Consider the following 72089-nt stretch of genomic DNA (forward strand, 5'->3'; position numbering starts at 1 on the left):
ATTTGGTATCCATATTTTCATATTGTCTTTATAACTCAAGAGTCATGGAGCCCAACATGTAACACTGAGCAAGAGTAGAGTTATCTATGTACTTCATGTAGCGAGCGATCTCATCATCGCTTGCCCCTTCCTCTAGTATAGGCATCACTATATCAAGGACGTACATGATTTTCTCCACCGTGAGAACATTTCTCAAGTTGCTAAGCCAATCTGTATAATTTGGACTAGTGAGGGGGTTGACATCAAGTATGCCACGTAAGAGATTTGAAAGTGACATTTTATGAAAATAAAGATGCAATCGAAATAAATAACATGTATATTTTGTAGAAAAATAAATAAATAAATAAGATATGGACTTCTATCTTAATCCACTCCCACTATTTTTCTAGCGAGTCACGTGGCACCCTCAACACGTGAAACAGAAGTCTCCGATAGACTTCTAGTGGGGATCGGGATCCAATCAACGTCTTAGTGTAACCTCGAGGGACTCGACCAATCACACTAAGCCCAAAAAGTAGGCAACTCTGGCTGATCACAACTCCTTGTGATTCCTGTCCTATTTGACTTTTGAATTATCATGGCCTCGAGGGACTCAACCAACCATGATGTTTGGTTAAGTCAACACCTTTGTTACAAGATGAGTCTGATTCGATGATATACCCTTGAGGGACTCGCCCAAGCATATCATGTCCTCGGGTCATTGGTGGTATCTCTATGTCGTAGGCAAGATAGTGAATCGCGATATAGGTGAGCCTCGAAGGACTCAACCAACTCAACCTACGGTGAGAATTGGTCCCTACCTATAACAATGGAAGGCCACATTGGTTAATATAATTGCCTCACGTTTACCGACTTAATATTATCGAGAACGGGGATTTTGATTCGGTCTCCTAATATAACGCGTCACACACATACATATTTAATATATATATACATGACATGCAAATATATATACATATCTAGTAAGTGTATAATCAATCACACATCATATAAGCAATCACACCAGATGATCATGGACCACATCCTAATGTGATCAAGCCCGAGCCAGTGAGCTTGATCACTCACATCAAGATCTATGTGTGTAACGATGCATCTCCATGCCCTGTGATCGTCCATCTAATCATCGTCGGTTTCGTCGGTATCTCGACACATCTTCATACGTTGTGATTGTTCGTCTTGGCCTCGTGGGTTCTACTATCGCTTCCACGCTCTCGCTACGCCTTCTTATGTAATTACCACTTAATCATAGGCATGCAGACCCAACAATAAACGAGAAATAAATTGGAGGCTCATAAGCCCCAATAATAATAATAATAATAATAATAATAATAATAATAATAATAATAATAATAATAATAATCACATCACACCTATACATACATCACACGGTCCATGATTATCCGTCCACATCAAACATCACATGTACACATTACTATGTAGAACTGCTAGAAAATAATAATTAATTAAATTATTTTAATTAATTATATGTAGTATTTTGGGAACCCTACCATAGAGTGCCCCACATGGCAGGTAGTTCCTTCTTAATCAAGGAAATCTTACTATATAGAGACTCCCCAAAAATCAAGAATCGTAGGCCACTGGACTACCTTGTATGGCTAGGAAACCATAGCCACCAATGAGTCCCTTGTAGCCAAGAAACTATGGCTGCAAGGCTGCCATGGGCTGTAGGTGCCCCATGTGGCCAGAACTCCTGGCCGCTTGGGCAAACCCTTTTACCAGGAAACCCTAGCTGCAAGGGCTGCCATGCAGCAGGTTGAGGGCAGCCATGCTACTCTCGTTCCTGTTGCTTTTGGCCAAGCCGAGAGCAGTAAATTGGAGCTCTCGGCCAAGACTGCAAGCAGCCTTCGGCCAATCCAAGGGGCAGCAACAGTTGCTGCCCTTTCTTCCCCTTTTGTGTCAACAAATTTGACATCAAAAGCCCTATCTAAAACACCTCTTAATAGCAAGAAAAGGTGCAATATAGATTTGAAAACTACAATAAAAAAATTGCAACAATCATGCAAAACAATTTCACCGTGATTAAACACAACACACGTAGTTTAAAAGCCAATCTTTTGCACAAGCAACCAAGCTCTGATACCACTGTTGGAAAATCTGGTATGACATCACATGCGCAATAGAAGAACAAAAAAAATAAAATCCTAGAATTCCCGCATAAAGGAAGGTTTCATCATCGTGCAAAAACTAGTGCGCAAAAACCCGCAAAATAAAAAAACTACGCATAAGAGAATTACTTAGGGAGACCGTATATCCCTGAAAACCTGTAAATCTGTGGGAGAGGATGAAGGAGGTCAACTGTCCTCCTCTCTAGCGGTGATTCACACGGTAGAGGCTACGAAGATGCTCCTCAAATCGCTATCCAAAACTCTTCCTTGCGCGCACCATGCAATCAAGAAGGGGCTTCCCCTTCTTACTGTCCACACACCCCAAATAGGGGCTGAAGTATGAGGAGGAGAGGGAGAGACGAGAATAAGAAGAGGCAGCTAAAAAGAACCTTTAGCCTATAGGTCTTTGGTTCCCTCCTATTTATAGAGGCTCATTGTCAACTTAACCCTAATGGATTATACCATATTGGGTATTGGATCTTCATCCAACTATCCAAGCCTCTTAGATTAGTGAGTCTCTACCCAATAATATCTTATTAGCTCTTATTGGATCTCATCCATAGGATCCAATAATTTAGGAGCTTATTGGATATCCAATACGATAGGGGCTCCAATGGATATCTCATATCCGAACCTCTACTTGTTGCAATACCTACCATATGTGTGTGACCCTCTAGGCTCAATATCGAGCTGGTCGTGAGTCATACCTATCAGAACTACTTCTGGCTCAGTGAATTATTATCTCTATAATAATTCACTCGACTCAACGACTATTGACGTACTAAGCCACTACGCTGCAGTCCCCAGACGATATAGGGGAATCCAACCTTTTGGACCTATATATCCTCAATTATCGTATACATATAGTCCCTCATCCATCTAATATCCCAAAGACCGTATACCGAGCATGGTACTATCAGGCCCATATAGTTTATTCACAAGTCTCACTCTAATCGGATTCTCTTGGAGAACTTTTTATCTCTCAATCCGAATGACCCTAGCTAGGGATTTGTCGGAGCAATAACACATGAGATATTCCCCTAATGACACCAAGAGCGGATGATCCTCTATCGATACTCAATAGCCCTCGTAAAGTTGGCTACCACTCCCGATGACCAATTGTGCTATATCTAGAACTTCCAAACCTATAAGTTTGGTATCAAAGAGTGGAGTACTAATATAAGACATCATTGATGTCTTAAGTCTAAGGACCAGATACACCACTAGGACGACGAAATCGTTGTCTGACAATAAGGCATCATCAATCATCCAACATTCCGTGAGCGGATCAATTAGTGAACTTATTCTAAAATGAGCGCCTGCACTGTATCCCTAGCGTCCCCACATGAGCAGCTATGAGACCAACTACATCCATCATATGGACGAGTATACAACACACCAGTCTATCTGGTTATCTTGATGTCCCTCTTGAGTAACCTATGACCGAGATTTTTAGGATTTGTGTTTAAAGGCGAATCAATCTCATTATCATGATCTCATCACGATCCGATTCCCATTACACAGATCCATGGACATCATAATATATTCATACAACATGCGATATAAAGTGATAAAATACCAAATAATAATAATAATAATAAATAAATAAGATCGTGTGTTAAGTCATACGTGTCATCACTCACGTAATTGGCTTGTAGGGCACCTATGACTAACATAAAAAATTAGAATGATGCTGATTAGAGCTTCATTGACACAAAGTCATCGACTTAAACTCATATGGTCACCTTCCCAGCTTTGTCTACTTCATTATCTTTTTTGTCGCCTTCTCTAAGTAAGCTCGAGTAATATCTGCATTTCGGTGTCATTCCTTTGCAAGGTAATATGCTAACGAGCTACTTCCGGTATAAATAATCATCAAGGTGTAAGGAGTCTACGACTACTATCCCGTAATGATCTTAAAGGTGCTCTTGTTAGATGTAAAGCTCCACAACAAGTTGTAGAAGAATTGAGCTATATCTAATAGCATCACTCAATCATGTTGGGTGGCACTCACGTAGTGCTAAAGATATTACTCAATGAGCAAATTTATTCTTTTAGTTTGACCATCTATATAGGGTTGGAGGCTTATGGAGAAATATATCTTAGACCATAGTAATTTGAATAGCTCGATCCAAAATCGTCCCAAGAACTACGCATGTCAATTGTTGATGATATTATGTGGGTCTCTCCAATACTTCACCTATGGGCAATGACTCCAAAAGTCCCATCGGCTTTCGTTGTTTGTCTTTATCTTATTGGCAAGTAAGACATGTCAGAACATGTTCCTCCATATCAATCCCCATCTTTAGCCAATAGAAGGCCCTCTCCATGAGAGCTAACATTCGATGAATATCCAAAAGTCCTGTCCAAAGGAAATCGTGACACTCTCTCAAGAGTTCACACCTTAAATAATCTGTTCGAGGAATATAAACTCTATTCCTTTTGGTGTAAAATAGTCCCTATTTAACCCAAAATCATCGTGTCTTGCTTTTTTTTATCAGTTACATCAGGATTACTATTTGGAGATCTCTATATAGTCCATCCTTGATCTTGAAAAGGAAGTTGGAGTGTAGTTGACTTACTTGGCCTCCACCTTCTAGTTATATGGCATTCATTAGCTCCACTTTTCTACTCAATGCATCGGTCATGACATTTGTTCTTTTGGGCTTGTACTCCTTTGTCATATCAAATTCAGCTATGAAGTTCTACTACCATACTTGCTTTAGGGAGAAATTCTGAGTTTAGAAGTAATTTAACACTATATTGATTGTCCTTAGTGTTAGGATAAAACCATATGTTGGTCGACACTAAGAGGGGGGGTGAATCAGTGCGTATATAAAATTACGTCGATAATTCAAAACTTCGTACGATAAAACTATTTCAAAAAGTGTTTTAACTTTAAAAACGTTTATAAGAGTGTGCAGCTAAAGTAATGAGGAAGTAAAGCAGTTGCAAAGTAAGTAAATGACAGCGAAGAAAGAAAGCACATCAATTTATAGTGGTTCAGTCATCATGACCTACATCCACTACCGATTCCTCCTTCGTCGAGGCCATCGGCATCCACTAATGGTCTTCCTTCAATGGGCGAGGACCAACTACCCTTACAACTCTATTATCCTTTTGACAAGCTTAGGAGATTACCTTTACACCCTCATTTACTCCTCTATTAAATAGAAATCAACACTTAGACTAGAGGAGGAGAATTCTCATAAGATTACAACAGAGTTTTCTCTTGTTCTTGTTCTTAGTTCTTATCTCTACTGAGCAGGGATAAGAGAGGTATTTATAGGCCCCAAATGAATTCAAACTTGGAGTCAAAACCAGTTTCATCCCGGGTCTTCGGGGTACTAGTAGTACCACCACCTGTATTGGGTGGTACTATTGTAGGGAAATCTAGGGGCGACATCACATGCGTAGCAGAAGAACAGAAAACAAAAATCCTAAATTTCCTAAAAGGTGTTCATCGTCGTATGAAGATTGGTGCGCAAAACCCGCGATATAGAAAACCATGTGTGAGATAATTGTGTTACCTAGGGAGATCGTATATCCCTGAATCCCTATAGATATGATAGAGAGGATGAAGGAGATCAAGCGTCCTCCTCTCTAATGGTGATCCACACAACAGGGCTGCGACGATGCTCCTCAAATCTCCAAGCCTACAATCTGAGGAGAATGAGAGGTGGCCACCAAGAAGCCCCGACCTATGGGTATTTTGTTACATCCTATTTATAGAGGTCCCTAGTTAACCCTAATGGATCATGCCCTATTGGGTACTGGATCTCCATCCAATTACCCAAGCCTCTTAGATTAGTGGGTCTTTACTCAATAATCTCTTATTAGCTCTTACTGGATCTCATCTATGGGATCCAATAATTCATGGGTCTATTGGATATTCAATAAAATAGGAGCTCCAACGAATATCTCATATTCGAACCTCTACTCGTCGCAACACCTACCATATGTGGATGACCCTCTAGGCCCAATATCGAGCTGGCTATGAGTTATACCTGTCAGAACTCCTTTTGGCTCAGTGAATTATTATCTCCATAATAATTCACTCGACTCATCGACTGCGGACGTACTAGGCCACTACGTCGTAGTCCCCAAATGATACAAGGGAATCCACTCCTTTGGACCTATCTATCCTCAGTTACCGTGTAACTATAGTCCCTCAACCATCTAATATCACAGAGATCATATACCGAGCATGGTGTTGTCAGGCCCATATGGTTTCTCCTCAAGTCTCGCTCTAATCAGATTCTCTCGAAGAACTCTTTCTCTCAATCCGAATGACCTTGGCTAAGGATTTGTCTTAGCAAGAACATACATGATATTTCTCTCATGATATTGAGAGTAGATGATCCTCTATCGACACTCAATAGCCCTCGTAAGATTGGCTGCCACTCCCAATAATTGGCTATACCGAATTTGAAACTTTCAAACCTATAAGTCTGGTATCAAAGAGTGGAGTACTCATATAGGACATCCTTGATGTCTCAAGTCTAAGGACCAAATACACTATTAGGACTACGAAATCGTTGTCGGACAATAAAACATAATCAACCATCCAGTATTCCGTGAGCAGATTAATCAGTGAACTCATTCTCTAATAAGCACCTGCATTGTATCCTTAGTGTCCCCACATGAGTAGCCATGAGACTAACTGTCTCCATCATATGGATGGGTATACATCATATTTGTTTGTCCGATTATCTTGATGTCCCTTTCGAGTAACCTATAATCAGGATTATTTAGGGTTTATGTTTAAAGATGAATCGATCTTATTATCATGATCTCATCACGATCCGATTCCCATTGCACAGATCCATGCACATTATAATATATATGCATATATGTAACATGTAATATAAAGTTATAAAATACCAAAATATAATAAGCAAAAAGAATGTGTATCATGTCACACGTGTCATCACTCACGTGATTGGCTTGTAAGGTACATATGACTGGTAATCTCCCACTTGACCTAAAGTCAATCACCTATTTGTCTGATCTCCATCAGACCCCTATGACACTCAAAGATAATCTGAGACAACAGTTGTCAATGGATCTGCAATGTTATCTTCGGATGGAACTCTTTTCACTACTACATCTCCTCGGGTCACGATCTTTGTAATAAGCTAGAACCTCCTCAGAACACTTCTGATGAGACCCAAGTTCCCTCATTTGAGCAATCGCCTTGTAGTTATCACAATATAAGGGAATCAGCTCCTCGTTGTCCGGTACGACTCTTAAAATCTGTGATAAACTTGTTCATCCAAACTCCCTCCTTCGTTGCCTCTATTGCAGCACTATACTCCACCTCTATGTTCTAGTCAGGAGTAGTATCTTGCTTCGAACTTTTCCAACATACTACTATATTCAGGGTGAACACATGCCTCGAATTAGACTTGACATCATCAACATCGGACTGGAAACTCGAGTCCATGTAGCCTTCAACCATGAGGCTTACTACCTCCATATACTAGTAAAAGATCCTTAATCCTTCTCAAGTACTTAAGGATACACTTTACTGCTTTCCAGTGCTCCTAGCCTGGATCCGCCTGATACCTGCTCGTCACACTTAGAGCATGCGCTATGTCAAGCCTGGTACATAGCATAACATGCATTATAGACCCTATCGTTGAGGCATAAGGTATCATATCCATGTCTGCCCTTTCTTCAGGAGTCTTTGGGGACATACTCCTAAAAAATGATATCCCATGTCTCATTGGTACGAGACATCTCTTGAAATTTTTCATGATAAACCTTTTGACAATAGTGTCTATGTACCTAGACTGGGACAAGCCAAGCATCCTCTTAGATATATCTCTATATATCCGAATCCCCAATATGTAGAATGCTTCCCCTAAATCTTTCATAGAGAAGTGTCTAGATAGCCAAGTCTTTACTATAGAGGGCATTCCTACATCATTCCCAATGATCATGATGTCATCCACATATAGCACCAAAAAAGTGATAGTGCTCCCACTTACCTTCCTATACACAAGGCTCATCTTCGTTTTTAATGAAGTCATAAGATTTGATTGCCTCATCAAATCTTATGTTCTAACTTCGAGAAGTTTGCTTTAGTCCATAGATGAACCTAAGCAACCTACACACTTTATCTGGACTATCCTTGGACACGAATCCCTTAGGTTGTATCATATACACCTCCTCATCGAGGTTGCCTTTGAGGAACGTGGTTTTCACATCCATCTGCCAGATCTCATAATCGGTGTGCTGCAATAGCCAATATAATTCGGATGGATTTTAGTATGGTTACAAGTGAGAAGGTTTCATCATAATCAACACATTGCCTTTAACGATACTCCTTAGTCACTAGCCTTGCTTTATAGGTATTTACCTTTCCATCTACTCCGATCTTCTTCTTGAAGATCCACTTGCAACCAATAGGTACAATACTCTCGGGTGCATCAACTAGGTTCCAAACCTTGTTAGAGTACATGAAATCCATCTCAAAATTCATGGCCTCTTGCCACTTACTGGAGTCTATACTCATAATAGTCTCCTCGTAGGTTTGAGGATCAATATCCTCAACATCCTCTTCCCTAATATTTCCCACATATCTCTTCGGAGGATGAGATACTCTGTCGGACCTACGTAAAGTTGGAACTTGTGTGCTAGATATTTGAACAGATTCAGGTTGTGGAATGATACTTGAGCTAGGTTCTCCAACCTCGCTCAACTCTACCACGCTCCCACTATCTCCACCAAGAATGTGTTCCTTCTCAAGGTACACTGCTCTCTTGGCTACAAAGACTTTTTGGTCCGCGCGGTGATAGAAATAATACTCATTACCTTCCTTGGGGTCTCCCACGAATATGCATCATTCCGTCATGGATTCCAATTTGTCGGGGTTGTGTCTTTTGATGTGGGCAAGACAGCCCAAATCTTAACAACCTTAAGATCGGGCTTCTTCTCTTTCCATATCTCATATAGAGTAGACACCACTGACTTAGTTGGAATTCTGTTCAAAAGGTAAGCTGTGGTCTCTAGAGCGTATCCCCAGAATGAGATAGGGAGATCGGCGAAACTCATCATGGACTGCACCATGTCTAACAGTGTGCGATTTCTCCTCTTGGAGACACCATTGAGTTAAGGTGTATAAGGAGGTGTCCATTGTGATAGAATCCCATGGTCCTTGAGGAACTGGGTGAACTCTGTACTCATGTACTCACCTCCTTGATTTGATTGAAGAGTCTTGATACTCTTTCCAGTCTGATTCTCTACGTTATTCTTATACTCCCTGAATTTATCGAAGGCCTTAGACTTGTACTTCATAAAGTACACATGTCCATATCTTGAGAAATCATCAATAAAAGTAATGAAGTAGGAGTAACCACTTATGACATGAGTTGACATGAGACTACATATATCACTATGTATGAGTTCCAGTAATTCAACGGCTCTCTCTCCAATTCCACTAAATGAGGAGTTGATCATCTTTCCACGAAGGCAAGGCTTGCAAGTTGCATATGACTTATAGTTGAATGGATCTAGGTATCTATTCTTTAGCAACTTTTAAATCATTTCCTTATGGATATGACCTAGCCTACAATGCTACAAGTATACACTGTTCACCTCATATCGTTTCCTCTTAGACACACTTACATTCATAATATGTGGAGCAGTGTCTAGCATAAACAAACAATTATACAATATTCCTCTTGTGATGATCTCATCATCTAATAATATTGAACAATCATTATTCTCGAAAACTAATTTATATCCACTAATTGTCAAACATGAAATGGAAATAATGTTTTTGATAATAGAAAGAATAAAATAGTAAGCATCTAATGCAATAATAGCTCCACCAGGAAAATGTGGGGTGACCTCGCCAACAACCACTACAACAACTTTTGTTCCATTGCCCATCTTGAGATCCATCTTGCCTCTCGCCAATCTCCTAAGTCCTGCCAGAACCTGCAACGAATTACAGATGTGATAAGCACTACCGGTATCCAATACCCATGTGTTATCATAAGATTATGACAAATGGAGATTGATTATGAATGTACCTGAAGGTTCTTCAAACTTCTGTTTTACCCTCTCTACAAGGTACTTTTTGTAGTTCTTCCAATGCTCATCTTTGTCATAGTGGAAGCACTAGCCTTTGTCCTTTGTTGGGTCTTTCTTAGCAACCTTTGCTTTACCCGATCTGCCCTTGCCCTTACCCATCTTAAGGGACATTTCTGCCTTCCTTTTTTTTCTGGTCTCACTAGCATAGAAAACTAGTTTCTCTTTCTTGATAGTGCTCTTTGCCTCCTTCAATATATTAAGGAGCTCAAGGAGAGTCACCTCAAGCTTGTTCATATTAAAATTCATTATGAATTGAGAAAACGAATATGGTAGGGACTAAAGTACAAGGTCTACACACAGGTCATCCTCTAGGACCATTCCTAGATCTGTGAGTTTCTCTATCCACTTAATCATCTTAAGGACATGGTTCTGAATTGATGGCCTCTTAGTCATCCTAGCACGAAAAAGATACTTTGATATCTCATATTGTTGAGTCCTTCCCTATTCCTCAAACAATTTACGGAGATGCAGGAGAATAGATCCGGTATCCATCTTTCGTACTGTATTTATAACTCAAGAGTCATAGAGCCCAACATGTAACATTGAGCAAGAGTGGAATCGTCTATACACTTCACGTAGCGAGCGATCTCATCCTCGCTTGCCTTTTCCTCGGGTTTAGGCATCATTGTATCAAGGATATATATGATTTTCTCCGTCTTGAAAATAATTCTCTGGTTGCGGAGCCAATCGATGTAATTTGGACCAATAAGGCGGTTGACATCAAGTATGCCATGTAACAGATTTGAATGCGACATATTTCTAAAAATAAAGATGTAGCAAAAAATAAATAACATGTAGATTTTATAGAAAAATAAACAAATAAAGATAAGGACTTTTATTTTAATCTACTCTCATTATTTCCTCACGAATCACACAACTCCCTCCCCTCCCGATAGATCTCTAGTGGGGATCGAGATTCAATTTGCATCTTAACGTAATCTTGAGTGACTCGACCAATTACACTAAGCCCGTAAAGGTAGGCAACTCTTACCAATCATAACTCCTTGTGATTCCCGTCCTATTTGACCTCCGAACCACCGTGGCCTCGAGTGACTCGATCAATCATGGTGTTCGGTTAAGTCCTCATCATTACTACAAGATAAGCCTGATTTGACAATATGTCCTCGAGTGACTCGACCAAGCATATCATATCCTTAGGTCACTGGTGACATCTTTATGTCGTAGGCAAGATAGCGAACCGCGAAATATGTGAGCCTCGAGTGACTCGACCAACTCAACCTACGTTAGGAATAGGTCCTACCTATAACAATGAAAGGCCATGTGGGTCAATCTAATTGCCTCATGTTTACCGACTTAATATTAAAAAGAGGGGATTTTTTATTTGGTCTCATAATATGACGTATCACACATATACATATTTAATATATATCTACATCGCATGCAAATATATATATATATATATATATATATATATATATGTATATATGTATGTATATATGTATGTATATGTATGTATGTATGTATATGTATGTATATGTATGTATGTATGTATATATATATATATATATATATATATATATATATATATATATATATATGTGTGTGTGTGTATAAGTATTCATACATCATATGAGTAATCACACTAGATGATCATGGACCACACCCTAATGTGATCAAGCCCGAGCCAGTAGGCCTAATCACTCATATCAAGATCTATGTATGCAGTAGTGCATCTCCATGCCTTGTGATCGTCCATCTCGTCCTGATCGGTACCATCAACATCTCGACCCATCTCCATGCATCGTGATCGTTTGTCTCGGCCTCGTGGGTCCCACTATCGCTTCCACGCTCTCACTGCGTCTCCTCATGTAATTACAACTTAATCATAGGCATATAGGCCCAACAATAAATAAGAAATAAAATGGAGGCTTTTGGGCCCCAATAATAATAATTATAAGTACACACATCACACAATCCATGATCATCTATCCACATCATACATCACAAGTAAATATCATTATGTAGGACTACTAGATAATAAGATTAATAATTAATTAAACTTTTTAATTAATTAATATTTTTTAAAATTAGGGATATATAGGGAATTTTCTAAATTTTGAGAGGTATTTTCATAATTTGGATAAAAGGATAGAATTTGGAATTTTTATAAATTCGAGAGACAAAACTAGACAAAACTAGAGAGGGGGGAGGCGATGGTGTGCCCACGAGCAACTCGCTTGTTAAAGCTTCAGAAGTTTGCGAGGCGATGCTCATTAAAGTTCCAACAAACATCCACCTAGTTCAAGCAGCATGAGGCATTTGAGAGATTGACGCATAGTAAGGATGGTCTTTTCCTTCATCTGGAGGATCTATAGGAGCCAACAGGGATCAACACAACTCAGCCAACCCCACACTAGAGTCAGAGTCATTGGCGAGTTGAAGCAGCATGGCGGATCAAAGGTTCGATTACTCAAAAACAGTAGTGGAGAGCAGTTGGGAGCCAAGAGACACATTGCAGCTGGAGTAGAAGATTAAAGACTCAGCAAAGGCGAGGAGTTGCAGTGTCAGCAAAGGCTTCGACGAGGACGTCGAAGGAATAAGTGGGGGAGAATGTCACGGACAAACTTCTAAATAGGATGTCTGATGTAATGCTTATGTATGTCCATGTCTTTTGGTATGTTCATGCTTTGCACAGCATGTAAAGGGACGATCGAAGGCTTAATAGTCCCATTTTAGTTAGATTTGGTGGTCGCTTTAGGCTTGTAAATAAAGGTTGTGTCATGTGGACACTTGTGAGTAGATTGTTTATCTGTATGGACCATTTTGACCCTTTGTTGTGCAATTGTTCAGAGTTTGTAAAGTCGGTTTGTAATTTGCATTGTCTATGAAGTGTTTTCGGAAATGTTTGCTTGTGGATCCCGAGTGAGGCATTTTCTCTAACCCGTTTTCTCTTTTGTAGGTCCTAAGGGATCATGGGAGGCTTCGGGGAGGCTGACCTTTACGGACGGACACGCAAGGGTGCCACACGACTTAGGAAAAACCAGTTAAGTCTGTGACACCCTAGCAGCGCCTAGCCTCGACGACCCTTTGCTACTCCTCGCCCTCGGCGATCTTGCTCTCAACCGCACCGCCACTGTTGCCTCTCAACCCTGGCAACAACCTTCCCTTCTCGTAGTGACAAAAACAGAGTATTGTTCCCAACCGTGCCACAACCGCTTCCTCTTCTTCCGGCTAACGACCACCACTATCGCTGCTTCCCAGCCAGCACCCACCCCCCCCCCCCCCCTCTCTTCTCCACCAACAACCACAACAGTCGTTGATTGCCATCGCAGTAGGAAATAAAGAAAAAGTGAAGCAGGGCAATCCCAATCGCAACCCACCAATCACAGCCGCAGCCCACTAAGTCCACCATCCTTTGCATCTTCGGCCACTCAACCACCCCCTCTCGTTCCGCCACAACCGTCGCAGCCACCGATCATCGCAGTATTGATGCCCTTGACCAGACACCAAAAACAAGAATTGGGGATTACAGATTTGTAGTCTTACGCAATGACTAACGATAACTCAGTGAAAGCACAAATGGAAGCATTGGAAATCAGAATTGAAAACCGGTTGCAAAAAATACTTAATGATTTCAAAAAGAGCTTACTGGAAAGCCTCAACAAATTTCAATAAAATGGAGGCTCAAGTTCTACGTTGAACAGATCTGGAGATACAAGAAAAGGGCCCTAAGATTATGAGACAAACTACCCATGCATTAAGGTAGAATTTCCGAGATGGGAAGATGGGTTTTCGACCAGTTGGATCTCTAAGGCAGAAAAAAAAATTTCGCTTTCACAGGACCCCAGAAGAATCCAAGATAGAAATAGCCTCAATCCAACTAGACGGAGATGCAATCCAGTGGTATGATTGGTATGAAACTTGCCACGGAGTTCCTTCGTAGGAGCAGTTCAAGAGAGAGCTTCTTATTCGTTTTGGCCCATCTGAATATGAGAATGTTGATGGACAGCTCGTCAAAATTCGTTAAACTTCTACAGTATTGGAATATCAGAGCAGGTTTGAAAGATTATCAAATCAAGCCAAAGATTGGTCTAAACGATAATTGGTGGGCACATTTATCGAAGGACTTAATCCAGATATTCGATGTGAAGTCAAAGCTCGTCAACCCCGCATAATGATCACTGCGATATCATTTGCACGTTTATATAAGGAAAAAATAAGTATGAAAAATCATCAGAATAGAAGTGACAACAAACAGATGATCAGCAAGCCACCCGCCCCATCTATTCCTAGCCAGAACCCTAATACTCAAAGACTAACTCAAGAAGAACTCAAGGAAAGATTAGCGAAAGGTTTGTGCTGGCACTATGATGAAAAGTAGAGTAGGGAGCACTGATGTAAACAAGAGCAATTTCTTATAATTGAACCAATTGAGGCGGAACCGGAAGCTAACAATGTAGACTCTGAACATGAAGGTATGGATTCTGATGACGATGTTGGACCTATCATATATACAGTGCATGCATTAGCCAACTACTCTAACTTGCAAACTATGAAAGTTGGAGGAACTTTGAAACATCAATATGTTATAGTTTTGATTGATACTAGTAGCACTAACAATTTTACGAACAGTAATGTTGTCGATCGATTAGCCTATCACATTGAAGATTGTAACAAATTTGAAGTAAAGGTCGCCGATGGACAGATTTTAACAACAAGTGCTCAAAGATTAAGCTAACTTTGCAAGGCCAAGAGTTGCTTGTTGACTTCTTTTTGCTAACCTTAAAAGACTTCGAAGTGGTGTTTTGAATTGAATGACTATTAACCATATGTGATGTTTCGTAAAATTTTTCTAAACTAATTATGAAATTTTTTATTAATGGAAAACAGGTGATCCTAAAGGGAAGACGTGGAAGTAAGGTCATAACTGTCACTAGCCATCGAATGGAGAGGGTTTTCAGAAGACTACAACACCGAAAGACCGACCTATTGCTTATACTATCAAGAAATAGAGATCGTACTTGATCAACGGGTTATGATGCGCCACAGATACCCTGTGGCTGAAGTGCTGAAAGAGAAACTCCCTGAGCTTGATGTTGCTCTGAGAACAAGGCTGATTTGAAATGAGAGAAATTGTTATGATTATTTTATTTTCTAAACTTTTGAATAATGTTTATAAAGTCTATTTAGTTCAATTAGAGTCAGATAAAAGTTTATTTAATATTTATTTATTATTAAGAGTCCAAGTCCTGGTTAACTCTAGGTGGAACTCTATAAATAGTAATGTAATCGTTTCTTTTCGACGGATAATGAAATATTATTAAGTTTTTTGACAAACCCTATGAAGCTGATCCCCTTGAAGTAGTCAAGGAGACTGATCCCCTCGAAGTGATCATCCTCTTTTCTCCTCTTTCTTCCATGATAAAACCCTAGGATCTTAACACTCAACTCCCTGAAAATAATACGATAATTATCAGAAAAGAAACTAAAGAATTGTCCGAGCAAAAAGTAGTGGATGATAGGTACAGAAGATACCAGCTAATTTGTTTGAAGTGAATAAAATTGCAGAATCCACCTTGGTTACACGCATATTATCCTTGTGTTGCCTACATGTAGCTTCACGGAAATCCATTAACGGGGGAGAAATAAACAATAATAGGATGTCCGGCAAATAGAATCCCCATTTGTGAAAAAGGGAAAAAGATTATATGATATACAAGTAATAGACTAACAAACAAGAGACAAAATGCATTAAGCATGAGATCAAACACATAAATATTAAACCACCATCATAATATCTTCCTTTCAGGTTGACTAGTATATTTGCAGCATCATCCTCATCCCTGAATTTAACATATACATTACCAACCTGTAAATGAGGCTGAAGAGTGTCAGACAACACACAGAAAAAAGGTAAAATAATATAAACCAAAACAATCATCACATCTTGGATGTCGAATACCAAATTGATCAGCCAGATTGTCACAAACATTTAGGCTTTCAATTTTTCCGAACTTGCTTAGCTCCTCAAAAACACCCAGATAAATATTCTGCCAACAAAAAACTTCATCAAGATCACAGGTACCAACAAATGATAAAAAAGTGAAACCAGCAGAAACTATACAAAAAATAGCAAGATATGTCCTTGATCATTACCACTTGATGCCACAGAATGCTTTTCTCATGAGAAACATGCAGTAAGTATCCAAAAACATTAATAATTTCAATTAAGTGAGATTATCTACTTGAGGCAAATCTACGGTACCATCTCAAGAAAACTGCAAAATGCATCCAAGAGAAATGATCAGGCTTTTCTATTGATTTTGTTGGTTAAGCATCTTTAAGAGATTTAAATCTATGCAGAGACAAAGAACAAGGTTTCAACATCAAAACCATGCACTTGCTTCTAATATCTAGGCAGAGAAACCCCATTACACCTGCTCAAGAAAATCAACTAAATATCAAAGACAGATTTCCACATCCTCCCATCCAAACATTATTATATCTTCACCCATGGCACAACGCTAACTATCGTTCTTTTGGGATAACTTCTATATTCCACAATCCCTAGTTGTAGCTCCTAATGATCATCTACAACATTGTTTTTAAAAGGGCTAGGTCCCAAAACACCCGAGACGCAAGACGAGCTCAAACGAAGTGAGACACACTCGAATATTAAAATTTAAAATATATATTACGATTGATAAATATGATAAAAAAATGACACATAAAATTAGAATTATCAAATTAAACTCCTAATAGTGTTTTCAATATGGTGCTAAACAATTTTAACTCATAACAGAGTAATAATGCACCACCTCAATATGGGCAGGTCAATTGAAATGAGAAAGAGTGGACAAAGAAGAGAAGAGAACTAACGATCGTGGAGGAAGGTGCCAGAAGAAGGGGGTAGTGGACAAAGCTACAATGGTGAATAGACAGGTAGTGGACAAAGCATACGAAGGTGACGAATAAAGCGGATGAAGACGACATACAAGGTTGCCGACAACGACGAATGGAGCATACGAAGGCGACAAACATAGGGTTTCATTTTCACTTCTGGTTTCTTTCGCTGGGTTAGGCACGAGAGGGGGTGTTAGGGTAACTACATTAGATGGTTTGATTGAACCAACTTACGCATCCAATCAACCCAGGCTTGAAGTCGAACCGGTTTGGCTCAGGCATTCGCCTGAGGAACCTGACAAATGGGCTCAAGTGAGCACCCAAGCAGCACTTGATTGAAACGCCTCACCTAAACGCCTAAGCGAGTACCCCAATGCCTTTTGAAAACACTAATCTACAGAATACTTAACTAACATGTACTTCATAGATATTCACTGCATTCCTTCTGGGCACTACTAACTAATAATCAAAATGGAAATCTTAATCACCGCAAACACATACATAATAACTTATAGCCGTGATGTTCCCTTATTATTCCCGATGTTGCTTAATCAAATCAGTATAAATAGGAATGACCCTATTTAGTTTGTTTTTATGTCTAAAACTGCAAATATCTGCCGTTTCATCATAATTCTGGGGGTACTGCACATATTAGGTGATTAAGCATAGCATTGTATCTTAAGTGAACGAACCCTAGGATGAAGCATGTTGCAAATCTGAACATCCAGAACCTGAAAATTTCAGCAGAACATCTATTAACATTATTTGGTATATCTTGAAACACTTCATGACCTTTGCAACCAATCTACTCCCTAATGTTTCCATGAAGTCAGTATCTATGAAATCCATGATCAATTCTTCAAAGTGCCTGAGCTTTTTTCCCCAAAATACATCAGTACAAGCATTACGTACTACCCAACAATTAAAGAACATCCTTCCACATAGGAATTATAACATAAAGAAGCAAAAGAAAATCCTAACATTATCGCTTATGTAAATCTCAGGTGATCATCAATTAACATAATTTGGTACATCTTGAACCACTTTGTAACCTTTGCAACCGATCTACCCCCTATTGTTTCCATTAAAGTCAATAATTAAGAAATCCATGATCAATTTTTTGAAGTGTCGTGCTGTTTCTCCCCCATAAACATTACTACAAGCATTATACCTGCATTATTTCCATATAGGGAGATAACGAAAAGAAATATTGACGAATAAGATAAGAGAAGATGCGTATCTTTAGATCAACAGAAGAAGAATAAGAAGATGATAGATAGATGGTAAGAGGGACCTCGAAGTGCTCCTGGATCTAGATCACCCTTCTGAAGAGGAGGGTGGAAGAAGGAAACCCTAGGGGAAGTCCAGAACGCTAAAAATGGCTGAAGAGGAGAAGCGCTCGATCGCGGGAATTGCTTACATTTTTATAGTCTGAGATGGAGAGGGGATTCGTAATTATGACATGGGGTGGGATCATTGACCTTTTTAGTACTGCGGTATATGTACTTCAGAAATTTAGACGGGGATTTATGAAAGTAAAATAATTTATTTTAATTTGTTAACATCATTTATTATACTGATAGAAAAAGTTGCACATGATATTAACACTAAATCGATAGGCAAAATGATGATTTTTATTTTTTTTTTTTTTTTTTTACTCAAATTAAATTTTGCTAGTCGACTACAACGAATTCTCGTTAGACAAGGACACCATTATTTTCTAGAAAGTTTTATCGGATTTCTTGAACTATTACGAGGTTCTTAAGCACTATAGTGATGATGGCTTGACCGAAGGCATTCTTGTGCCATAGATTTCAATAAGGGCTATGATCCCGTCATGGAACCCGATGATTATTATGTTTTTCTTAATTAGCGTTAGGGTTTGAAGGGTCACTCAGGCCTTCTCCTCTACTGCACCTCCCTCAAACTCCAAGACACATAAGAGGTGGTTGAGGAAGGGCAAGCCCTCTACTAGCAGGAGGTGGTGGCAACTCTCCATAGTTGAGATCCTCGCGATTGTTGTTGCGGCCTTCTCCCTCATCTCATGACAAGAGGTGGTACTAGTGCTGGAGTCGAGGAGACTTACTAGCACTAATACCAACTCATTGGCAATGACAAATATGATGTTCTTGTCGTCCTCACAGACCTAAAGTGGAGCTCTCAATTTGGAAGCTAATCATGAGGCTTATGGCCTTCACCCTGATGGACTCATGGCAGGAGCTCCAACCTACCACCTTTGGCGATGGTTCAAAGGAGGGTGTTAGAGCCAAGCAAAAGTTTGGCATTAGTGGCTAACTAGTGAAGGGTTTAGAAGGCATCTACGATATTGCTTTGGGTGCGGACCTTGGCAACAAGAGGATTAAGAGAATAATAATGGATAGTGATGACGAGGACTAAGGTTGAAGGAACAAAGGAGGGGTACGAGTTGACTTTACTAGCCACCAAGGAGAACTCGTTATAGTGGATCTGTAGAGGCCAACAAGGCCCTCTAGTTGCTCTAGATTTTCGATCAAATTAGAGTTGATTAACGAAAGAAAATAAAAAAAATTAAAATAATTATTTTGTCCATCGATCAGCGACAATCCAACACGTGATGTTACTTGTTGTATCTTTCGTCTGTGCAGCTAATGATATTAGGAAAAATAAAATATATTATTTTATTTTCATAATTATGAGAGTCTAATATAAATTTTTAAGGTATAAGGACCACGATGCTAAGAGAGTCAAAGGACAAGAGCTAATATGTAATTAGCCGACTTTGAGAATATCAATAGAAGTTAATTGGTCATAATTATCTTTAGTTAGACTTACCATAACATTAAAAAAAAATTCTCCCAACATGGTGTTTTCCACCTAATATTGTTGCCAAAAAAAATTATTGCGATAAAAAAACAACAATATGACATGGAGGGGGATTGGTATGGGAATAAACTGGCCAGAATTATCTTTAATGACGCTTGTCACATTCAAATTGTCGCCAAAACATAGTGTTTTACACGCATCATAGTTTTAAAAGATCGTTGGAGAAAAAATGTTGCAAGACTTGATCTTTCGTACGCATGATTGTAAAGAAAGATATTGTTGCACAAAACAATCGTTGCCAGAAAAGTTGTTGCTTAAAAATATATAATTTGACATGGAGTATGTACGAATCACTGTAAACAAAACTGTTGCAGAAAACCTTGTTGCAAGGGATCGGGAAAACATTATTTGCAAGATTTGATCTTTTGTACCGTCATTGTTCTCTGTTGTCTGCATCATTGTAAAAAATTGTTGCACAAAACAATTGTTGCCAAAAAGAAATTATTGCAAAAAAAAATTAATTTGACAGGATTAGAAGTCTGATTGGGAATAAATTGCTCATAATTATATATTTTTTTAAAAGATAAATAGCCAAACTAACCGATACTTATTTAATTCCTCTGATACTAAATATGTATAGATTAAGTTCTATTGATTATTTATTTAGCTCTCAATTTAAATGTTACCCTTTGACTAAGTCAAAGGATAAGTCTAGCTCTAAGCTTGACATATTTGAGTATAGAATATATTCTAACCAAATTCTTATTCAATAAATCTGGCCTTAGATAACCCAATTAAATCAAGAAGTATCTCAAAACTTAATTCCTTTAACATATTTTCAATATTACATTAGAAATTCAAAACTCGGAAAACTGTTTTTTGTATATATAAAATAAATATATTACAGATATAGCATTTCAATTGATCAAGGATCCATCCAACATATCCAAGTAGCTCAACTTTCTGTATCATGTTTAAGGCTAATTAAAATCTCACCATTACATTAGGCTAATAATATCCCATGATTTATTTTAGTCATGGGCTAATTATATGTACAATTAGATCTAAATGCCTAATTGCCACGTATCTTAGTCATGCATCATTGAATTCATTCACATGATTAAACTTTATAGATGCAAAGGATTATAATACTCTGCAATAATTATCCCAACTTCAAAAAGAATATTTCGTATCAAAGTTGATCAAGACAATCACCTTTGTCAAACCATGAAACATACGGAATGCTATGCAAAGTTAGCACTTAAAGCTTGTCAAAATTAGACATGTTATCTATAAATATTCACAACAAGTACAAAACAAAAGTGAGGGAGTCAAAATTATCACACCTCAATTGTAAAGAGACTACCTACTTTTTTCCAAATGAATAAAAAGTATAAAATAAATTCATAAAATTATTTTAAGTCATAATTATGAGCAATCTTTGAAATCATAGGATAAACTTCTATAGCCTAGACTATATATATAAAAAGAAATTGTCTTCATCAATATTTAGTCTAACTTAAAACTTGTCAGAAAATGAAAAACAAGATTTGTTGATCTTCAATACGAATAGGTTAGACACTGATCAAGGCAGTTTCTACAGCAATCTCGTGCAATAGACATAATTCTCTGATTAGATGGTAATCTAAAGATTTTGTAGTCATCTAAGACCAACTTAAACATAGGCATCACGCACCCAAATCTTTCAAATCCTCAATCTCTTGCATAGAAAAATAACCAAACAATTATATCCAAATAAAATATGTACATCTTCCAAAAGTTTTGTATCACTAAGTAATCTCCATATTCAGTGATGATTTAAAGATTTTTTTTGGAATGCATCAAAAAAATAATCATAAATCCAAGCATAAAGTCATTGAGGTCGGTTGGGAGTTGCTGGAGGGTCAAATCAGGAGCGTTAGGGGATTAAGAGGACACCAAATAAGAATTATGAAAAGGGACTTCTCCATTAAACAAAAAAAAGAGAAATCTTAAAAAAAAAATTCATCTTATTTTCATGCAGAAGAATATGTCATTATAACAAAATGTCTTATATGTCCATTTGACGCCCATTATAAATCATTGAAGAATGATATTTTCGAAAAAAAATCTTTCTAAAGAAAAATAGATAAAACTCTTACAAGCAAGCTTTTAAATAAATTTGAAATTAGGAATATTTTTTTTCCTTCCAATTTTCATTCATAGGTATTGGTCTTTAAGGACAAGTGGCTGAGAGTAAAACCACCGAACCCTTTTTAATTTGTTCCATCATGGAAAGTAGCCACACAAAGCCACCATAGACCAGCTTTAGCAATCAGTAATAATATAAAAGTAGGGTTTAAGCTTGTGCAAATTGCCACTCATTGACACGGTGGATATGTTCAATTCTGAGCAGCTTTATTTGTAAATTGTGTATGAATGCATCTTTACAAAGTTATACTTCCAAGAACGTGTCTACAAACCACAAATATAATTGTAATGGTTAGAGAGGATTCTATCCGACAATAAAGAATGCTTGCTTGGTACCTTATCCCACTACTTAGATTGAATTATTTAATATTTTGTCTATTATGAAATCAGAATACTTAGAGTTTATTTGAGTTAGCATCCAAACTTCTTATATCATTTTTAATTCTCTTTGAAAAAAAATATACGAGGTACATCTTAAATATAAAAATATTAAGGAATATATATATATATATATATATATATATATATATATATATATATATATATATATATATATATTGATATGAATAAACATACAACAATCAAATTCGACAGAGATGTTCTTGACAGGAAGCAATCAGAAAAGTAAATTTTACCCAGGAAAAATAAATTCTACAATAAGGCCACTCTTTCAGTTTAGTATAAAAAAAATATTTACCTTAAATCATATTTATATATCCGAAAGATGGACAGAAAGTGAAATCTAAAGATGAATATAAACGGACGGACATGTTTACATAATATTATATGTCTTGTCGTGACATGAGAACTTAGGCATGTAATATGTGAAATAAAACAAGGATAAATCCCAACGTTATAATAATTTAAGATCAACTACATCAATCATTTCTAACTTTACAATACTTTTAAGATCCTCACGTGCCTTTCTATTTTGTCTATCTTACTCAACTCTTTATATAATATAATATTTAGAAGTAGTATTGAAGTCGTAGTAATTGCTGACAGTGAAAATACTTTCTTATTTTATCTTTTCACATTCGTATCTCTACACGAACGTTTTTTAAAGATTGATCTTTTCCACATAGTCGCATACATCCAAATTGCGAATAAGAACAAATTTGGTGACATCAAAATTGAGCCTTAAATCACTTTGATGATGCATGAATTATTCGTATTGAGGCAGGAACATAATCTTTGTCAGATATACTAAAGGAATTCATATACACGCCACATGCCCCGACTCAGAGTGACGCGCGGTTCAACGGACCAAAACGACTCGAAGAAATCGATTCGAATGCCGACACGTTGGTTGAATGAAACCAGACTGTTGGTTCCTCGGTGTGGGAATAAATCATCTTCGGCTGGACCGGTACCATATATCCTACTCGTGAAACAAGTGATGATGAAATCGAGATGAAGCCGCCCCTAAATCCTATCGATTGTTTACGTCCACGTATGGCGTCTCATGACGTGGGTCCCACACATTGCTGATCTTAAAATAGCGTTCGACTGGTTCGATGGCTCAAACTCTACCACGGTCTCCCTCTGGTGGGGGCAAATCAGCCGAGGAAATCATCCGGGCTGTTGTCAGACGTGGGGTCCACTGGTCCAACGTTTGTGAGGACGTGATCATCCACATCATCCCTGACGATGTCCAGGGGTGAATCCTTCGGCGAGAGTTTGATCCCTACTTTTTTTTTTAATCTTTTCCCCCTAAAAATAATAAAATAATAGGAAAAATAAAACCCTCCCTAAATCCCACCTATTCCCGACACCACCACGGCGTCACCACCACTACCGTCTCCTCCGCTCAGTTTTATTCCCTTCCTTACCGCATTAACTTAATTAAATGGTTAAGCCCCATCTCCGCCTCTTCCGTCCATAAAGCCAAGAAGGGCAAAGAGAGGCGCAAGCTTTGCCCTCTCTGCGAGGCCATCATGAGGAAGACGAAGAAGGCCCGCTGGGCCGCCGACCTCTCCCTTTCCCCTCCCTCCTCCTCCTTCTCCTCCTCCTCCTCCGGCAGCAGCGGCGATATCATTGAAAAGGACGGCGACGACCGCCTCACCGAGCTCCCTGACATCATCCGCCTCCACATCCTCGCCCAACTTCCCCTCCAGGACGCCATACGCACCGGCGTCCTCTCCTCCCGGTGGCGCAGCCTCTGGCGCCACCGCTGGCCCCACCCCGCCGTCCTCGACCTCTCCCCCCACACCGTCGCCGCCTCCGCCGATGACTTTGTCGCGGGCGTCGACCGGTTCCTCTCCGCGCGCGGCCGCGGGCGCCGGATCGATACCCTCTTCGTCGCCCTCCCCCCCGGCCGCCGATACGACGCCGACATCAAGCGCTGGATCGAGTACGCCGCCTCCTGCAGCGTCGAGGACCTCCGCCTCGTCGTCTCGCCTTCGTCCCTCGCCGGCACCTCCGCCCGCCCCGGCCGCCGTCTCCGGAGACAGGAACGCGCTGCCGTCTCCTCCGTCTTCTTCCACTCCATCTGCGAGTGCTCCAATCTCACCCGGCTCGCCCTTTCCGGGCTCCGCCTCTCGAGCCCCAGCGCGAACATCAAGCGGCTCTCCGACCTTGAGGTTCTCGACCTCCATGCGGGGCACGTCACCGACGCGGCCCTGAGGAGGGTCGTTGCTGCCTGCCCTCTCCTCCGGTCGCTTGATCTCCGGCTCTGCCGTAAGCTCCGTCGGATCGTGATCACTGCCAACAGTCGGCTCACCAGCCTTACGATCGTCGACTGTCCAAGAGCTATGGAGGTCACGGTCTCAGCGCCGGATCTCCGGTGCTTCAGGTACAGCGGAAATTACCTCACGAGCTACTCCTTTGACATCCCCAAGAGATTGGAGGAGGTGTGCATGAGCTCGGGCGGCCCTCCATCGTGCCTCCCACCAAGCAATTGGGTGAAGACCCTTGGTGGGCTATCCAACATCAAGGTCTTGACCCTTTGTAGTCTTTTGCTTCAGGTAATCGATATGCATTCTTGGGAGAATTGATATGGAATTTGTGTTTCTAGTGAGAGTTTTGATAGTTGAAGTGGAATCTTTTCCTCTTTCTTCGTCCTAGTATGTCGCGATCGAAGGTGGGAATGCAACCGGAGAATGCAACAACTTTAGAAACTTGAGAGAGCTGCAGCTGCTGATGGGTATGATGACTGTTGACAATCTAACGAACATATATACCTTCTTTAGGATATGCAAATGTCCTAGATTGGAGAAACTGTTCATAGAGGTTAGTTCATCAAATTTAGATGTAAACCGGCAGGACTTTTATGTTTCAATTCAATTCCTAATTCATTGGTGTGTACTCTTGCAGCTTCCAACCACAATGAATGACCCTTATGTGGAGAACTACCTTATGGTTCCGAAGGAGGAGCCTCCGGAGGTTGATTTTAAGTACCTAAAAATAATAAAAATTAATAACTTCAACGGACACAGAAATGAGATGCAGTTGGTGAGATTTTTATTGGGAAAGGCTGGTGTTCTCGAGTCTTTAATGGTGATCACTTCCAAGGACTTTATGATAGAGGAATATATTAATACAGTGGATGGTTGCCGTGATTCCTTACATTTTCTTCAGTCACAACTCTCACTCTTTACAAAGGCGTCGGTGAATGCACAGATAATTTTGAGTGATCGTGAAGATAACAAGTTCATCCCTACTCACTGGGAAGTCTATTCTAAAGTCTAACTCACCTCGAGGAGAGTTGTAATAGGTTGAATCAGGAAAATTCCTGGCCAGTTTCTCCTATATACATCCATTATACTCAATGAAACAATATGTTCTTGTAGTTGTAAAGTTAATGATAGTGAAATTATCAAATGCTCATTTCTACAAAGGTTCCAAGTTCTGCTTGATTATGTCAAAAAAAAAAATTCTAATCATTATTGTTGGATTGATGTCTATAAAGAGATAATTAACTTATGACCCTTTTGTTTTTCTGTCATATAGGGATTTAGACTTCTGTTCTTTATAGATATTCAAGTTTGGCTTTTGCTAACCAAATGTTTGCACTGGTTCAAAGAAAGATTATTTCTGCACCTGCTTGATACATGCCGCTTTCCTAATGGGTGAGTCTCGTCAAAGAGATAATTGTTCATAAAAACCATGAATCTGATGTTATCTACTGCTGGAGATGATCTTGGATGTCAATGCAAATCTGTGTTATCTTTGAGCTGATTTTAGAACAATAAAAATCAAATGAAGTTTATACCGTCGATGTGTGACACTCCAGCAATCGTACTCTAGAATTTATATGTGAACTTCTGTTACCTTTTTCTTTTTGTTTCTTGTCTTTTCTTTTATGTCAAGATCTTTTCTGCATTAGATTCTCTTGGTGCATCATTTTAAGAGTTTATTTCACATCGATGCACCATTCTTCGAATTTCAAGCATTCTGTCACCTTGCCAGTGGAAAATACATATTTCTTCATTATAGAGTGTTTTCCTGTCGCAACAGTTCTCTCATTTTAGTTACCTTTTGTTATTATTGTACAACTTGGAAAGCCAAATCACTGAATGCAAGTTTGAACAATGGCCTGGTATGTGAAATTGGATCTTTTGTCTTTTTTTGTTTTACTGCTTGAATCTGAGGATGACACTAAGTTTATGCTTTTGTAAGTCTCATTCTATTCCTTATTATTATTCATTGTAAAGATTACAATTGTATGCTTTTACATAGATGGTCTCGACAAACTAACTTGGTGCTGGCGCTTCTTGATACCATTATGGTGTACTCTGTATAGGCCACCTAAACCATGTATGCTGTTTCAGATTCAGCAATCAGTTTTCTTTTCGAGGATGTGTGAACACTGAGTGTTGATAGCAAGATCGTGGGATCATATACTGTCCCAACCACTTGTCATTTGCAAAAAAATCTGTTTTCTTTTGTTTCCGATATCCTTTTCTCATTGCTGTAATTAAATTAAACTATGTTCATCTTTATATGCAATGGATATTTTGCTTACTTGGCACAATTTGCCTATCTGGTGCTATAATTGTTTCCTTTTATTTCTTATTTATATCTCAGCATATCAGACACACTTTTGTCTGATAAATGAGCATTAAAGTTTACTATGATCTTGTTCACTATGCACATGAACTGCAAGCACACATACTATCTAATAGAGTCAGTTGACATTGTTAATGTTTGTGGTTGAACAAGGTAAATCGATTATTATTAATGATCCAATAAGGGATAGTCTTAGATTTTATTAAAAACAATGTTTTTTATTTAACTAGAGATATTATTTTATACAGAGTTATATGATGGAAAAAGATTTGTCTTTCACCATGAATAGTTGAGACAACATGGCTTCTTCTTCTCGTTGCCAATGGATTCTGGTAAAGAATGAGCCTTGTGATGTTTGTCAATCAAGATGCCTATGGAGTAGTTCATTATCGAATACTCGTGTTTTCTGCCCTTAAAATAGTTCTACACTGTTTCATGGATGCGTCCTGAGATATTTCCATTCATTACAAGATACTTGGTTACCACAGTGATAACCTGTTGCATGGATTTCTTTGCCCAATTGGGGAGTCATCCTTACCAAGTTATTTGGCAGGCACATTACTTTTGACTATTCCCTCATATTTTTACTGTTAAGAGTGATTGGCATCAACTTTCAGTTGATGGGTGTGTGGAATTCATTGTTTTTTTATGCTGTTTTTGAAAAGAATTCACTGCCTTCTTTAGTGTTATTTGGTCTTCATGAATAAAAATTGTAGCTGAAGCTTCAAGTTGCAATTTTCCTTTCATCTGACAGCAACCAACAGGTCAAAGCACTCACTCAAAAATGATATGCAATGACCCACCTCTGTGACCTTCCTGAATCTCAAGTTGTTGAAATAGAAGTTGGTTTCCTCCAAACAAAAATGAGATGATGAATCCATTGGATTCATATCTGAATATTTATGTGTATCATGGATGAATGCCTTCTGATGTCATGTATTCTTAATTTTATTATTCCTCTGTTTGATAGTGTTGTTATTCAACTTCTCCTGAGTGAGTTCAGATTTATTCAACTATGCACTAGAGAGGTAACTCTCACCTATAATATAATTCCTATCAAAACAATATATTATGAGATTGCTATCAGACTTTCAAACCTCAATTTTGTAAGTTGATACAGACTAGTATTGGATTGAGATTTAAATCCTTGATTGGTAGGCCAAATTGGAATCAGAAAAAGATTTTCAGAATTAACAATGACAACTATAAATTTGGTAGCAGCTTGAAGTCAAAGTTTGACCTGTTCAAAAAAGACTTCCAGAGTTGAAGTCTGAGATATGTGCATTCACCAAAGGCAGCTCCTCTTTGTGGTCCATCCCTATCTTGCTGGAGGTTTGACTTGTAAAGCAGATGATACTTGTTTCGCTTGATAATTAATGATAATAACGAGAAGTTGCATTACAGACTACCAATCTCTTGAAACTAAACAAAGAGAGTGTGTATGGAGTCAACAACAACAACCAAACATATCCAACAAATCAGTGCTCAAACACTTTCCTTCATTTTTTTTTCCATCTGACTTTAGAATCAATAATAATTAAATCATCAAATATACTACTTCTAAAGATGATGTATCGATGCACTTGTTAGGATCAAGAGTCGGGGTCGGCACTAAGAGGGGGGGGGGGAGAGGGGATCAAGAGTCGGGGTCGACACTAAGAGTAGGGGGGGGGAGAGGGGGGTGAATTAGTGCGCGGTAAAATCACGTCTTCAAAAACTCTTTCATTTTGATAAAACCATTTACGTTGAAAACCAATCTCGGAAATATTTTAAAACACATTTGTAAATGAATTAAAAGCAGTAAGCAATTAAAGAGGTTTATAGTAAGGTAAATTACTAAACAGAAATACAAACTAGAGAACACACCAATTTATAGTGGTTCGGTCGTCGTGACCTATATCGACTCCGCCGATTCCTCTTCCGTCAAGGCCACCGGCATCCAATATCGATCTTTCTTTATAGGTGAAGATCAACCTCATTCTTACACCCCTCTTCTCCTTTTCACGGGTTTAGGAGACAACCCTTATAAGTACTCACTCCTCTCGTACATAATTCTAAACTTAGAGTGGAGGAGGAAATTTCTAAAGAGATTGCAGCAGCATTTCTTCACTTTTGAACTCTCTGTGCTTGTGTGCTTTAACCAAGGATGAGAGGGGTATTTATAGGCTTTAAGTTGATTCAAACTGGGAGCCTAAAAACATCTCATCTCTGGTTTCCCAAGCAAGGGCGGTACCACCGCCAGTGTCAGTCTGACACTGACACTGAGCTGGGCAGTACCACCGCTTGGGATGCTATGCTAGATGGTACCACCACCCAGACTAGCAGTACCACCGCTTGGCACCCTACCAAGGGCGGTACAACTGCCCAAACTAGCGGTACCACCGCCTGACATAGTCTCGAAGACTGTGCCACGATGGTAAAACTTCTTGGGGCATTATTTGGACCTCTTATTGGGCCCAACACAATCCTTACATGGGCCTAGCTAACCTCTAATTGGGTTGGCCCAAATCCAAACCCAATTACATGCTAACTACGATTCCTAAGACATTTGCTAAGCTAAACAAGTCTCTATGTCTTGGTTTCTTCCGGCGAGCTTCCAGCGATCTTCTGGCGAACTTCCGACGATCTCTCGGCAATGTTCCAACGGACTCCCAGCAAGCTCTTGGACTTCATGACGATCTTCTTGGCGAGTTCCAACGAGCTTCTCGGCTGGTTCCGACAGAACTTCTGATGAACGTTTGGACTTCCGATGAACTCTCGAACTCCCAACGAAATCGAGTCCTTGACTCTAGGACTTTATTTTGCTTCATACCTTGCTATCGTAGTTAAACTTGCACATGTAAAATATACTTCGATCTAGACAATTAATACTAAGCATTAATCATTTGTCCAACATGTCATTGGTCCCTCGACGCTTCGTCCGATTCTTCGGTGCATCATCCTCTCTTGTGGCCTATTGCCCAATCGGCCAATTGACTCCGTAACTCCGATATCCTTGGCACAATATCCGCTCTTCTTAACCCGATGTCCGAATCCATGTCCCGAAGTCTTCTGTCAATGCGTCGACCGATTCTCAGGCCCGACGTCTAATCTTCTAACATATTTTTCTCCGGCACAATATGATTCTTCCTGCTTTAATTGTCTCATCTGATCGAAGTATCCTGCATTATTAAAAATATATATTAAATCATAAACGTTTATCAATTGATTTCATCGTCAAAATACGAGATTCGACAGCACTTATTTAAATGTCAAAGGTTTAAAACATTATCGGATATTTTACATCTAAAATAATGGTCTGGTAACAATAATCAAAGTACTTGCATGACTCTACGTAGTCTGTAGTTGATTCTTTGTCGGCTGATGTTTTCTATCTTTTGTTTATGGAGAAAATTTGTTCCCTTTTTTTAACTTCTCTATGAATTAGTTTTGCTTTTCTTTTACAACTCTTTATTAAGTGGTATTACGTCATTCTTCCTCATGTGGTGTAAATTATGTTGAAGCTGCATTTAGAATGTTTGTAGTAAGATTAGCATCATATAATTCTCAAATCATTAGTCTGGATCATAAGAAAATCTAGGGGCGACATCAGCAAAAAAACATAAATAATAAAATCTTTAATTTTTCAAAAGATGTGTTTGTCGTCATGTGAAGATTGGTGCGTAAAAATCGTGAACCTTAAAACTGCATATATGAAAGATTATGTTACTTAGGGAGATCATATATCTCTTAATCTATAAAGATCTCTAGGAGAGGGTGAAGGATGTCAAACGTCCTTCTCTCTAGCGGTGATCTATATAACAGGATTATAATGATGCTCCTCAAAACTCTAAGCCTGCTATCTAAAGAGGAGAAGGGGAGGAGAATAGGAGAGGCAACCTAAAAAGGCTCTAGCCTATGAACTATTGATTTCCTCCTATTTATAGAGGTATCATATTAACTTAACCCTAATGGATCCTATTATATTGGGTATTAGATCTTCATCCAACTACCCAAATCTCTTAGATTAGTGGATCTCTATCCAATAATCTCTCATTGGCTTTTATTGGATCTCATCTATAGGATCCAATAATTTAGGGGCTTATTGGATATCCAATAAGATAAGGGCTCCAACAGATATCTCATATCTGAACTTTTACTCATCGCAACGCCTACCATATGTGTGTGACCCTCTAGACCTAATACCGAGCTGGCCATGAGTCATACCTATTAGAACTCTTTCTGGCTTAGTGAATTATTATCTTCATAATAATTCACTCGACTCATCAACTGCGGATGTACTAGGTCACTACGCCGCAATCCCCAAACGATATTGGACCTGTTTGTCCTAAGTTACCATGTACCTATAGTCTGTCATCCATCTAATATCCCAAAGATCGTATATCGGGCATGGTGCTGTTAGACCCATACGGTTTCTACTCGAGTCTCGCTCTAATCGAATTATCCTGGAGAACTCTTTCTCTCTCAATCCGAATGACTCTGCCAGGGATTTGTCTGAGCAAAAATACATGGGATATTCCTCTCATGACACCGAGAGTGGATGATCCTATATTGATACTCAATAGTCCTTGTAAGGTTGGCTACCACTCCCGATGATTGGTTGTGCTAGATCTGGAATCTCCAGACCTATAAATCTGGTATCAAAGAGTGGAGTACTCAAATAGGATATCCTTGGTGTCTCATATTGAATCTTAGATTTTGATGATGAAACTAATTGATAAGTGTTTATGATTTGATCAGCATTTTTAGTGACGCAGGAAGCATCGATCAGGGTGAGACAATTAAAGCAGGAAGAATCTTGTTGGGCCGGAGAAAAATATGTCAGGAGATTAGACGTCGGGCCGGAGGATCAATTGACATATCGAAGAATCGGACGAAGCATCAAGGGACCAATGACATGCTGGACAACATAATTAATGCTTAGTATTAATTGTCTAGATCGAAGTATGTTTTACATGTGCAGGATTAACTACGATAGTAAGGCATGAAGCAAAATGAAGTCTCGGAGTCAAGGACGCGATTTCGTTGGGAGTTCGAGAGTTCGTCGGAAGTCCGGACGTTCGCCGGAAGTTCTATCGGAACCAGTTGAGAAGTCTCGGAGCTTGCCAGAGAAGCTCGTCGGAACTCACCAAGAAGATCATCGTGAAATCTAGGAGCTTGCTAGGAGTCCGCTGGAACATTATCGAGAAATCATCGGAAGTTCGCTGGAAGATCGCTGGAAGAAACCAAGACTTACGGACTTGTTTAGCTTAAGTATGTCTTAGATTTTGTAGTTAGCACGTAATTGGGTTTAGAATTGGGCCAACCGAATTATGGGCCAGTTAGGCTCATGTAATAACTGTGTTGGGCCTAATGAAAAGGCCTAAATAGTGCCCCAAGAGGTGACACTATCGTGGCACAGTTTCCGAGACTATCAAGTGGTGGTATCGTCGGTCTGGGCAGTGGTACCGCCCAAACAAGTGTCAGGCGGTGGTACCGCATAGTGCAGTATCAGTGTCAACTGACACAGGCGGTGGTACCACCTAGTACAGGTGGTGATACCACCCGGACCTAGAAAACCCAGGATGAGATGTTTTTAGGCTCAATGTTTGAATCAACTTGAAGCCTATAAATACCCCTCTTATCCCTGGTTAAAAGACACAAGCACAGAGTATTTAAAAGTGAGAAAACGCTATTGCAATCACTAAAGAAATCCCCTCATATAGTCTAAATTTAGAATTCTGTTTAGGAGGAGTGTGTGCTTGTAAAGGTTGACTCCTAAACCTGTGAAAAGGAGAAGAGGGGTGTAAAAGGTGGTTGGCCATCGCCTATTGAAGGAAGACCGATAGTGGATACCGGTGGCCTCGACAGAAGAGGAATTGGTGAAGTGGATGTAGGTCACGATGACCGAACCACTCTAAAATATGGTTTACATTTCTTTGAGCAATTTACTTTAACTACAAACCTCTTTACTTAGCTCTTTACATCCACTACTCTCTTATGTACGCTTTCAAAGTTAAGCTGTAATCACATGAAATATTTAAGTTAGGAATTGATTTTCTTTCCTTACTTGTTATTATAATTTAAGGAAATCTTAATCTACTTCCTTGTTTGTTGATATGAATTAAGGAAATAACTAGTAAGTATTCCAAATATGATGATATCATATTTGTTAGTATATTGAATAGAAATAATTTATATTAAATAAATATAAAAATTAAAATTAATTTCCCTTAATAGAGGCTCACCTCCTCCTATTTAAAGGGAGGGATTTCTCTCCTTCGTTCCTCACCTAGTCGAGCCTGGCAGCGGGAGGAACGAGGAGTTACACCCTGTTGACAAGAGGTAGGTTTCTCTACCTTTCTTAAATTTAAAAGTTTTAGCTTTTATTTTGATTCTTTAAATGTTGAAAGTTTTATAGTTTAAAAAATATGTATCAATTCTTTAAATATCAAAATTTTTGTATTAAAGTAATTAGTTAAAGTTTTCATAATATTCTTTGACCCATGATTAAGATTTTTATTATAAAGTTAAATATGTTAAAAATGTATTTGTTTTATATGAGATTTTCTGTATTACAGTTTATCTTTAATCTTATTTTGATTAAAATCTTGTTAGATTATAATATGTTATCTAAAATCCTTTTTGATATTCTTTGATATGAAATTTAAAATATATTATTCTGAATGATTTAAAATATGACTAGAATATGTTAAAATTTTATATGTGTTGAAAATATGATTTTTATTTGAATTTAGAAGGCTATTTCCTTGTATTAAAACTTATCTCCCAGTCCCTCTTTTAATGTCTTATGATTTCTAGTCAAATTTAGAATGTTATTTCTTTATATTAAAGCTTTTCTCCTTATCTATCTTTTAATGCATTATTATATTTTTATTTATATTGTTAATGGGTATATGCTATGATATGAAATTGGATATTAATTGGAATGAAATTGCTCACAGGCCAGGCCCCACCCACGGGTCAGGCCTTGGCCCATAGGCTACCCTAGCCCAAACATTATGGGCGGTCACATGCGATGCACATGACTAGTCCATGGGCTAGGGCTGGGCCAATTTTGTGTAATGCATGCTCAATCATATATAATGCACATGACCAGTAGATGGACTAGCTCAATTTAGCCCAATATTATTATTGAACTTAAGCCCAAATATTGATTGAACTAAACTAGACTTGATTAGTCTAGATCAATTCAGGGTGATTCCGAATTGATTGACTTATTCAAGTTAGTTTAACCTAAATTGAACTTAATCTAGTCTAAATTATACTAGTCTAGGGTGGTTTCAGACTAGTTAAATAAGGATTAGAGATAAGTTCAGTTAGACTCTAGTAAATCGAGTTCAATTGAATCGATTAAACTAGAGTTTAAGTCAATTGAGGGCTAATTATATTATTTGATATTAATGATATTTGAAAGAGACATTTTAAATATGTTATTTCATCCCGAAATGGACATGACTAGTGTGAGATTATATTATTTTCCTGCCAAGAGCAGGTAGGGCGATTCCCTTCTAGGATTAGCGGGTCGTCAGACGTGGCGGCTAGACGGTTCCTCCATCCGCTGTTGGGAGGAACGTGTCCCCACTTTGGCGGGTGTGGGACACCACTCCATCCGCTGTTGGGAGTGTGATATGAGTTTGCCTCTATCCGCTATTGGGAGAACACAAACTCATCCCGTAGGATAGAGCCTCTCCATCCACTGTTGGGGGAGTGCTCCTTCGGGTATTTGATATACGCCAATGGGATGATTGATTGACTTTTGATCATGTATACATTTTGAGTTGACTTTTGGGGTTCCTACTCAGTGTTGCTGAATTTTCTTTATTTTTGATTTTTAGAGCAGCCTCCCTCTAATACTAAATCGGATTCCAATGGAGAGCGGACCTTCCTCTACCGCTAGGTAGAGCCACTTGGATGATTCTTGAAGTTAACATCACTATGTTTACTTTTTATGATTCGATGAATGAATGGATTGTAATAAATGTTTATGAATGATGAATAAAGTGATGTTTATCTATTTGGCCTGAATATGTGGGAAGATATAAAAAAAAATTTTAAAAAAAATCCAGGATGTGACATCTTTTATGGTATCAGAGCATGGTCTAGGGCCTGTAGGTGTATTAGGTCCCTTGATTGACTCTAATCGATGATTGTCTTTAACCTATTATAGGAGTAATGGAGCCAATTCCAGAGATTAGTGCTCCTGTCACTTGGGGTGCTCATGGTCACAATGCTACTGGAGTACGCACTCGGAGAGGTGTTCAAACAAATAATAACTTGGAAGCTCCACGTATCGTAGAGCAAACCCAGTCCTCTCGTACACCTGTCATTAATTATGGGCTAGCTTCTCCGACTTCACAGAATGCCCCTCATGCCCCAGCACCCGTCAATGCTCAAGATGACGTACACGGAGTCCTTAATGCTATTAGAGGATACTTTGAGCATCAGGAGGAACGAGATGAAATTCCACGGGGTAGGAATAATACTTTAGATCACTTTAAGAGATTAGGACCACCAATTTTTGAGGGCAAGCCAAATCCAATCTTTGCTGAACATTGGATTCGTCAAGTGGAAAAGACATTCGAAGTTATCGAATGTAGGGAAAATAAAAAAGTGCCTTTCACTTCTTTCATTTTGGAAGGGAAGGCAAACACTTGGTGGACCTCAAAAAGGAGGATGTTAGAGGCAGAAGGTAATGTGGTAACTTGGGAGCAGTTTAAAGATGCATTTTATGAGCAGTTCTTTCCTGATTCAGTTTGCTTTGCGAAACAATAAGAGTTCCTTAGCATCCACCAAGGAAATAGAACTGTAATGGAATATGATCATCATTTCACTGAGTTGGCTCAGTTCTCTCCATATATTGCTTTTAATGAAAGTCAAAGAGCTCGTCATTTTGAGAGGGGACTTTGATCATCAATTAGAAAGTCTGTTGCAGTACTGATTTTACCAACATATGCTGAAGTGTTAAATCGAGCTTTGATGGTAGAGAAATTGGATAATGAATTACAACAAGCAAAGGATCGAAAGCGACCTTTTAGTGCTACACAATTTACGCATGGGGGATCACATTCTGGACCCTCAAAGAAAAGAAAAGAAAAACAGTTTGGGCATCAACAAGCAGGAGCTCCTAACAATCAAGTTGTTATAAGATGTTATTTCTGTGGGAAGACAGATCATGTTTCCACCTCATGCCCCATGGGACAACGCGTATGTTTTTATTATCAACAACCGGGGCACATGTCAAAGGATTGCCCACGGAAGCAACATCAACGCCGAGCTCCACCCTAAACAACTGGACAACAACAACTACGACCCAAAGAGGAAGGAGAGGCAAGAGTCTACGCACTGACTCATTAAGATGCTGAAGTCTCGGGATCTATTATGAAAGGTATCATCACACTCTATGGTATGCCAGCATCTGTGCTTATTGATTCTGGTTCTACGCATTCTTTTATATCACCCTATTTTTCTATGAAATTACACAAGAATCGTGAGACAATGAATAATGCATTAATGGTAGTAACACTAGTTGGAAACTCTTTGATAGTTGATCAGATATATAGAAACTGTGTTATTACTATTGAAAGTCACGATTTGCTAGTAGATCTTATTCTACTAGAATTTCAAGATTTCGATGCTATCTTGGGTATGGACTGGCTTTCAGCATACCATGCAAGTGTCGATTGTTTTTGGAAGACTGTTACTTTCTCACCTCTAGATCAACCACCTTTCAAGTTCATTGGGATTCAAGGAAAGTTTCCTTCTATTATTTCAGCCTTGAGTGCTACCCAACTATTACTGAAGGGATGTCAGGGATACTTGGCCTTCATTTCTGGAGAAGAATAAAAAAAGCCAGTATTAAAGGACATCCCCATTGTGCGAGATTTTTCAGATGTTTTTCCTGAAGATCTACTTGCACTGCCACCAAATAGACAGATTGAATTTACAATTGATCTTCTACCCGGTACTGCACCTATTTCTAAACCTCCGTATAGAATGGCACCAATTGAGTTGGAGGAGTTAAAGAAACAGATCAAAGAGCTTTTGGACAAGGGTTTTATTCGACCCAGTATATCACCTTGGGGTGCCCCTGTCCTATTTGTGAAGAAGAAAGATGGATCTATGCGACTATGCATCGATTATAGACAGCTCAACCAAGTGACCATAAAGAATAAATATCCTCTTTCCCGAATAGATGACCTGTTTGATCAACTTCCAAGTACTTAGGTATACTCAAAAGATTTGAGATCCGGGTATTATCAACTGAAGATAAGAGAAGGAGACATATAGAAAACTACCTTTAGAACAAGATATGGTCATTATGAATTCTTAGTAATGCCTTTTGGACTCACAAATGCACCGGCTACTTTCATGGATCTTATGAATAGGGTGTTCCACCTTTATCTTGATAAATTTATAATTATGTTCATTGATGATATCCTGATCTACTCCAAAAGCATAGCAGAGCATGAACACCATCTTAAGACAGTTCTGGAAGTCCAAAGGCAAGAGAAACTATATACCAAGTTAAGCAAGTGCAACTTCTGGCTCAATGAAATTATATTTCTCGGTCATGTAATTTCGAGCGCTGGTATATCTGTTGACCCTCACAAGATTGAAGCTGTGATAAAATGAAAGCAGCCTTCTGATGTTTCAGAGATTAGAAGCTTCTTGGGTTTGGCTGGATACTATAGAAGATTTGTAGATGGCTTTTCAAAAATAGCAGCACCATTGACCAAGTTGACACAAAAGAACATAAAATTCATGTGGGACGATAAATGTCAATAAAGTTTTCAAGAATTGAAGAAGAAATTAACCAGTGCTCCTATCTTGGTGATTCCTTCTGGGGGAGAAGGTTTTGTAGTGTATAGTGATGCCTCACTACAAGGGCTTGGTTGCGTTCTAATACAAAACGAGAGGGTAGTTGCTTATGTTGAATCTTGGATTTTGATGATGAAGTCAATTGTCATTTGTTATCTAATCTATATGTTGAGATAAGTATGCAGGATTAACTACGATGAAAATAAGATATGCAACAGGAGTTGCGCCGAAGTCAAGACAATGATCACGTTGGGAGTTCGAGAGTTCGACGGAAGTTCGGACAGTCGTCGGAGGTTCTACGGGAACAAATCCGAGAAGTCCATGAGCTTGCCAAAGAAGCTCATCGGAACTCGCCAAGTGGATCATCGCAAGTCCAGGAGTTTTCCGGAAGTCCACAGGAGCATCACCGAGGGTTCATCGGATGATCGACGGAAGTTCGTTGGAAGCTCGTCGGAAGAAGCGATTGACGCACCGGAGCAAGTTGCAGTAAATATCTTAGGAAAAATCATAGTTAGCACAATGATTAAGTTGGAAATGGGAGGTGATCCCATTAACTTAATCTTGGGGCAATTGGGCCCTTGAAAAACCCAAATTGGGCAAAATGGATCAACCCATTCGGACCTTGATTTCTGCTAGGCGGTTGAACCGCCCAAGCCAGGAGGTGGCACCGCCTGGGCTAAGTCTCCGAGCGAGACTGGGCGGTGCAACCGCCCCAGCCAGGAGGTGGCACCGCTTAGGCTCAGTCTCCGAGCGAGACTAGGCAGTGCAACCTCCCCCTGATAGAGGTGGCACCGCCTAGGCTCGGTCTTCGAGCTCTGGCTGAGTGGTGCAACCGCCTCAGTCAGGAGGTGGCACAGCCTGAGCTCAGTCTTCGAGCTCTGGCAGGAGGTGCAACCGCCCCTGACAAGAGGTGGCACCGCCGAGAGGGTTAGTCTTCGAGCTCTGCCAAGCGGTGCAACCGCTCCAGTCAGGAGGTGCAACCGCCAGATCCTGGAATTCCGGGAATTGACAGTTTTGAGCTCCAAATTCAAACTGGGTTAGGGCTTATAAATACCCCACCCATTCAGCACTGAAAGGGCACTGAATATACACCGAAATCCTGATCTTGTTCTGTGATTTTTAGAGCTCAAAATTATTGTAAAGGCCAAAAGTTCTTCTCCCTATTTTCTTCCAAGTTCTGAGCTTTAAAGAGAGAAGAGAAAATTCTGTAAGGGTTGTCTCCTAAGCCCGTCAAAAGGAGTAAAATTGTAAATGGGTGGTTGGCCTTCGCCTATTGAAGGAAGGCCTCTAGTTGACGTCGATGACCTCTTCGGTGGAGGAAGCCAAAAGTAGAGCAGGTCAAGATTGACCGAACCACTCTAAATCTCGATTTGCATTTACTTTGAGCATATTATCTTTACTGCAAACCTCCTCTACAGCTTACTGTTTTCTGCACATATACGATCGGATTTCAAGCTTTGTACTTTCCGAATCGGCGTTTAGACGTAAAATAGTTTCATCATACGATCATCATATTTCTGTTTGCATTTACGTTTTGATTTCTATCATAACTGCAAACTGCCTTTATATCCTTGCTTAAACTGCATCTCGCTTAATCAAGTAATTTACGAATCAGCATTTAAACATAAATCAGTTTTTTCGTACGAATATCATATTTCAATTTGCGCCTACTATCTGATTAGAATCATAACTGCAAACTACATTTATATCTTTGCTGCATCTCACTTAAACAAAAGTTAAAGTGATTTACGAATCGGCTTTCTTACCAAAATCACTTTTAACGAACGAACGCAGTTTTTATTTTTCGTAGAAGGTTTTCCGTTGCACTAATTCACCCCCCCCCCCCCCCCCCCTCTTAGTGCACTTGATCCTAACAATTGGTATCAGAGCGGGGTTAACTCTCAAACAGATTAAAACCCAAGAGAGATGGCATACGTCGGAAACCAAGAGGGCCATTCTATTACACGTCCACCCATGTTCAATTGGACGGACTACACCTATTGGAAGACCTGAATGAGGATCTTTCTTATTTCTATGGATTTTAAACTTTGGAATCTTATCGAAAATGGATTTTCGAAGTCTTCTCTTCCAATGATCGATTGGAATGAATTGGAGAAGAATGCTTTCACTCTTAATGCAAAGGCTATGAATGCCTTATTTTGTGCGCTTGATAAAAACGAGTTCAACCATGTTTCGGTTTTTGAAACCGCATTTAATATTTGGCACACACTCGAAGTGACTCACGAAGGCACAAGTAGAGTGAAAGAGTAAAAAATCAATCTTTTGTTACATTCTTTCGAACTTTTCCGGATGAAACCGAGTGAGACTATTGGCAACATGTTTACCCGTTTCATGGATGTCGTCAACGGTCTAAAAGGACTTGGAAAAAGTTTTTCGAATTTTGAGCTCATAAATAAGATTCTAAGATCCCTTCCTAAGAGTTGGGATCTTAAAGACACTGCTATTCAAGAGGCGAAAGATCTAAACAACTTCCCTCTTGAAGAACTAATCGGGTCATTAATGACCTACGAGATGACTTGCAAAGCTCATGAAGAGCAAGAAGACATCCTTCCAAAGAATAGGAAGGATATGGCACTTAGAACTTCAGAAGATCACTTGAGAGAAAACTCAAGTGATGAGGACTGTGACGATGACTTGGCACTTCTAACAAGAAAATTTTAAAAATTTATTAAAAGAAACAAGTTTAAAAATGACACAAAAAATAAACTTGAACCCAAGAAGGACCAAGTTATTTGCTATGAGTGCAAAAAGCCGGGACACTACAAGAGTGATTGTCCCCAAGTCAAAAAGAGAACATTAAAGAAAAAGGCGCTCAAAGCAACATGGGATGACTCAAGCGCGTTCGAAGAAGAGGAGTCCAACACCGAGCAAGTTGCTTATTACGCCTTAATGGCCATCGGAGAGGAGGTAACGAATTTAATTGATGCAGATTTATCATTTGATGAATTATTAAATACCTTCCATGACTTATTTGATGAATGCAAGATTATTAGTAAAAAATACAAATTGCTAAAAAAGGAGCATGATAGTCTTACTTGTAATTTCGATAAGTTAAAAGCTGAATATCATGATAGTTTAGGTTCATGCATAAAATGCCATGATCTAGAAACTCTCCAAAAGGAAAACTTGCTACTTAAGGACACCTTGAAGAAATTCGAGGTTGGTAGCAAGTCCTTGAACATGATCCTTGCAAACAAGGGTCATGTTCCCAAAAGAAGTGGAATCGGATTTGTGAGAAGTCCTCACCAAAATCCAACCACCTTCATAAAATGCCCCATCTTACATGTTCGACACCAAGACAAATGCAACTTTTGTTGCAAACTTGGACACAAAACGCATTATTGTCCATTCAAGAAAATTAGTCCAAACAAATTAATTTGGGTTCCTAAAGGAACCATAATAAATTCTATGCAACATGATAAACAATGTAGATCTATTTTTGAGGCACCCAAAAGCAAATGGTTACCTAAAGATCATCCTTTCTTGTAGAAACCTATACTATCGCAAGCTAGGAGCAAGAGATGGTACCTTGATAGTGGATGCTCAAGGCATATGACCGGAGATCCATCTCAATTCTCTAAGCTCACTAGCATAGACGAAGGCTATGTCACCTTCGGAGACAACAACAAGGGTAAAATCATTGGCAAAGGAACCATAGGTAACAAATCCAACTTCTTTATTGAAGATGTTTTGTTAGTTGATGGTTTAAAACATAACCTCTTGAGCATTAGTCAATTATGTGATAAAGAATATATTGTCAGATTCGAATCTAATGCTTGCATCATTGAAAAACTATACAAAAACACGTCTATGATTGCATTAAAACAAAATAACGTATACACTATTGACATCAATGATTTATGTAATGAAATGTGTTTTTCGGTTTTGAATGAGGATGCTTGGCTATGGCATAAAAGATTAGGTCATGCTAGCATGAAACTAATCACTCAAATATCATCTAAAGAACTTGTAAGAGGAATTCCTCATATCAAGTTCATCAAAGATAATGTATGTGATGCTTGCCAATTAAGTAAACAAATTAAGGGCAATTTCAAATCTAAGAATCAAATAAGCACCTCTAGGCCCTTACAATTGATCCATATGGACTTGTTCGGACCAATCTCTACATCAAGTCTAGGAGGTAGCAAATACGCCTTCGTCATTGTGGATGACTATAGCAGATATACATGGACTTACTTCTTAAAACAGAAAAATGAATGCTTTAGATACTTTACCAAGTTTTGTAAACTTGTTCAGAATGAGAAGGGATCTATGATTTCGTTAATTAGAAGTGATCACGGTAGAGAATTTCAAAACCATGATTTCCAAGAATTTTGTGAACTCAATGGATACAACCATAATTTCTCTACTCCTAGAAATCCTCAACAAAATGGAGTAGTAGAAAGAAAAAATCAAAATTTACAAGAAATGGCAAGAACCATGTTGAATGAACATAGCCTACCCAAATATTTTTGGGCCGAAGCCGTAAATACTGCATGCTATATTTTGAATAGAGTTCTAGTAAGACCCTTACTCACCAAAACTCCCTATGAGTTATGGAATAACAAAAAACCCAATGTTTCATATTTTAAAATCTTTGGGTGTAAGTGTTTTATCTTGAATGAAAAGGATAACTTAAGAAAATTTGATACTAAATCCGATGAAGGAATCTTTCTTGGTTATTCTTCGGTTTCTAAAGCCTTTTGTATCTTCAATAAAAGAACTTTAATTATTGAAGAATACATTCATGTTGTTTTCAATGAGATTTCCGAAATCAGGAAAAACGATTTTGATGACGATGTTAATTTTGATTCCTTGAATTTAAATGAAACCCCGTCTCCAACTTGCAACTTAGATGCATCCACTTTCGAAACATCCTTACCCAAGGATTGGAAGTATATAGATGCTCATCCTGAGGAGCTAATCTTAGGAGACACATCAAAGGGGGTTCAAACACGTTCTTCTCTTAAAAATTTTTGTTCCAACGCCGCCTTTCTCTCCCAAATTAAACCCAAATGTGTTGACGAAGCCATGAAAGATGATTCATGGATTATCGCAATGCAAGATGAATTAAATCAATTTGAGAGAAATGAGGTGTGGAAGCTTGTTCCTAGGCCAAATGACCATTTAGTTATTGGTACTAAATGGGTTTTTAGAAACAAGCAAGATGAATATGGTATCGTGGTTAGAAACAAGGCTAGATTAGTGGCCAAAGGTTTCAACCAAGAAGAAGGTATCGATTACGAAGAAACCTTCGCTCCTGTGACTCGATTAGAAGCCATAAGGATGCTCCTTGCCTACGCTAGTAGTAATAATTTAAGTTGTTTCAAATGGATGTTAAAAGCGCTTTTCTTAATGGCTTTATTTCCAAAGAAGTCTATGTTGAACAACCTCCTGGATTTGAAAATAATAGCCTCCCTAATCATGTGTTTAGATTAACTAAAGCTCTCTATGGTTTAAAACAAGCTCCGAGGGCTTGATATGAGAGACTTAGTTCTTTTCTTATCGAAAATAATTTCACAAAAGGCAAGGTTGATACTACATTGTTCATCAAGAATTTTGAAAATGATTTTCTCATTGTTCAGATTTATGTTGATGATATTATCTTTGGTTCTATGAATGAATCTCTTTGTGAATCTTTTGCTAAAACTATGAGTCTTGAATTCGAAATGAGTTTAATGGGAGAATTAACATTCTTCTTAGGCTTATAAATCAAACAACTAAGCAATGACATCTTTATTAGTCAAACTAAATATGCTATGAATTTACTAAAAAAGTTTAATATTAATAACTCAAAAGCTATTAACACTCCTATGAGCACATCCACTAAGTTAGAAATCGATGAAAGTGGAGAAAGCTTCGATAAAAAAACTTATAGGGGCATGATAGGAAGTTTACTTTACCTCACTGCAACTAGACCATATATCATGTTCAGTGTAGGACTTTGTGCTAGATTTCAATCAAACCCTAAGATATCTCATCTCAAAGCAGTTAAAAGAATACTTAGATATCTTAATGGTATCACAAATCTAGGATTATGGTACCCAAAATCAAAGAATCTTGAGTTAATTGCTTATGCTGATGCAGACTTTGCAGGCTGTAAACTAGATAGAAAAAGCACATCAGGAACATGTCAATTTTTAGGACATGCCCTTCTTTCTTGGTCATCTAAGAAACAAAACTCGGTTGCACTATCAACAACCGAAGCTGAATATATTGTAGCAAGTGTATGCTATACACAAGTTGTATGGATGAAAAACACCTTAGAAGATTATAAAATTCATCTTAAAAATATTCCCATTAAATGTGATAACACAAGTGCAATATGCTTAACGAAGAATCCTATACAACACTCAAGAACAAAACATATTGATATTAGACATCACTTTATACGAGATCATGTTACTAATCATAATGTAATCATAGAGTTCATTGATACTAAACATCAACTAGCTGATATTTTTACAAAACCTCTAAATGAAGAACAATTTGATTTCATAAGAAGAGAATTAGGAATGTTGATGTGTCCGAATACATTTCTAGTTAAAATTATCTTTCGGACTTTATTGAATGATCAAATCACTTGATTGCCATTACATGCCTAAATAACATGTTGAAAATTTTGTGCATGTTTTGTCTTCATGATTGTATTTGAAAATCAATAGCATAGTCTTGTCCGAATGCATGAAAGTGTTAATTTCATTTTCTGATTCACTTAACAATTGGTATCCTAACAATCGGATTTTCTCATACACTTATGAAAAATATTTTTCTGAAATGGATTTGATGAAATGATTCCTGCTTATAAATTCCATCTTGAAATATGGATGATAGTGTTTTTACTTGCAAAGACTTGTTTTACATACATATCTTGATCCTTGTAAAAATGAAGCATGATTTAATCTCTCATCGATTTTAACTTCACTCAAAGTAAAATCACAAATAGCCTTCCTCCTTCATGCAAAAAGATTATAACAAATAAAAAGGAAGAAGTATTCAAAGCAATCTATGTATCATGCTTTCCTTTATATGCTTGGAAAATAACATGTAAAGGCATGAACAACTATAACACACTTATGCTCAAAATTCGCTTATTGTTCTCCGGCTATCACAATTACCATGCTTTTTTTTGATGACAAAGGGGGAGAAATATATGAGTATTAATGCCATGCTTGCATCACCGAGAAATATATGAGTATTAATGCCATGCTTGCATCACCAAGAGATATATGAATTGATGCTATGATTGCTATAATTTGCATTATGCCTTGTTTGTATCATGTAATGATATCAAAATCTTACTTTGCAGTTTTACATGTTGATATCTTATAATATGATGAATTGCTACTATTACCATCATTCAAACCTGTTATGTAAAATTTGAAAATGAATGTCAAGCCTTGACATCATCTTCAGAGAGAAACATCAGGAATCATAATAGGAGTATTGATAAGTTTAAATGATTTTAACTTATCAATATGTCTCTTGAATTCAAAGGTTTTGAATTCAAGAATGACTTATCTCAAGTATGGCATATAGACAGAGGGAGTTAAGGTTAACTCCATTATCAATTGATTGTCATCATAAAAAAGGGGGAGATTGTTGAATCTCGAATTTTGATGATGAAGTCAATTGTCATTTGTTATCTAATCTATATGTTGAGATAAGTGTGCAGGATTAACTATGATAAAAATAAGATATGCAACAGGAGTTGCACCGGAGTCAAGACAATGATCACGTTGGGAGTTCGAGAGTTCGACGGAAGTTCGGACAGTCGTCAGAGGTTCTGCGGGAACAAATCCGAGAAGTCCATGAGCTTGCCAAAGAAGCTCGTCAGAACTTGCCAAGTGGATCGTCGCAAGTCCAGGAGTTTTCCGGAAGTCCGTAGGAGCATCACCGAGGGTTCATCGGATGATCGACGGAAGTTCGTCGGAAGCTCGCTGGAAGAAGCGATTGACACACTGGAGCAAGTTGCAGTAAATATCTTAGGAAAAATCATAGTTAACATAATGATTAGGTTGGAAATGGGAGGTGATCCCATTAACTTAATCTTGGGGCAATTAGGCCCCTGAAAAACCCAAATTGGGCCAAATGGATCAACCCATTCGGACCCTGATTTCTGCCAGGCGGTTGAACCGCCCAAGCCAGGAGGTGGCACCGCCTAGGCTAAGTCTCTGAGCGAGACTGGGCGGTGCAACCGCCCCAACCAGGAGGTGGCACCGCCTGGGCTCAGTCTCCAAGCGAGACTGGGCGGTGCAACCTCCCCTGATAGAGGTGGCACCGCCTGGGCTCGGTCTCCGAGCTTTGGTTGAGCGGTGCAACCGCCTTAGTCAGGAGGTGGCACCGCCTGAGCTCAGTCTTCAAGCTCTGGCAGGAGGTGCAACCGCCCTTGACAGGAGGTGGCACCGCCCAGAGGCTCAGTCTTCGAGCTTTGCTAGGCGGTGCAACCGCTCCAGTCAGGAGGTACAATCGCCAGATCCCAGAATTTCAGGAATTGACAGTTTTGGGCTCCAAATTCAAACTGGGTTGGGGCCTATAAATACCCCACCCATTCAGCACCGAAAGGGCACTGAATATGCACCGAAATCCTGATCTTGTTTTATGATTTTTAGAGCTCAAAATTGTTGTAAACGCCAAAAGTTCTTCTCCCTCTTTTCTTCCAAGTTCTGAGCTTTAAAGAGAGGAGAGAAAATTCTGTAAGGGTTGTCTCCTAAGCCCGTCAAAAGGAGTAAAACTGTAAAAGGGTGGTTGGCCTTCGCCTATTGAAGGAAGGCCTCTAGTTGACGTCGGTGACCTCGTCGGTGGAGGAAGCCAAAAGTGGAGTAGGTCAAGATTGACTGAACCACTCTAAATCTCGGTTTGCATTTACTTTGAGCATATTATCTTTACTGTAAACCTCCTCTAAAGCTTACTGCTTTCTGCACATATACGATCGGGTTTCAAGCTTTGCACTTTCCGAATCGGCGTTTAGACGTAAAACGGTTTCATCGTATGATCATCATATTTTTGTTTGCGTTTACGTTTTGATTTCTATCATAACTGCAAACTGCCTTTATATCCTTGCTTAAATTGCATCTCGCTTAATCAAGTGATTTACGAATCAGCATTTAAACGTAAATCAGTTTTTTCGCACGAATATCATATTTTCGTTTGCGCCTACTATCTGATTAGAATCATAACTGCAAACTGCATTTATATCTTTGCTGCATCTCACTTAAACAAAAGTTAAAGTGATTTACGAATCGACTTTCTTACCAAAATCACTTTTAACGAATGAACGTAGTTTTTATTTTTCGTAGAAGGTTTTTCGCTGCACTAATTCACCCCCCCCTCTTAGTGCTCTTGATCCTAACAGCTTATGCATCGAGGCAATTAAAACCTCATGAAAAGAACTATCCAACTCATGACTTAGAGCTAGCAGCTATCATTTTTGCACTGAAAATTTGGAGGCATTATCTCTATGGACAGACTTTTGAAATCTTCACAGATCATAAGAGTCTCAAATATATTTTCACACAGAAAGATTTAAATATGAGACAAAGAAGGTTGTTGGACTTTCTAAAGGATTATGATTTTAATATCAACTACCATCCTGGGAAAGCTAATGTAGTTGCTGATGCCTTAAGCAGAAATACCTATAGTCTTGTAGCCTTTATGAATATTCAAAGTAATTCTATGATGACGGAGTTAGCAGACTTAAAACTTAAACTTTTATCGGAGACAAATAAAGGTTTTCTTGTGTGTTTGATGGCAAAATCATTTTTGGTGGAAAAGGTTAAAGAAGGTTAGAAGGAAGATACATATCTTCAAATGATAGTTAAAGAAATAGCTCAAGGTTCTAGACCTGAATTCCTCCAAGCCGAGGATGGTTCTATTACATTCCACAATCGACTTTGTGTTCCTGAAAACCATCCAGTAAAGATGCAATTATTAGAGGAGGCACATAGATCAAAATTTAATATCCATCCCGGGACTACTAAGATGTATCGAGATTTACGCCAAAACTATTGGTGGCGTGGTATGAAGAGAGATATAGTAGAGTTTGTTTCTAAATGTCTGATATGTCAACAGGTGAAGATAGAACTTCGAGTACCTGCGGGAAAGTTGCAAAGGATTTTGATTCCTGAATGGAAGTGGGAGCAAGTCACTATGGATTTTGTGACAGGATTACCCAAGACTGTGAAAGGATATGATGAAATTTGGGTAATAGTAGACAGACTTACTAAATATGCTCACTTCCTTCCTATTAACAAGAAGTATTCATCGGATAAACTAGCAAGCTTATATATTAAGGAAATTATTCGATATCATGGGGTGCCAGTTAGCATTATCTCAGATAGAGATCCAAGATTCACCTCTAAATTTCGAGAAAGTCTACAAAAATCTTTAGGCACGCAGTTAAAATTTAGTACAGCTTTTCACCCCCAAACTGATGGCCAATCTAAAAGAACAATAAAAACTCTTGAAGATCTCTTAAGAGCATGTGCTTTAGACTTTGGTGGGAGTTGGGATATGCACTTACATCTAATTGAGTTTTCTTATAATAATAGTTACCACTCTAGTATACAGATGGCTCCATTTGAAGCTCTTTATGGAAGAAAGTACAGATCACCTGTATATTAGGATGAGGTGGGAGAACGGAAGCTTTTGGGGTCTCAATTAATTCAAAAAGATGCTGATAATATTCGAATTATACGCCAAAGATTATTAACAACTCAAAGTCGTCAGAAAAGCTATGCAGATCGAAGGCGAAGAGATCTAGAGTTCGAAGTTGGTGAGCACGTTTTCTTAAAAGTGTCGCCAACTAAGAGAGTTATGAGGTTTAGTCAAAGGGGGAAGTTAGCCCCAAGATTTATTGGCCCAATTGAGATCTTACAAAAGGTTGGGCCTGTGGCATACAGACTGGCATTGCCCCCGGCTTTGGCTAAAATCCATGATGTATTCCATGTGTCAATTCTTCGAAGATATATCACGAATCCATCACATGTCATATCTTACCAACCTCTACAACTACGAGATGATGCCACTTTTAGAGAACAACCAACCCAGATCTTGGAAAGGAAAGAACATGTTCTAAGGAACAAAATTATACCTTTGGTAAAGATTTGTTGGCAACACCATTCAGACAAAGAGGCAACGTGGGAAAGAGAAGAAGATATGCGAGAGCAGTATCCTCATCTATTCTATTAAGGAAAGCTAAATTTGGGGACCAAATTTCCTATAGGAGGGGAGAATTGTAATCACATCAAATATTTAAGTTAGGAATTGATTTTTTTTCCTTACTTGTTATTATAATTTAAGGAAATCTTAATCTACTTCCTTGTTTGTTGATATGAATTAACGAAATAACTAGTAAGTATTCCAAATATGATGATATCATATTTGTTAGTATATTAAATGGAAATAATTTATATTAAATAAATATAAAAATTAAAATTAATTTCCCTTAATAGAGGCTCACCTCCTCCTATTTAAAGGGAGGGATTTCTCTCATTCGTTCCTCACCTAATCGAGCCTAGCAGCGGGAGGAACAAGGAGTTACACCCTGTTGACAAGAGGTAGGTTTCCCTACCTTTCTTAAATTTAAAAGTTTTAGCTTTTATTTTGATTCTTTAAATGTTGAAAGTTTTATAGTTTAAAAAATATGTATCAATTCTTTAAATGTCAAATTTTTTGTATTAAAGTAATTAGTTAAAGTTTTCATAATATTCTTTGACCCATGATTAAGGTTTTTATTGTAGAGTTAAATATGTCAAAAATGTATTTGTTTTATATGAGATTTTCTGTATTATAGTTTATCTTTAATCTTATTTGCATTAAAATCTTGTTAGATTAGAATATGTTATCTAAAATCCCTTTTGATATTCTTTGATCTGAAATTTAAAATATATTATTCTGAATGATTTAAAATATGATTAGAATATGTTGAAATTTTATATGTGTTGAAAATATGATTTTTTATTTGAATTTAGAAGACTATTTCCTTATATTAAAACTTATCTCCCAATCCCTCTTTTAATGTCTTATGATTTCTAGTCAAATTTAGAATGTTATTTCTTTGTATTAAAGCTTTTCTCTTTATCTATCTTTTAATGCATTATTATGTTTTTATTTATATTGTTAATGGGTATATGCTATGATATGAAATTGGATATTAATTGGAATGAAATTGCTCACAGGCCAGGCCCCACCCACGGGTCAGGCCTTGGCCCGTAGGCTACCCCAGCCTAAACATTATGGGCGGTCATATGCGATGCACATGACTAGTCCATGGGCCAGGGCTGGACCAGTTTTGTGTAATGCATGCTCAATGATATATAATGCATATGACCAGTAGATGGACTGGCTCAATTTAGCCCATTATTATTGTTGAACTTAAGCCCAAATATTGATTGAACTAAACTAGACTTGATTAGTCTAGATCAATTCAAGGTGATTCCGAATTGATTGACTTATTCAAGTTAGTTTAACCTAAATGGAACTTAATCTAGTCTAAATTATACTAGTCTAGGGTGGTTCTAGACTAGTTAAATAAGGATTAGAGATCAGTTCAGTTAGGCTCTAGTAAATCGAGTTCAATTGAATCGATTAAACTAGAGTTCAAGTCAATTGAGGGCTAATTTATATTATTTGATATTGATGATATTTGAAAAAGACGTTTTAAATATGTTATTTCATCTCGAAATGGACATGACTAGTGTGAGATTATATTATTTTCCTGCCAAGAGCAGGTAGGGCGATTTCCTTTGGGGATTAGCGGGTCGTCAGACGTGGCGGTTGGACGGTCCCTCTATCCACTGTTGGGATGAATGTGTCCCCACTTTGGCAGGTGTGGGACACCACTCCATCCGTTGTTGGGAGTGTGATATGAGTTTGCCTCTATCCGTTGTTGGGAGAACACAAACTCATCCCGTAGGATAAAGCCTCTCCATCCGCTGTTGGGGGAGTGCTCCTTCGGGTATTTGATATACGCCAATGGGATGATTGATTGACTTTTGATCATGTATACATTTTGAGTTGACTTTTGGGGTTACTACTCAGTGTTGCTGAATTTTCTTTGTTTTTGATTTTCAGAGAAGCCTTCCTCTAATACTAAATCGGATTCCAATGGAGAGCGGACCTTCCTCTACCGCTAGGTAGAGCCACTTGGATGATTCTTGAAGTTAACATCACTATGTTTACTTTTTATGATTCGATGAATAAATGAATTGTAATAAACGAATTGTAATAAATGTTTATGAATGATGAATAAAGTGATGTTTATCTATTTGGCCTAAATATGTGGGAAGATATATATATAAAAAAAAAAATCCAGGATGTGACATAAGCATTTCCAAGTTCGGTTTTATTATATGGAAGAGTTTTATGAAACTGACGTAATTTACTGCTACACTAATTCACCCCCCCCCCTCTCTTAGTGCCGACCTTTTTCATAACAATTGGTATCAGAGCCTCGTTTTCTCATTTGATTTAACACCCAAAGAGAAATGACTCATTTTGGCTTTCAAGAGGGTCACTCATTCATCCTCCCTTTTTCAATGGGACGGACTATACTTATTGAAAAACTCGAATGAGAGTTTTCTTGCTTCCATTGAATCTCAATTTATGACACATAGTCGAATTTGGTTTTCAAAGGTCTTCTCTTCTAATGAACCATTGGAATGATTTAGAGAAGAAGACTTTTTCTCTAAATGCAAAGGCTATGAATGCCTTATTTTGTGCCTTAGACAAAACCGAGTTTAATTGAGTTTCTATATGCGAAATGACTTTTGACATATGGCGTACTCTCGAAATCACACATGAAGGCACTAGCAAAGTTAAAGATTTGAAAATCAACATTTTAATGCATGATTTTGAACTTTTTTGAATGAAGCCGAGCAAAACCATTGTTGACATGTACACCCGTTTTACGGATGTCGTCAATGGTTTAAAAGCTCTTGGCAAATGTTTTTCGAATTTGGAACTTATCAACAAAGTTTTACGCTCACTTTCTAAAACTTGGGACTCTAAAGCAATGGTTATACAAGAGGCCAAGTATTTGAACCGTTTTCCACTCGAAGAACTAATAGGGTCTTTAAAGACCTATGAAATGAGTTTTATGACACATGTTGAACATGATGAACTTGAGAACCACCGTCCAAAGAACATGAAGGATTTGACATATCGAACAAAAGAAGACCACTCAAGTGAAAGCTCAAGTGATGATGAACTTGAATTTCTCACAATAAAACTTAAAAAGTACTTAAAGCAAGAATAAAAAAATAAAAATAAATTGAAGAAGAAGAAAGCACTTTGGGACGAAACAAACTATACCGAAGACGAGGAGAAAATCAACAAAGGCGAGGTGGCAAACTACGTCTTAACGACTTTCAACGATGAGGTAATCAAAATGCCCTTAGTTTATTTCGAAATTACATGATGTTTTTCATGAGTTATTTTTAATTTAGAAAAATTATTTTTTTAAAAAATTGCATGTTTAATAAATGAAAATGTAAAAAAATAGAAATCATGCTTATCTAGTAATTTTGAAAATAATCATGAAAATTACATGTGTTATGATATAGGAACAAAATGTTATAATTAAATCATGCTAGATGTTTTAATAATAATGTGTATCTTAATGATTTCCGTATTATTGAAAACACTTTATGAAATCATGCTTGATGAAATAATATAATGATGCATAATGATCGTGCTTAATAAATTTATCTTTTAAAATTATGCATCATGATTTGAAGTAATGATGATTTTTGCGTGATTTTTGCCTTATTGATCTTTATCATAAGAAATCTTGCACATTCAGTTTTAAACATGATACATGTTTTTATTTGGCATAAATGAAATAAAATCATATGAATTGAAAAAACTAAAAAGGGAAAAATATTTTTCTTGAAAATTATTTTTCTCTATCTTATTGATTTTGATGAATCCATTTGTATCATTTTTGCGAATCTCTTGGACTCTGAAAATGATTTGATGATTTAAATTTGAATAAATTTTTATTCAAATCATGATCTTGATTTCTTGATATTTACAAATTAAGATTTATTATGAATTAAGATTTTTCGTTAATCGTTCTCCTACGATTCTTCTTCGTATTTTATTTAAAGAAGAGATTAACTATATGAATCATGTCTTTTGGTATTTAAGTGGTCTTATCTTTGATGACATGATTTCTTTGTATTTATGACACGAATGTCTTGAAATGATTGAAATATTTTACATTATTATGTTCTTCCCTTATTCTTTCTTATTTACAATGATAAAAGGGGAAAAAGTTATGATCATGCATGGTATGATGTAATTTGACAAATTGATACCATCATGATGTGAAATAATTATGATTTGGAATGATGCATGTAATTCTTATGCTTTTTATTATGATGATGTATGTGATGTATTGTATATGATGATTGAAATTTCTATGATTTGAATTCAAGGTTTATCTCAATTATGGTATTTTGAAATAAGAATGAATTTTTTACCTTTGTCATGATTTGAAAATTATTGTAAAGGGAAAAGAAATACAACATTATATTCTTCCCTTCTTTTTGACAATAAAAAAGGGGAGAAAAAAATTGCTTGCTCAAGATGCAAATCTTGCAACTTGCACATTACAAAAGGAAGCAAAAATAGCTGGCTTGCATGTTCTAAAATTTTGTAAATTTTTGCTAGCTTACACTTTGCAAAGGAAGCAAAAATGACACTTCTCAAAAGAGAAGAAATAGCTTGCTATCTTGAACATCACTATCTTGTCAAACTCAAGAAGCAAAACTTGCAACTTGTACATTGCAATAGGAAGCAAGAATCGCTAGCTTACACACTTTAACAAGAAAGCTATCTTGCATTCGCTTTCGAAATTTTTGCTAGCTTGTATTTTGTAAACTTGCTATCTTACTACCGAGCATATCTAAAACTTGATAGCTTGCATGATGTAGCACTTGCTAAATTTTCTAGCTTACAAATTGCATGATGATAAAACTTGATATTATGTTTTTCATGCAATGATTTGAATTTATATCTCAAACACTTGATAGTTGGAACTTCTCCTTTTTGTTGATGACAAAGGGGGAGAAGTATGATCATGTAATGCATGATGACGTGTTGTAAATATTGATGATGAAATTTGTAATGACTTGAATTCAGCTTGAATTCAAGGTTCTATCAATATGACATATTAATAGGGGAAGTTTGTTTAAACTCCGGGAGTTAAGGTTAACTCTGTCATCAATTGGTTATCATCATAAAAAAGGAGGAGATTGTTGAATCTCGGATTTTGATGATGAAACCAATTGATAAGTGTTTATGATTTAATCTGTATTTTTAGTGACACATGATGCTTCGATTAAGATGAGACAATTAAAGCAGGACGAATCATGTTGGGCCAGAGTAAAACATGTCAGAAGATTAGACGTTGGGTCGGAGGATCGGTCCACGTATCGACAGAAAGCTTCGGGCCATGGATTCGGGCATTGGGCCAAGAAGAGCAGATATTGCACCAAAGATATCAGAGTTGCAGGGTCAATTGGCCGATTGGGCAATAAACCGCAAGAGAGGACGATGCGCCGAAGAATCGAACGAAGCGTCGAGGGACCAATGACATGATGGACAATATGATTAAAGCTTAGAATTAATTATCTAATTGAAGTGTATTTTACATTTGCAGGATTAACTATGATAATGAGGCATAAAGAAAAATGTTGTCTTGGAGTCAAGGACGCGATTTCGTTGAGAGTTCGAGAGTTCGTCGGAAGTCCGGACGTTCGCCGGAAGTTCTGTCGGAATCAGCCGAGAAGTCTCGGAGCTTGCCAGAGAAGCTCATCGGAAATTGCGAAGAAGATCATGATAAAGTCCAGGAGCTTACCAGGAGTCTGCTGGAACATTGTCGAGAGATCGTCGGAAGTTCGCCGGAAGATCGCTGGAAGCTCGTTGGAAGAAACCAAGACTTACGGACTTGTTTAGCTTAAGTATGTCTTAGATTTTGTAGTTAGCACGTAATTGAGTTTGGAATTGGGCCAACCCAATTATGGGCCAGTTGCACAAATGTAAGAACTGTGTTGGGCCCAATGAAAAGGCCCAAACAGTGCCCTAAGAGGTGACGCCGTCGTGGCACAATCTTCAAGATAATCAGGCAGTGGTACCACCCAAACACAGCCTCCGAGAGGTTATAGGCGGTGGTACCGCCTAGTGTCATGTGGTGGTACCGCCAAACAGGGCAATGGTACTGCCTAGTGCAGTGTTAGTGTCAACTGACACAGGCGATGGTACCGCCCGGACCCAGGAAACCCGGGATGAGATGTTTGTAGGCTCAATGTTCGAATCAACTTGAAGCCTATAAATACCCGTCTTATCCCTGGTTAAAAGACACAAGCACAGAGTATTTAAAAGTGAGAAAATGCTGATGCAATCACTGGAGAAATCCCCTCCTATAGTTAGTCTAAGTTTAGAATTCTGTTTAGGAGGAGTGTGTGCTTGTAAAGGTTGACTCATAAACCTATGAAAAGGAGAAGAGAGGTGTAAAAGATGGTTGGTCTTCGCCTATTGAAGGAAGACCAATAGTAGATACCGGTGGCCTCAACAAAAAAGGAATCGACGAAGTAGATGTAGGTCACGATGACCGAACTACTCTAAAATCTAGTTTGCATTTCTTTGAGAAATTTATTTTAACTACAAACTGTTGGGAAATCTTTGTTAGGATCAAGAACACTAAGAGGGGGGGGGGGGGGGGGGGGGGGGGGTGAATTATTGCAACGGAAAACCTTCTGCGATTAAAATCGAAAACTGCTTTCATTCGATAGAAGTGATTTTGGTAAGAAAGCCGATTCGTAAATCACTTCAACTTTTGACTAGGAGAGATGCAGCAAAGATATGAACGTAGTTTGCAGTTATGATGGAAATCAGAATATAAGCGCAAACTGAAATAGGACGTTCGTACGATAAAAGCGATTTGGGTATAAAAGCTGATTCGTAAACCACTTTAACTTGAGATAAGGCGAGATGCAGTTAAAGCAAAGATATAAAGTTAGTTTGCAGTTATAATGGAAATCAGAACGTAAGCACAAACTGAAATACGAAGTTTGTACGATAAAATTGATTTGCGTCTTAAACCTCGATTCGGAAAGCACTAAACTTTGAAATACGTTCGTAAAAACATAGAAGGCAGTAAGCTATTGAGGAGGTTTGCAGTAAAGATAAAATGCTCAAAGTAAATGCAAACCAAGATTTAGAGTGGTTCGGTCAATTTTGACCTACTCCACTTTTGGCTTCCTCCACCGACGAGGTCACCGACGTCAACTAGAGGCCTTCCTTCAATAGGCGAAGGCCAACCACCCTTTTACAGTTTCACTCCTTTTGACGGACTTAGGAGACAACCCTTACAGAATTTTCTCTCCTCTCTTTACAACTCAGAACTTGGAAGAACAGAGGGAGAAGAACTTTTGGCCTTTACAACAATTTTGAGCTCTAAGAATCACAGAAAAGGATCAAGATTTCGGTGTAAGTTCATACCCTTTCAGTGCTGAATGGGTGGGGTATTTATAGGCCCCAACCCAGTTCAAATTTGGAGCTCAAAATTGTCAATTCCCAGAATTCTGGGATCAGGCGGTTGCACCTCCTGACTGGAGCGGTTGCACCGCCTGGCAGAGCTCGAAGACTGAGCCTCTGGGTGATGCTACCTCCTGTTAGGGGTGGTTGCACCTCCTAACAGAGCTCGAAGACCGAGCTTAGGCGGTTGTACCTCCTGACTGAGGCGGTTGCACCGCCTGGCAGAGCTCGAAGACTGAGCTCAGGCGGTGCCACCTCCTGTCAAGGGAGGTTGCACCGCCCAGTCTCGCTCGGAGACTAAGCCCCAGGCGGTGCCACCGCCTGGCTGGAGTGGTTGCACCTCCCAGTCTCGCTCGGAGACTGAGCCCCAAGCGGTGCCACCGCCTGGCTGGAGCGGTTGCACCTCCCAGTCTCGCTCGGAGACTGAGCCCAGGCGGTGCAACCTCCTGCCTTGGGCGTTTGTGTTGAATCTCAGATTTTGATGATAAAATCAATTGATGGGTTAATTGATATAATCCATATTATTGAGTTAAGTGTGCAGGATTAACTACGATAACCAGAAAACACAAAGCAAGAATACCGGAGTCAAGATCGATGGACGTTTAAGAGTCCGAAGAATCGTCGGAGATGCTGCCGGAACCAACCGAGAAGAAATCGGGAACCTTTCGGAAGTTCGCTGAAGAGATCGTCGGAGGTTCACGGAGATCACCGAGAAGGCTCGGCTACTCGTTAAAGTCATCACAAGATCGGGAGCTTGCAGGGAGTCCATCAGAAGAAGTTCGTCGGAAAGCTCGCCGGAACAAGACTCGACGTTCGCGGTTGAAAACTTGCTTAGGATGTTTTTTTTTGTTATGTAGTTCACTTGTAATTAGGATTAGGATTAAGAGATAATCCTATATCTTGGTTAGGGGCCAACTGGGCCCAAAGTCAGATTTGGTTTGGGCTAAAATTAAGCCAAACCAGTGAATCGGAGAGCAAGGCGGTGGCACCGCCTGGCTGGGCGGTAGCACCGCCCAGCACCCGAGAGCTGGGCAGTGGCACCGCCTGGGCTGGGCGGTGGCAACGCCCAGCACCCGAGAGCTGGGCGGTGACACCTCCTGGGCTGGGCGGTTGCACCATCCAGCACCCGAGCGCTGGGCGGTGGCACCGCTTGGCTGGGCGGTGGCACCGCCAGCATCGGGAACATAAGAGAATTCAAAATTTTTGGAGCCCAAATTTGAATCCTCTTGAGGCTTATAAATACCCCTCAAGTCTCAACTGAGAACACAACTCTTTAAGCAGCAAGTGATTGAGAGAAAAGTCTTAGAAGAGTCTTTGCCTTTTTTGTTTTCAATTTGCTAAAGAGTTCTCCTCCTTTTTTCTTGCTGAAAATTTGTAAGAGGTTGAACTGCATGTAAAAGGTTGTAAGAGGGGTATTTGCCCTTCCATTTCAAGAGATTTGCTAGTGGAAGGTGGGAGCCTCATCGAAGAGGGGCCTCGCAAGTGGATGTAGGTCATTTGACCGAACCACTCTAAAATCGGCGTGATCTCTGGTTTGCATTTCATTATTGCTATTTACATTACTGCAAACCTTCTTACATGCTTTAGTTCCTTATTACCTTTGTTGCGCAACTTTAAGAATACGCTTTCAAGTTAAGCTTTTCAAGTTCCGTTCTTATCGTACGAAAGATTTGTCGAAACCAACATTTTAATCCGCTGCACTAATTCACCCCCCCCTCTTAGTGCCGCTCCGATCCTAACAATTGGTATCAGAGCAAGGCTCACTCTCATATTTGGTTTAATACCCAAGAGAGATAGCTTACTCCAGCATGCATGAGGGTCATTCTATCACACGTCCACCCTTGTTTAATGGGTCGGATTATACTTATTGGAAGACTCGGATGAGGATCTTCCTCATTTCTATGGATTTCGTGCTTTGGACTATTGTTGAAAATGGATTTCAAAAATCTTCTCTTCCGATGAGCGAATGGAATGAATCGGTGAAGAAGGTTTTTGCTTTAAATGCAAAGGCTATGAATGCCTTGTTTTGTGCACTAGACAAAAATGAATTTAATCGTGTTTCAATTTGTGATTCGGCTTTTGATATTTGGAGAACTCTTGAGGTTACTCATGAAGGCACTAGCCGAGTGAAAGAGTCCAAAATCAACATCCTTGTGCACTCTTACGAACTTTTCCGAATGAAACCAAGTGAGTCCATCGGAGACATGTACACCCGGTTTACGGATGTCATCAATGGACTCAAAGCTCTTGGTAAAGATTTTACTAACTTTGAACTAGTAACTAAAATCTTAAGATCCCTCCCTAAAAGTTGGGATCCAAAAGTTACGGCAATTCAAGAGGCCAAAGACCTTAAAGTATTCCCTCTTGAAGAACTCATTGGGTCTCTAATGACCTACGAAATGACATGTCAAGCTCATGACGAGCTCGAGAACCCCCTTCCAAAGAACAGGAAGGATATGACACTCAAATCACAAGAAGACCACTTGAAAGGAATATCAAGTGATGAGGACAGTGACAATGACATTGCACTTTTGACTCAAAAATTTAAAAAATATTTAAGAAAGAACAAATTTAAAAATAATACAAAAAATAAATTTGAACAAAAGAAGGACCAAGTGATTTGCTATGAATGCAAAAAACCGAGACACTACAAGAACGATTGTCCTCAAGCCAAAAAGAGAACATCAAAGAAGAAGGCGCTCAAGGCAACATGGGATGATTCAAGCGCGTCCGAAGAAGAGGAGTCCAACACCGAGCAAGTTGCTCATTACGCGCTAATGGATTTAGGAGAAGAGGTATGTGATTTATTTAATGAAGATTTATCTTTTGAAGAACTCTCTATCGCTTTTCATGAATTATTTGATGAATGTAGAACTGTTAGCAAGAAATTAAGTATCTTAAAGAAAGAGCATGCTTTGCTACTAGATAAGTTTGATAGTCTTCAAACTCCTCCATGCTCTAAGTGTGAGCATTTAGAAGCAATAAAAAATAAAAATTTGCTTCTTAAAGAAACCTTAAATAAGTTTAAGGTTGGTAGCAAAGGATTAGATATGATTCTTGCACACAAGGGTCACGTCGCAAATAGAAATGGAATTGGATTTGTAAAAGGATTAAATCAAAATCCTACCACTTTCATAAAAGGACCTACATTACATGTTTCCTCTTATATGAAATGCAACTTCTGTTGCAAATCCAGACATATTGCCTACAAATGTCCATTTAGGAAAATTAGTTCACAAAAATTAATATGGGTTCCTAAAGGAACTATAAAGGATTCAATAATAAATAACAAAGTTAGTGGATCAATTTTTGAGGCACCCAAAATCAAATTGGTACCTAAAAGTCATCCTCTTTTGTAGACAAACCCACAAGCTAGGAGCAAGAGATGGTATCTCGATAGTGGATGCTCAAGACATATGACTGGAGATCCATCTCATTTCTCTATGCTCACTAGCAAAGAAGAAGGGTACGTCACCTTCGGAGATAACAACAAAGGCAAAATCATTGGCAAGGGAATTATTGGTAACAAATTTAGTTTTTCCATTGATGATGTTTTACTAGTTGATGGATTGAAACATAATCTCTTGAGTATTAGTCAACTATGCGATAAAGGTTATATCGTTAGATTCGAATCAAATATGTGTATTATCGAAAAACCAAACAATAACTTGACTATGATTGCATTAAAACAAAATAATGTCTACATCATCAACCTTGATGAACTAAGTAATGAAATGTGCTTCTCCACTCTAAATGATGATGCTTGGCTTTGGCATAGGAGATTAGGCCATGCAAGCATGAAACTAATATCTAAGATCTCATCTAGAGAATTAGTACGAGGGATTCCAAATATGAAGTTTACTAAGGACAAAGTATGTGATGCATGTCAACTAGGTAAATAAATAAAAACTAGTTTCAAACCAAAAAATCAAATTAGCACCACTAGACCACTACAATTGATCCATTTGGACTTATTCGGACCAATTGACATAACAAGTCTTGGAGGAAGCAAATATGTGTTTGTAATTGTGGATGACTATACTAGGTACATTTGGACCTATTTCTTAGTCCACAAAAGTGATTGCTTCAAGTGCTTCTCTAAATTTTGTAAACTCACTCAAAACGAAAAAGGTTTCATGATTTCATCATTTCGGAGTGATCACGGTGGCGAATTTCAAAACCGTGACTTTCAAAATTTTTGTGAAGTTAATGGATACAATCACAACTTCTCCACTCCGAGGAATCCCCAACAAAATGGAGTAGTTGAAAGAAAAAATAGAAACCTACAAGAAATGACAAGAACTATGTTAAATGAACATAGTTTACCTAAGTATTTTTGGGCCGAAGCCGTAAATACGACTTGCTACATCATGAATAGAGTCCTAATAAGACCATCCTTATCAAAAACTCCCTATGAATTGTGGAATAACAAAAAACTAAATATTTCCTATTTTAAAGTTTTCGGTTGTAAATGCTTTATTTTGAATGAAAGGGATATCTTAGGAAAATTTGATGCTAAATCCGATGAAGGTATCTTTCTTGGTTACTCTTCCGTTTCTAAGGCTTTTCAGGTTTTTAACAAAAGAACGTTAGTAATAGAAGAATCTATTCATGTAGTTTTTAATGAAATTTCTAATTTAAAGAAAAATAATTTTGATGATGATCTTGGTTTTGATAATTTGAATTTAAATGAACCTCCTCCTCAAAATAGCAACTTGGATGCACCTTCTTCCGAAATTTCCTTACCCAAGGAATGGAAGTATATAGATGCTCATCCAAAGGAGCTAATTATAGGAGATACATCAAAAGGGGTTCAAACTCATTCCTCTTTCAAGAATTTTTGTGCTAATGCCGCCTTCCTTTCTGAAATTGAACCTAAATGTATTGACGAGGCCATAAAAGATGATTTTTGGGTTATTGCAATGCAAGAGGAATTGAATCAATTTGAGAGGAATAAGGTATGGAAGCTTGTTCCTAGACCTAGTGACCATTTAGTCATTGGTACTAAATGGGTCTTTAGAAACAAGGAAGACGAAAATGGTATCGTGGTTAGAAACAAGGCTAGATTAGTGGCCAAAGGTTTCAACCAAGAAGAAGGTATCGATTACGAAGAAACCTTCGCTCCTGTGGCTCGATTAGAAGCCATAAGGATGCTCCTTGCCTATGCTAGTAGTAATAATTTTAAACTATTTCAAATGGATGTCAAAAGTGCTTTCTTAAATGGTTTTATTTCCGAAGAAGTATATGTCGAACAACCTCCCGGATTTGAAAATTCTCTTCTTCCTAATCATGTATTCAAATTGACTAAAGCTCTCTATGGCTTGAAACAAGCTCCTAGAGCTTGGTATGAAAGGCTTAGTTCCTTTCTTATTTTAAATAATTTTACCAAAGGCAAGGTTGATACTACATTGTTTATTAAACATTTTGAAAATAATTTTCTTATTGTGCAAATTTATGTTGACGATATTATTTTTGGCTCTTCGGATGAATCACTATGTGAATCATTTGCCAAATGTATGAGTCATGAATTTGAAATGAGTTTAATGGGTGAATTAACTTTTTTTTTAGGATTATAAATCAAACAACTTAGTGATGGTATATTTCTTAACCAATCCAAATATACATTAGAATTGTTAAAATGATTTAACATGGATAATTCAAAAGCAATAAACACCCCTATGAGTACTGCGACTAAGTTAGATATGGATGAAAATAGTGAAAATTTCGATCAAAAAACATATAGGGGAATGATAGGTAGTCTACTCTACCTCACCGCGACTAGACCAGATATTATGTTTAGCGTAGGACTTTGCGCTAGGTTTCAATCTAATCCTAAATTATCTCATCTTAAGAGTGTTAAAAGAATACTTAGGTATCTTAAAGGAACTCCAAATTTAGGATTGTGGTATCCAAAATCTGAAAAATTCGATCTAATAGCTTATGCAGATGTCGATTTTGGCGGATGCAGGATAGATAGAAAAAGTACATCCGGAACATGCCAATTTTTAGGACATGCACTTGTTTCTTGGACTTCCAAGAAACAAAATTCAGTTGCACTATCTACGGCGGAAGCCGAATATATTGCTGCAAGTGCATGTTGTGCACAAGTTATTTGGATGAAAAATACATTAGAAGACTATGGAATTCACTTTAAAAACATTCCCATAAAATGTGATAATACTAGTGCCATATGTCTTACTAAAAATTCAATTCAGCACTCTAGAACTAAGCACATCGACGTTAGGCATCATTTCATATGCGATCATGTCCTTAACAATGATGTTGTTCTAGAATTCATTGACACAAAGCATCAATTAGCAGATATATTTACAAAAGCTTTGAACGAAGACCAATTTGAATTCATTAGAAGGGAATTAGGAATGTTAAATTGTCCCTAAAAATAAACTTGTTTGAATGGATTTTTCGTAAAGTTTTTCATCCTCTCTTTGTTCCTCGATGAATCTGATCCTTCTCTTTCGATTCTAAATGATATGTTAAATTATCTTATCCTATCTTGAGTCAAACACCGCTCCCATATGATCAAGATTAATGATTTTATGATATTTTATGAATCTCGAAATTGATTTTGATGGCTTGATTATGAGTTTCAAGTTGATGATGTAAATTTAAATGAGTTCGTATTCGAATTATGATCTTGACTTATTGGTGTTACTACTTGATATTTTTTAATCACAATCTCCTCCTTGCACACCTACAATTTATGTTATTTATAGAAAGAAGAGATTTGATAAAATGGATGAATGCTGAATTTTCCTTTAGGTGAACTCTGCGTAAATATTTTAGCATACTTAATTTTGGATGATGGATTTTCGTATGATTAATGCTGAATTCCTGATATTATAATCACAAGTTATATTCTTCAAGTCTCATTCCCTTTTTGTTGATGACAAAGGGGGAGAAAAGTGATGACTTGTACCATTTTGATAGCATGACTTATATGAATTTCAAAAGCATGTGTGATATGAATGTCTTATATGCCTTACAAAATGCCTTGCAAAATCCTTGAGAATATCGCAAGATTGATTAATCATATTGAAAGCTTGCCTTACATTTATATCATGAAATTAATGTTGAAAATCTTTATCTCCTATCGTAGTAAAAATTGTCTCTTATCATTCTACTTGAAAATGATTTTCATCGAAGTTTTGTATTTACTATTGCTTAATGAGAATAACGATAAGTTCTACGGTTAGAACTTATCGGTTTGTGCTTGAATTCTAGGGATGGAATTCAAGTGTTTTCATCTTCTCATAATATGGCATATAGATAGGGGGAGTTATGTTTAACTCCGTCATCAATTGATTGTCATCATCAAAAAGGGGGAGATTGTTGAATCTTGGATTTTGATGATAAAATAAATTGATGGGTTAATTGATCTAATCCATATTATTGAGTTAATTGTGCAGGATTAACTACGATAACCAGAAAACACAAAGCAAGAATACCGGAGTCAAGATCGATGGACGTTTAAGAGTCCGAAGAATCGTCGGAGATGCTGCTGGAACCAACCGAGAAAAAATCGGGAACCTTTCGGAAGTTCGCCGAAGAGATCGTCGGAGGTTCACGGAGATCACCGAGAAGGCTCGGCTACTCGTTAAAGTCATCATAAGACCGGGAGCTTGCAGAGAGTCCGTCGGAAGAAGTTCGTCGGAAAGCTCGCCGAAACAAGACTCGACATTCGCGGTTGAAAACTTACTTAGGATGTTTTTTTTTGTTATGTAGTTCACTTGTAATTAGGATTAGGATTAAGAGATAATCCTATATCCTGGTTAGGGGCCAACTGGGCCCAAAGTCAGATTTGGTTTGGGCTAAAATTAAGCCAAACCAGTGAATTGGAGAGCCAGGCGGTGGCACCGCCTCGTTGGGCGGTAGCACCGCCCAGCACCCGAGAGCTGGGCGGTGGCATCACCTGGGCTGGGCGGTGGCACCACCCAGCACCCGAGAGCTAGGCGGTGACACCTCCTGGGTTGGGCGGTTGCACCGTCCAACACCCGAGCTCTAGGCGGTGGCACCGCTTGGCTGGGCGGTGGCACCGCCAGCATCGGGAACATAAGAGAATTCAAATTTTTTGGAGCCCAAATTTGAATCCTCTTGAGGCTTATAAATACCCCTCAAGTCTCAGCTGAGAACACAACTCTTTGAGCAGCAAGTGATTGAGAGAAAAGTCTTAGAAGAGTCTTTGCCTTTCTTGTTTTCAATTTGCTAGAGAGTTCTCCTCCTTCTTTCTTGCTGAAAATTTGTAAGAGGTTGAACTGCTTATAAAAGGTTGTAAGAGGGGTATTTGCCCTTCCATTTCAAGAGATTTGCTAGTGGAAGGTGGGAGCCTCATCGAAGAGGGGCCTCGCAAGTGGATGTAGGTCATTTGACCGAACCACTCTAAAATCGGTGTGATCTCTGGTTTGCATTTCATTATTACTATTTACATTACTGCAAACCTTCTTACATGCTTTAGTTCCTTATTACCTTTGTTGCGCAACTTTAAGAATACGCTTTCAAGTTAAGCTTTTCAAGTTCCGTTCTTATCGTACGAAAGATTTGTCGAAACCAACGTTTTAATCCGCTGCACTAATTCACCCCCCCCTCTTAGTGCTGCTCCGATCCTAACAGTTTGAACCACCTGGCAGAAATCAGGGTCCGAATGGGTTGATCCATTCGGCCCAATTTGGGTTTTTCAGGGGCCCAATTGCCCCAAGATTAAGTTAATGGGATCACCTCCCATTTCCAACTTAATCAATGTGCTAACTACGATTTTTCCTAAGACATTTACTGCAACTTGCTCCGGTGCGTCAATCGCTTCTTCCGGCGAGCTTCCGGCGAACTTCCGTCGATCATCCGATGAACCCTCGGTGATGCTCCTGCGGACTTCCGGCAAACTCCTGGACTTACGACGATTCACTTGGCGAGTTCCGACGAGCTTCTTTGGTAAGCTTATGGACTTCTCGGATTTGTTCCCGCAGAACCTCCGACGACTGTCCGAACTTCCGTCGAACTCTCGAACTCCCAACGTGATCATTGTCTTGACTCCGGCGCAACTCCTACTGCATGTCTCAATTTCATCGTAGTTAATCTTGCACACTTATCTCAACATATAGATTAGATAACAAATGACAATTGACTTCATCATCAAAATATGAGATTCAATAATCTCCCCCTTTTTGATGATGACAATCAATTGATAATGGAGTTAACCTTAACTCCCCCTGTCTATATGCCATACTTGAGACAAGTCATTCTTGAATTCAAGACCTAAGAATTCAAGAGACATATTGATAAGTTAAATCATTTAAACTTATCAATACTCCCATCATGATTCCCATCATGATGTATCTCTCTGAAGATGATGTCAAGGCTTGACATTCATTTACAAATTTTACATAACAAGTTTGAATGATGGTAATTGTAGCAATTCATCATATTGTAAGATATCAACATGTAAAGCTGTGAAGTAAGATTTTGATATCATTACATGATGTACACATTTCAAATATTTTAGCAAGTTTTACATTTCTTCACATGGTAAGATATCAACTCAAGGCATAATGCAAATTAATGCATGGCATCTGTTCATATATCTCTTGGTGATGCAAGCATGACATAATCATAGCATCAGTGTTTATAGCATCAATTCATATATTTCTCCCCCTTTGTCATCAACAAAAAGCATGGTAGTTGTGATACCAGGAGAACAATATTATCAAGCATATAAAGGAAGGCATGATACGTAGATTGCTTTGAATACTTCTTCCTCTTTTTTTGTTATAATCCGTTTTGCATGGAGAAGGAAAGCCATTTGTGATACCAGCTATTTGTGAGTTTACTTTGAGTCAAGATATGTGTTTGAAACAGCTTTTTACAAGTAAAGATACTATCATCCATATTTCAAGATGGAATTCATAAGCAGGAATCATTTCATCAAATCCATTTCAGAAAAAAAATATTTTTCATAAGAGTGTATGAGAAAATTTGATTTTTTTTGCATTCCAATTGTTAAGCGAACCCGAAAATGAAATGAACTCTTTCATGCATTCGGACAAGACTATGCTACAGATTTTCAAATACAATCATGAAGACAAAACATTTTTGTATTCAACACATAATTTCCAACATGTTATTTAGGCATGTAATGGCAATCAAGTGATTTGAGCATTTAATAAAGTCCGAAAAATAATTTTAACTAGTTTATGTATTCGGACACATCAACATTCCTAATTCTTTTCTTATGAAATCAAATTGCTCTTCACTCAAAAGTTTTGTAAAAATGTCAGCTAGTTGATATTTAGTATCAATGAACTCTATGATTACGTCATGATTAGTAACATGATCTCGTATAAAGTGATGTCTAATATCAATATGTTTTGTTCTTGAGTGTTGTATAGGATTCTTTGTTAAGCATATTGTACTTGTGTTATCACATTTAATGGGAATATTTTTAAGATGAACTTTATAATCTTCTAAGGTATTTTTCATCCATACAACTTGTGCACAACATGCACTTGCTGCAATATATTCAGCTTCGGTTGTTGATAGTGTAACCGAGTTTTGTTTCTTAGATGACCAGGAAACAAGGGCATGTCCTAAAAATTGACATGTTCTTGATGTACTTTTTCTATCTAGTCTACAGCCAGCAAAGTCCGCATCAGCATAAGCAATTAACTCGAGATTGTTTGTTTTTGGGTACCATAATCCTAGATTTGTGGTACCATTAAGATATCTAAGTATTCTTTTAACTGCTTTGAGATGAGATATCTTAGGGTTTGATTGAAATCTAGCACAAAGTCCTACACTAAACATGATGTCCGGTCTAGTTGTAGTGAGGTAAAGCAAACTTCCTATCATACCCCTATAAGTTTTTTGATCGAAGCTTTCTCCACTTTCATCAATTTCTAACTTAGTGGAGGTGCTCATAGGAGTGTTAATAGCCTTTGAGTTATTCATATTAAACTTTTTTAGTAAATTCATAGCATATTTAGATTGACTAATAAAGATGCCATTGCTTAGTTGTTTGATTTATAAGCCTAAGAAGAATGTTAATTCTCCCATTAAACTCATTTCGAATTCAAGACTCATAGTTTTAGCAAACGATTCACAAAGAGATTCATTTGTGGAACCAAAGATAATATCATCAACATAAATCTGAACCATGAGAAAATTATTTTCAAAATTCTTGATGAATAATGTAGTATCAACCTTGCCTTTTGTGAAATTATTTTGAATAAGAAAAGAACTAAGTCTCTCATACCAAGCCCTCGGGGCTTGTTTTAAACCATAGAGAGCTTTAGTTAATCTAAATACATGATTAGGGAGGCTATTATTTTCAAATCTAGGAGGTTGTTCAACATAGACTTCTTCGGAAATAAAGCCATTAAGAAAAGCGCTTTTAACATCCATTTGAAATAACTTAAAATTATTACTACTAGCGTAGGCAAGGAGCATCCTTATGGCTTCTAATCGAGCCACAGGAGTGAAGGTTTCTTCGTAATCGATACCTTCTTCTTGGTTGAAACCTTTGGCCACTAATCTAGTCTTATTTCTAACCACGATACAATTTTCATCTTGCTTGTTTCTAAAGACCCATTTAGTACCAATAACTAAATGGTCATTTGGCCTAGGAACAAGCTTCCACACCTCATTTCTCTCAAATTGATTCAATTCATCTTGCATTGCGATAATCTATGAATTATCTTTCACAGCTTCGTCAACACATTTGGGTTCAATTTGGGAGAGAAAAGCAACGTTCGCACAAAAATTTTTAAGAGAAGGTCGTGTTTGAACCCCCTTTGATGTGTCTCCTAAGATTAGCTTCTTAGGATGAGCATCTACATACTTCCAATCCTTGGGTAAGGATGTTTCGGAAGTGGATGCATCCAAGTTGCTAGTTGGAGATGGGGTTTCATTTAAATTTAAGGAATCAAAATTAACATCATCATCAAAATCGTTTTTCCTGATTTCGGAAATCTCATTGAAAACAACATGAATGGATTCTTCAATAATTAAGGTTCTTTTATTGAAGATCCGAAAAGCTTTAGAAACCGAAGAATAACCAAGAAAGATTCCTTCATCGGATTTAGCATCAAATTTTCCTAAGTTATCCTTTTAATTCAAGATAAAACACTTACACCCAAAGACTTTAAAATATGAAACATTGGGTTTTTTGTTGTTCCATAACTCATAAGGAGTTTTGGTGAGTAAGGGTCTTACCAGAACTCTATTCAAAATATAGCATGCGGTATTTACGGCTTCGGCCCAAAAATATTTGGGTAGGCTATGTTCATTTAACATGGTTCTTGCCATTTCTTGTAAATTTTGATTTTTTCTTTCTACTACTCCATTTTGTTGAGGATTTCTTGGAGTAGAGAAATTATGGTTGTATCCATTGAGTTCACAAAATTCTTGAAAATCATGGTTTTGAAATTCTCTACCGTGATCACTTCTAATTGACGAAATCATAGATCCCTTCTCATTCAGAACAAGTTTACAAAACTCGGTAAAGTATCTAAAGCATTCATTTTTCTGTTTTAAGAAGTAAGTCCATGTATATCTGCTATAGTCATCCACAATGACAAAGGCGTATTTGCTACCTCCTAGACTTGAAGTAGAGATTGGTCCGAACAAGTCCATATGGATCAATTGTAAGGGCCTAGAGGTGCTTATTTGATTCTTAGATTTGAAACTACCCTTAATTTGTTTACCTAATTGGCAAGTATCACATACAATATCTTTGATGAACTTGATATGAGGAATTCCTCTTACAAGTTCTTTAGATGATATTTGAGTGGTTAGTTTCATGCTAGCATGACCTAATCTTCTATGCCATAGCCAAGCATCCTCATTCAAAACTGAAAAACACATTTCATTACACAAATCATTGATGTCAATAGTGTATACGTTATTTTGTTTTAATGCAATCATAGACATGTTTTTGTGTGGTTTTTCAATGATGCAAGCATTAGATTCGAATCTGACAATGTATCCTTTATCACATAATTGACTAATGCTCAAGAGGTTATGTTTTAAACCATTAACTAACAAAACATCTTCAATAAAGAAGTTAGATTTGTTACCTATAGTTCCTTTGCCAATGATTTTATCCTTGTTGTTGTCTCCGAAGGTGACATATCCTTCGTCTATGATAGTGAGCTTAGAGAATTGAGATGGATCTCCGGTCATATGCCTTGAGCATCCACTATCAAGGTACCATCTCTTGCTCCTAGCTTGCGATGGTATAGGTTTCTACAAGAAAGGATGATTTTTAGGAACCCATTTGCTTTTGGGTGCCTCAAAAATAGATCTACATTGTTTATCATGTTGCATAGAATTTATTATGGTTCCTTTAGGAACCCAAATTAATTTGTTTGGACTAATTTTCTTGAATGGACAATAATGCGTTTTGTGTCCAAATTTGCAACAAAAGTTGCATTTGCTTTGGTGTCGAACATGTAAGATGGGGCCTTTTATAAAGGTGGTTGGATTTTGGTGAGGACTTCTCACAAATCCAATTCCACTTCTTTTAGGAACGTGACCCTTGTTTGCAAGGATCATGTTCACTGACTTGCTACCAACCTCGAATTTCTTCAAGGTGTCCTTAAGTAGCAAGTTTTCCTTTTGGAGAGTTTCTAGATCATGGCATTTTATGCATGAACTTAAACTATCATGATATTCAGTTTTTAACTTATCAAAATTACAAGTAAGAATATCATGCTCCTTTTTTAGCAATTTGTATTTTCTACTAATAATCTTGCATTCATCAAATAAATCATGGAAGGCATTTAATAATTCATCAAATGATAAATCTGCATCTATTAAATTTGTTACCTCCTCTCCGATGGTCATTAAGGCGTAGTGAGCAACTTGCTTGGTGTTGGACTCCTCTTCTTTGAACGCGCTCGAGTCATCCCACGTTGCTTTGAGCGCCTTCTTCTTTGATGTTCTCTTTTTGGCTTAGGGACAATCACTATTGTAGTGTCCCGACTTTTTACATTCATAGCAAATAACTTGGTCCTTCTTGGGTTCAAGTTTATTTTTTGCATCATTCTTAAACTTGTTTCTTTTAATGAATTTTTTAAACTTTCTTGTTAGAAGTGCCAAGTCATCATCACAGTCCTCATCACTTGAGTTTTCTCTCAAGTGGCCTTCTGAAGTTTTAAGTGCTATATCGTTCATGTTCTTTGGAAGGATGTCTTCTTGCTCTTCATGAGCTTTACAAGTTATCTCGTAGGTCATTAATGACCCGATTAGTTCTTAAAGAGGGAAGTTGCTTAGATCTTTCGCCTTTTGAATAGCAGTGATTTTAGGATCCCAACTCTTAGGAAGAGATCTTAGAATCTTATTTACGAGCTCAAAATCCGAGAAACTTTTTTCGAGTCCTTTTAGACCGTTGACGACATCCGTGAAACGGGTAAACATGTCGCCAATTGTTTCACTTGGTTTCATCCGGAAAAGTTTGAAAGAATGTAACAGAAGATTGATTTTTGACTCTTTCACTCTACTTGTGCCTTCATGAGTCACTTCGAGTGTGTGCCAAATATCAAATGTGGTTTCACAAGTTGAAACACGGTTAAACTCGTTTTTATCAAGTGCACAAAATAAGGCATTCATAGCCTTTGCATTAAGAGAGAAAGCCTTCTTCTCCAATTCATTCCAATCGATCATTAGAAGAGAAGACTTCGAAAATCCATTTTCGACAAGATTCCAAAGTTCAAAATCCATAGAAATAAGAAAGATCCTCATTCGGGTCTTCCAATAGGTGTAGTCCGTCCCACTGAACATGGGTGGACGTGTAATAGAATGGCCCTCTTGGTTTCCAGCGTATGCCATCTCTCTTGGGTTTTAATCCATTAGAGAGTTAACCCCGCTCTGATACCAATTGTTAGGATCAAGAGCACTAAGAGTGGGGGGGGGGGTGAATTAGTGCAGCGGAAAACCTTCTGTGATTAAAATCGAAAACTGCTTTCGTTCGATAGAAGTGATTTTGGTAAGAAAGCCGATTCGTAAATCACTTCAACTTTTGACTAGGAGAGATGCAGCAAAGATATGAATGCAGTTTGCAGTTATGATGGAAATCAGAATATAAGCGCAAACTGAAATAGGACGTTCGTACGATAAAAGCAATTTCGGTATAAAAGCTGATTCGTAAACCACTTTAACTTGAGATAAGGCGAGATGTAGTTAAAGCAAAGATATAAAGTTAGTTTGCAGTTATAATGGAAATCAGAACGTAAGCGCAAACTGAAATACGAAGTTCGTACGATAAAACTGATTTGCGTCTTAAACCTCGATTCGGAAAGCACTGAACTTTGAAACACGTTCGTAAAAACACAAAAGGCAGTAAGCTATTGAGGAGGTTTGCAGTAAAGATAAGATGCTCAAAGTAAATGCAAACCGAGATTTAGAGTGGTTCGGTCAATCTTGACCTACTCCGCTTTTGGCTTCCTCCACCGACGAGGTCACCGACGTCAACTAGAGGCCTTCCTTCAATAGGCGAAGGCCAACCACCCTTTTACAGTTTCACTCCTTTTGACGGGCTTAGGAGACAACCCTTACAGAATTTTCTCTCCTCTCTTTACAACTCAGAACTTGGAAGAACAGAGG

At 38.1% G+C, this 72089-nt stretch overlaps 1 protein-coding gene and 1 long non-coding RNA gene across 3 annotated transcripts; one reads left to right on the forward strand and one right to left on the reverse strand.

Annotated features, from left to right (window-relative positions):
* Positions 1 to 15471: 15471 nt before the first annotated feature.
* Positions 15472 to 19048, reverse strand: LOC135597307 (uncharacterized). 2 transcript variants are annotated; one of them, XR_010481205.1, is made up of 4 exons: positions 18388 to 19048; positions 16135 to 16240; positions 15726 to 16059; positions 15472 to 15642 (listed from the first exon to the last, which is right to left on the reverse strand). It is a non-coding gene; the product is annotated as an uncharacterized LOC135597307 (long non-coding RNA). The 2 variants fall into 2 exon arrangements; XR_010481204.1 differs by having other exon boundaries at positions 16153 to 16240; positions 18388 to 19046.
* Positions 19049 to 23899: 4851 nt separating this feature from the next.
* LOC103971479 (F-box protein At2g39490) lies at positions 23900 to 25923 on the forward strand. The gene is made up of 3 exons (XM_009385508.3): positions 23900 to 25051; positions 25152 to 25316; positions 25401 to 25923. The coding sequence occupies exons 1-3, from the start codon at positions 24023 to 24025 to the stop codon at positions 25773 to 25775; spliced, it is 1569 nt and encodes a 522-aa protein (XP_009383783.2). The 5' UTR covers positions 23900 to 24022; the 3' UTR covers positions 25776 to 25923.
* Positions 25924 to 72089: the final 46166 nt, after the last annotated feature.

The sequence above is a fragment of the Musa acuminata genome, chromosome BXJ1-11, assembly GCF_036884655.1.
Source record: "Musa acuminata AAA Group cultivar baxijiao chromosome BXJ1-11, Cavendish_Baxijiao_AAA, whole genome shotgun sequence".
Taxonomy (NCBI): Eukaryota; Viridiplantae; Streptophyta; class Magnoliopsida; order Zingiberales; family Musaceae; genus Musa; species Musa acuminata.

Excerpts from the sequence above, each read along its gene's own strand:
- LOC103971479 (XM_009385508.3), top strand. The coding sequence starts at position 24,023 with ATGAGGAAGACGAAGAAGGCCCGCTGGGCCGCCGACCTCTCCCTTTCC. Across the intron at positions 25,052-25,151 it reads TTTGTAGTCTTTTGCTTCAG|TATGTCGCGATCGAAGGTGG; the intron begins GTAATCGATATG and ends TCTTCGTCCTAG. Across the intron at positions 25,317-25,400 it reads TGGAGAAACTGTTCATAGAG|CTTCCAACCACAATGAATGA; the intron begins GTTAGTTCATCA and ends GTACTCTTGCAG.